Source organism: Cryptomeria japonica, chromosome 4 (assembly GCF_030272615.1).
Source record: "Cryptomeria japonica chromosome 4, Sugi_1.0, whole genome shotgun sequence".
Classification (NCBI taxonomy): Eukaryota; Viridiplantae; Streptophyta; class Pinopsida; order Cupressales; family Cupressaceae; genus Cryptomeria; species Cryptomeria japonica.
In genome coordinates this window covers 96,027,154-96,099,242 of record NC_081408.1, presented here as the reverse complement: position 1 = coordinate 96,099,242, position 72,089 = coordinate 96,027,154, and the positions used below count along the sequence as shown (strand labels likewise).

Genomic DNA, 72,089 nt, shown 5'->3' with positions numbered 1-72,089 from the left:
GCTCTGCCATCAGCGTCTCCAAGGCCCCTCCCCAGCCCACTGCCAATCCTCGTGTGGCCCTGTCTGGACACAAATACCCACTGATGACTCCCCCAACAACTGCTGGCAATGCTAAACCTGTGGCAGTCATGGTATCCCAGGCTAAATGACCTGCTCGCATCTCCAAATCGGCATCCTGAAAAACCCGTCTCAATGCCTCCCTGAAAAACACAAATTTCTAGTTTGTAGGTGTTGACAGGGGACGAAATGTCCCAGATTGATGACATCACACTCTTAGCGATCGATTTTGGCCTACAAGGCTATACGGTATCATATTTTGTACAACTTTTTTTATGTATTGTTTTGATGGAATATGCAAGTCATTTCATTTTAGATTTTTAAAATTATGTTTAATTTATTATCTGTACTAATTGTAGACACTCAAAATTGTCATGTCTAATTAAATAAATATTTTATTTATTTAATTATCTAAGCCTAATTCTTCTATTAATTAAATCAATTTTTATTTATTTAATTAATTCATTTATCCTCTTCTAGCCTTATTTCTCATTTAAATAAATACATTTATTTATTTAAATTATCCCTTTCCTAAATTAAATAAATATTTTATTTATTTAATTGTCCTACTTCTTCTATTAATTAAATAAATCTTTATTTATTTAATTAATTCATTACCTTTTTCTACACATGACACATGTCATTCATCTCTTATTTCCTACACTACCTACCTCTTTCATTATTTTGGTATTTCTTATACCTACCCTCTAATCCTAGCCGACCTCTCTTTTTACACCTCTCAATCTTAACCCTCCATTTCATATTGTGTCTTCTATTTAAGGAGATGCTTTCTTCATTGTCAAACCCTAATCCCTAATGAGACATGTCTAACTACTTGATCAATTGACTAGACTACAATTCTACTTGCAACCACATTCCGTTCTTTGTTGAGCTCTTGTGCATACAAAAATCTGAGAGCAAATATATCAAGCAAGATCAATGGAGATAGGAAGAATGGAGATCAAAACCCTATTGGACATGTGATGGTATAATCTTTGTGATTTTGAGTTATTTGCATTGTCTTAGGTTATCTTCATATGTTATGGTGGATCTTTGTTCATTGTTAGGCTAGGGTTTGGTGGTTGAATCCATTTTAGTCTTTCAATATTGTTGTTATATTGTTATCCATTTTCACCATAAACACTAATATCTCATGTTAATTTTGTGTTTTTAGGGTACCCCCTCCGCGTCTAGGGCTCATCCTAAGAAAAAGAATTCCTCGAAGACGCCAAAACGTGTGAAGAAGGTAATTGAACATATTTTTAGTTGTACAATTGTTTGAAAATGTTGAAATCGAGTATTAGTTGGGGTTTGTAGATTGATTAGTGTTTTTTGTCTATTTTACATGTACAACGACCGTTGAGCTTTGTGGATATGTTGAATGCACTTGATTCGCCCACGGATCAAGAGAGGGCGAAGGTATGTATCTCTACTTTATTTTCTTGATTTCATGATTATATGCACGCATACATGCGAACTTGTGATATATTATAATCTCATAATTTTTTCATACAGGAAATATCCATACCTATTTCGTCAATGGCAAACCCTCCTCCTTGCACTAGAGAAGCATCTCAGGATCTGGTACACTTTTGTTTGATATGTAAAATTAATTATTTTCAACCTTCAATACTTATCATTATATTAATTGTATTTAATCTTTGTACATTTTTTGTATAGGTAATAGCACCAGTTTCTACATTGATGGTGAGCCATCCTCAGTCCATTGGAGAAGCATCTCAGGCACATGTACGTCATTATTCTCTATATTATAGCTTTTAAGTGTTTTTGATATATTTATGTTAGTACATTGTATTAATTGTACATTTAATCTACAATAGACTCCTTCGCGATTTGGCCATAACGTGGATCAATTTAAGTATGTCTTCAAGAAAACTCCTAAGAGTGACAAAGAGAGGAGAGCGAAGACATTAGCTCCTGGATCAACCGATGAGGTAATCTACATTTCAATTGCAAAGGAATTAAAGTTAAATGCATAGTTATGATGTTAATTGTGAACTATTTTCTACAAAAGAATTCTAACTTGGCTTTTGAATTGTGGTTTTGCAGCCATCTACAGAGCCGCGTACTACGCTAAAGAGGCTTGATTTTGATGATCCACCACAAGTTTAGGATCATATAGTGTTAGTTTTGGTCATAGAATGACCAATACATGTAGATATATTCTACATTTTTATTGTATATCGATTTGGACATGACATATGCCATATTTTTGCAATACTTGTATTGACTTGGCAGACATGCCTTTTTTTATATATATAAATATCGATATTTGATCCAATAAATGTGTAATGAGTTCATTATTTTATATTCGTTGTATTTTGTGGTTGTCCTTTTATAAATTTAAATGAATATTTGCATATGTAATCAACAATATGAATATAAACAACAAAAATATATGATATAAAGCATTGCAATCGTGGAATATGATTTGATAAAATTTCTAAAATGTTGAATTAACCCTACAAAACTCCTTGTATTCAGTTCATTATTGTGTATTTGTTGTATTTGATGGCTGCCCTTTTATAAATTTAAATGAATATTTGCATATGTCATTAACAATATGAATATAAACAACAAAAATCGACAATATGAATATAAACAACAATGTGTTTGGTGCGGGAGCACCCTCACGCTCGCAATGGTCAAATTTTGTTTCTTGTGTGCACAAACCAATGTTGCGAACGCATCCGGGTGGACATGTTTACACTAGGCATGGCCTATCATGCATCCCAAAGCACTAGAACATCGAGAGTCATACCCTACCGGTGTGATCTCTCAAGTGCCTTGAGTCCAAAAAATTGTCAAAATTTGACGGACTGTTTCTTCCAATCCACGACACATACAATCAATCTGTTTGATCTCGTGGGGTCGTGTGAGGCTCCTTTATAATGGCCTATCTCAATTTTTGATGACTCAGAGCCATTTTCAATTAGTAGCATTTTTTCGCCTACTCAAAAAACCGTCAGTTGCTTGCAAGGAAAATTTGCAAGATTGGCTAGAATTGATTATGTTTCTCGTGTGCACAAATCGACGTCGTGAGCATGTCTAGGTGGGCATGTTTACGCTAGGCATGGCCCTGTTGTGCATCCCAAAGCACCAAAACGTCGAGAGTCATACCCTACCGGTGCGATCTCTCAAGTGCCCTGAGTCCAAAAAATTGTCAAAATTTGACTGACTATTTCTTCCAATCCACGACACATACGGTTGATCTGTTTGATCTTGTGGGGTCGCGTGAGGCTCCTCTACAATGGCCTATCTCAGTTTTTGATGACTCAGAGCCATTTTCAATTAGTAGCATTCTTTCGCCTGCTCAAAAAACCGTCAGTTGCTTGCAAGGAAAAGTTACAAGATTGGCTAGAATTGATTATGTTCCTTGTGTGCACAAACCAATGTCGCAAGCGCATCTGGGTGGGCATGTTTACGCTAGGCATGGCCCTGTTGTGCATCCCAAAGCACCAGAATGTCGAGAGTCATACCCTACCGGTGCAATCTATCAAGTGCCTTGAGTCCAAAAAATTGTCAAAATTTGACGAATTGTTTCTTCCAATCCACGACACATACGGTCGATATGTTTGATCTTGTGGGGTCGCATGAGGCTCCTCTACAATGGTCTATCTCGGTTTTCAATGACTCGAAGCCATTTTCAATTAGTAGCATTTTTTTGCCTGCTCAAAAAACCGTCAATTGCTTGCAAGGAAAAGTTGCAAGATTGGCTAGAATTGATTATGTTCCTCGTGTGCACAAACCAACGTCGCGAGCACATCCAGGTGGGCATGTTTATGCTGGGCATGGTCCTGTCATGCATCCCAAAGCACCAGAACGTCGAGAGTCACACCCTACTGGTGCAATCTCTCAAGTGCCCTGAGCCCAAAAAATTATCAAAATTTGACGAATTGTTTCTTCCAATCCACGACACATACGGTCGATCTATTTGATCCCGTGGGGTCGCGTGAGGCTCCTCTACAATGGCCTATCTCAGTGTTTGATGACTCGAATCTATTTTCAATTAGTAGCATTTTTTCGCTTGCTCAAAAAACCATCAGTTGCTTGCAAGGAAAAGTTGCAAGATTGGCTAGAATTGATTATGTTCCTCGTGTGCACAAGCCAATGTAGCGAGCACGTCCAAGTGGGCATGTTTACACTAGGCATGGTCCTATCATGCATCCCAAAGCACCAGAACGTTGAGAGTCACACCCTACCGGTGCGATCTCTCAAGTGCCCTGAGTCCAAAAAATTATCAAAATTTGATGAACTGTTTCTTCCAATCCACGACACATATGGTCAATCTGTTTGATCCTGTGGGGTCACGTGAGGCTCCTCTACAATGGCCTATCTTGGTTTTTGACGACTCGAAGCTATTTTCAATTAGTAGCATTTTTTCGCCTGCTCAAAAAACTGTCAGTTGCTTGCAAGGAAAAGTTGCAAGATTGGCTAGAATTGATTATGTTCCTCGTGTACACAAACCGACGTCGCGAGCGCGTCTGGGTGGGCATGTTTACGCTAGGAATGGCCTTGTCGTGCATCCCAAAGGACCAGAACGTCGAGAGTCATACCCTACCGATGCGATCTCTTAAGTGCCCTGAGTCCAAAAAATTGTCAAAATTTGACAAACTGTTTCTTCCAATCCACGACACATACGGTCAATCTGTTTGATCCCATGGGGTCGCATGAGGCTCCTCTACAATGGCCTATCTCGGTTTTCGATGACTCAAAGCCATTTTCAATTAGTAGCATTTTTTTGCCTGCTCAAAAAATTGTCAGTTGCTTGCAAGGAAAAGTTGCAAGATTGGCTAGAATTGATTATGTTCCTCGTGTGCACAAATCGACGTCGCGAACATGTCCGGGTGGGCAGGTTTACGCTAGGCATGGCCCTATTGTGCATCCCAAAGCACCAAAACGTCGAGAGTCATACCCTGCCGACGCAATGTAGAAGTTGCTTGACAACTTTTTTGACAATTTTTTTGACAACAATGACAATTTTTGCTCAAATTGTATCTAGTCTCAATCTATGACCCTTATGATCCGATAATGACTCAAATAATTATCCATGATTATACAAGAATCAAGAATGCTCATGATTGACCAGGGACACATCACATATACTCAAAACATAGTCACAAAACATTGACACACAAAATAGTCACAAAACATTGTCACATATTATTCAAAAATTTGCCTCTAAATATGGTCAAATCAGCTCTTGGCTATTTGATTATACAAAAAATTGTCTTACAAATAATCTCATGGGCTTTTATACAAAATTTGGCATTACAATAAATGAGATTCAACTCATTGCCATTTTAATATACAAATCATCTCATGGGATTTTATACAAAATTTGGCATTACAATATGTGCGATTCAGCTCATCACCATTTTAATATACAAAATTTGGCATGTACATATGTACAAATCAACTCATTTCCACTTAAATATACAAAATTATGCCCCTAAACATGTAAAAATTAGCTCATGGGCATTTATATATACAAAAAATGAATATAGAACAATTCGTCGACGATTTATATAAAATTCTCAAAATCATTTTACTCTGAACCGTAGAATCAATCAAGTGACCCTTCAGGATCGGCTCTAACCTGTATTGTGTCAAGTATTGCCTCGTGGTTAGATTCACGAACTTTCCATAAAATCTTGTTATGAGGTCTACCACGATACTTCATCAAATGAATATTTGTTGCAACAACAAGGTTAGAGAAATGAAGAATATGTCTGTGTTTTTCAAAGTCCTCGAACAACCAAACATCATAATTCTTGATAGGGTATCTCCGAAGCCATGTTCCTGTCATGACAACAAACCCTATTGGGTACTCAATACCCTCTCCGTCAATGATTGTGGTTGTTAATTTTTTTTTAGGCTTAACACAACGACACAAATAGTAATATGTTCCTTCTTCATTGTTCTCTTCTGCAAGAACTGCATACACATGACTTGCATTTTATAAAGTGTTAATTAATACCAAAAATAAAGTATGATGTACAACAAAATGAACCAAAAAGAATACTTGCAAAAAAATTAACTCAAAAAATCACCTGAATCCACTAGGTCGAATACATGGTCAAAATCCACTAATGTCTCCATCTGGCTCAATTGTAGTGCTTTGGGAATTTGATATGAATCAATGGTCTACAAGACCATTTGTCAACCCACTCTTTTGATTCACATTCTTCCCACAAACAATACATGCATGAAGAGCAAAAACATACCATCTGTCTCGTATAAATTACCAGTGAACTTGAATTTGAACTCATAAATGAGTGCATATCACTCGATCCTACAACTGTACAACAATCTAGATAGTTTTCAATGTTAGATTCAATAATCAACCAAAAATATCTACGAACCAATGATGTACCTGGATTACTTGGACCCATCGTAGACTTACACCATCACACAATTTTTTCTGCATCTACCAACTCAGCACCACCTTCGTACTTCAATTCTTCCCTGGCTAGGGCTCTTTTCACACATGCTCTTGCACCATCGTGCTCTCCCTTACCATGTCCAGCCTCAGTGAAATTCCAAAAATGTTGTACACCGCTTGTCACATGCATCCTTGTTAGCCAATAAAACATCCTTGCATTCTTGAATTGTGTGGTGCAATTATCTAACCATATTAAGTGTCGGTTGTATCGTATGTTCCTTTCCCTTAAACTATCATAGAAAACTTTAAAGCATCCTTGTACAAACTCCGATGAATGAGTATGATCATCACTTATGTAGAAGTGATACTCTCTTACAACCTTTCTATCCTCCTCTGTGCTATCATCTGCATGCATGAATGCTATGTGTACAAAAATAGAAACTTGTGTAGAGTGATAATACATGATTGCACTTCATTTTGAGGTTGTAGTGTATAATTTTAAACAAAATCAACGATAGAGACAATGGTGCCAAGAGGAAATGTGTCTTTGCACAACTTGAATTGTTCATCTAACCATCGAGCTCTATGTGTATGCAATATGTACTCATAAACTAGTTTCTCTTGAAACATTTTCATAAATTGAGCTACACATATATCATTTTTCACTAGCTCACATCTCTTCAAATCTTTTCCATCTTTAACTCCATATGTGACTGTCTTGTATTTTTCGAAAGAAACTAGTTTCGTACCAATTTCATGTGTGCTCTCCAAATGTATGCATCTTGGTAAACGTTGCAAACCACCACATATAGCACAAGAACCTTCCAAACAATGCATCTTATAATAAATACAACCATCATGTCTATTACATAACACACTTGAAATAAATTCTCTTGCCGACTTAGGAGGTGCTTGTATATTACATTCCTGCAAAACATTGTTAGTGTGGAAAGTAAAAAAAATATGTCGAAAAATATCATAATGCATGGAAAATTCAATATGCATCCTACAACAACACGTGGTGCATACATGATTAATCTTAATATAAAAAGGTTTTGCCATTTCAAAAATTATTTGAGAAATTTTTATTTGAGGAAACTTTTGAAGGAATCTTTCATAAAATTTAGTTTGAGTCATATCCAAATAGTGTTTCGCATGTGGCTCACGATTTTTAGACCCAATTCACCTTCTAACAACATCTCTTTGGTTGGGCGATACTCTTGTGTTGTCATGCCAAAAAAATTTAATTAATGTTTTTAGTGTATCTACAACAACCTTGGCTTTGCGTGGTAGTCTACCCGAGAATGCCCAAAGAGAATTATTGTTAGGTTCCTCTATTTGTTCTCGCCTCTTTAATGCTTTACTTAATGTTGTTCTACTAATGTTTAATGACTTACTTGTTTTTCTTATCAAATGATCTTTTTTTATTTTCTTGCTCATTATGGTTGATGTAATGACATGTCGAGTAGCATTAGAATCTTTACTACGTGATTTTGAACCAATAGATTGATATGCATCAAATAGATTTCTGACAATAGTTCTTTCACTGTTACTTTCAGATGATCTTAGGCCTAGAATTTTCATTGTCTCTCTAAAATTCAAATTTTTAATCATTTGAACAATTAATTGACATCTTGCGGTTTGATTTAAGTTTTTAAAATAATTTTGCCATATTCTTTTAACCATTCTCCTACAAGTTCGCTCATTCATTTTATTGGGCATTGACTTCAATATATTCTCATCAATGTCAATTAAATACTTTGGTTTCCTATGAATGATTCTAGGAGGTGTTAACATCGGTGCATTATGTACATTCAATTCATCAAGTAGAGAAGGTGTAATATGTTCATCATTTAATTGATTATTCAATGCGGTATCTTCTTCAATTGCATTAGGTTCAAATGGTAAATTATCAAATGTTTCTTCTTCAATTGCATTAGGTTCAAACGGTAAATTATCAAATGTTTCTTCTTCAATTGCATTAGGTGCATTATATTCGTTTGGTAAATCGAATTGAGATGTTGAGGTTGACATACCTTCTTCTCCCATTGTTCTTATGTCACACAATTTCTTCATACGTTGCCTTTGTCTTTCCTTTTGAGCCTCTCGTTGTTCCATCGTTCCTCGCTTGTTCTTTCCCATGGTTGAGATCGGTTGACCTAAATAGAATCATATTACATATATATGTAAAGAAAAGTTCATAAATAAACAAATAACCATAAATATGCATCTTATCACTATTTTTTGGAATCAAACTATTAAACAATCACAATTCAATCATTTGAAACCATGCAAAAACAAAAAACTACTAAAAACAACAATTCAATCATTTGAAATCATGCAAAAACAAAAAATTCACTTACTTTTATGTATACAACAGTGATAGAAGTGCAGACATAGTTCTAGTGGGGCCTTCAACGACCTCAAAAACTTATTTTGAGGTCGTTGAGGCTCTTGGGCAACTAAAACTATGTCTATGAACCATGTACGCGCTACATTGATAAACACGTACGTGTTGTTGGACCATAAAATGTTGACAAGCCCAACGGTATTCTTTTTTCCCATTCTGGGCTGATAAGTAGCACGTACGTGCTACTAAGCCTTAAAAAAGTTATGGTAGGGCAGGGAACTAATAGTTTCAGTACCTTGTATGCGCTCTTGAGAGAGGTAGAGAGAGAGAGAGAGAGAGAAGATGGGGGGAAGGGAGAGAGAGGAGAGGGAGAGAAGGAAGGGGGAAGAGAGAGAGAGAGAGAAGTTGGGGGTGGGAGAGGGAGAGAGAGGGAGAGGGAGAGAACATGGGGGGAAGGGAGAGGTAGAGAGAAGGAGAGAGAGAGAGAGAGAGAGAGAGAGAGAGAGAGAGAGAGAGAGAGAGGAGGGGGGTGGGAGAGGAGAGGAGAGAGAGGAGGGGGGAGGGAGAGGAGAGGGGAGAGAGAGAGAGAGAGAGAGAGAGAGAGAGAGAGAGAGAGAGGAGGAGGGGGGGTGGGAGAGGAGAGGGGAGAGGGAGAGAGAGGGAGAGAGAGAGAGAGAGAGAGAGGGGGAGAGTAGGGGGAGGGAAAGAGGAGGGATCTTAAGGGGTCACAGGATACCATATGACCTCTTAGGAAACAATACGACCTCTAATGACACCTAAGGGAGAGAACATGGGGGGAAGGGGGAGAGAGAGAGAGAGAGAGAGAGAGAGAGAGAGAGAGAGAGAGAGAGAGAGAGAGAGAGAGAGAACATGGGGGGAAGGGAGAGGTAGAGGGACGGAGAGAGGGAGAGAAGAGGGGGGAGGGAAGGCAGAGAGAGAGAGAGAGAGAGAGAGAGGGAGAGGGGGAGAGGGGGAGAGTAGGGGGGAGGGAAAGAGGAAGGGTCTTAAGGGGTCATAGGATACCATATGACCTCTTAGGAAACAATACGACCTCTAATGACACCTAAGGGGTCATATGGTGGGCTAATAAAATGATATATTAAATTTAAAGTTATGAATAGAACATCATACAACGAGACTCCAAGCGAACAAACAACGAGGCTTCACTAAAAAGCAAGTGTAAGAGCTTGACCTAACCCTAAGAGTACTGCCAAAGTTCTAAAACATATGATGCTATTAAATTTGCAAGGTTATAAGATTGATCTCGATTGTGACTATAGGAATCACACACTTGATTTCTTTCATGGGTATGTACCATTCCAAGTTGTTTGGTAAGTGATGATCATCATATACTACCACTACCATGCATAAAACAAACTTTAATTTCTTTAGGTGATAGGCGTTGTGTAACAACATGGGAACTCTCGCATACCCACCACTATCATTCTATAGGACATCATCTGTGTTACTCTCCCTCTTTCTCTTCCTACCTGTTGTTTTCTTCTAAAAAACATATCGCAGGTAGAGAGAGAGGGAGAGAGGGAGAGAGAGAGAGAGAAGGGAGGGAAGGTAGAGAGAAGGAGAGAGGTAGAGGGAGGGAGAGGGAGAGAGAAGAGGGGGGTGGGAGAGAAGAAGAGGTATGGAGGAAGGAAGATGGAGAGAGAGAGAGAGAGAGAGAGAGAGAGAGAGAGAGAGAGAGAGAGAGAGAGAGAGAGAGAGAGAGAGAGAGAGAGAGAGAGAGGAGGGAGGGAGGTAGAGAGAGGGAGAGAGGTAGAGGGAGGGAGAGAGGGAGAGGGGGAGAGTAGGGGGGACGGAAAGAGGAGGGGTCTTAAGGGGTCAAAGGATACCATATGACCTTTTAGGAAACAATACAACCTCTAATGACACCTAAGGGGTCATATGGTGGGCTGATAAAATGATATATTAAATTTAAAGTTATGAATAGAACGTCATACAACGAGACTCCAAGCGAACAAACAACGAGGCTTCACTAAAAAGCAAGTGTAAGAGCTTGACCTAACCCTAAGAGTACTGCCAAAGTTCTAAAACATATGATGTTATTAAATTTGCAAGGTTATAAGACTGATCTCGATTGTGACTATAGGAATTACACACTTGATTTCTTTCATGGGTATGTATCGTTCCAAGTTGTTTGACAAGTGATGATCATCATATACTACCACTGCCATGCATAAAACAAACTTAAATTTCTTTAGGTGACAGGCGTTATGTAACAACACGGTAACTCTCGCATACCCACCACTATCATTCTATATGACATCATTTGTGTTACTCTCCCTCTTTCTCTTCCTACCTGTTGTTTTCTTTTGAAAAAATATTGCAGGTACTCTGACTCATTATGTTGCTTTGTTGACACTATTTTCCACATCTGCTCTGCTCATTAAAAACACATTCGAGAAGAATATTGCTATAGGTTTCCTTGTTTGTTGCGGTAATACACCTGTGGTTCAATTTCAAACCCTATTCCTCCTATTCAATATACACACAAAAATCCATCAGTCAATTTTTTTAGGAGAGGATACATGATAAAAATCAAAGAGGAAGTTGCAGATAAGAAATAAATTCACTTACTTCTATAGAAGTGCAGACACAGTTGCAGTGGGGTATGGAAGGAGAGAAGAAGAGAAAGAGGGATGGGGTATGGAGAGAGAGAGAGAGAGAGAGAGAGAGAGAGAGAGAGAGAGAGAGAGAGAGAGAGACCTTGTATGCGTTTGAGAGGGAGAGACGATACACTTACATGTGTATATATATGTTTAATATATTATATGTATATAAACATATAGAATGTCATATTATACACATATTATATATTACATATATTATATGTATATACACATATTATACATAGAATATCATATTATACAATAGCGCATACGCGCTGTTTATAGTAAAGATAGCCTGTACACATTGTTTATAGGGAAACAAGCGCATACGTGCTGCTTACACTATATAGATCCCGTACGTGCTTTTTAAACCATAAGTACCCCGTACGCGCTTTTGACTGTTTAGGCTTGGAAATAGGCCTGGATGACAAAGCTACGGATTGGAAGTTTGATTTCCCTCCATTTCTCTCATTTTTGACGTGTTTTATTTTATCAACTTGGTTTATCGACTTTATCATCATCAAGTTTACACTTCATAAAGTGGGTATTTCTAAAATTGCCACCATATTTTCACCCATGTTCTGAGCTTTCTAACCATATAATTTGTTTTCAATTTGAGCAACAATAACATATTATTATTAAATTTCTTTTACTAGTGTCTCCATAGTTCTCACAGACATAGGTGCACCATTTTTTGAATAACTTTTGATATACGTATCCAAATTTAAAAAACTTTATATATTATTGTAGTGCACTTGATTATTTACAATTTTAAAAAAAAAATTGTATTTTCGATTTGTTTAGTGCAACTTATGCTTCGCGCACGAACAAATACCGAATTTTCAGGATGTCCTCGATTGGAAAAATCATAAAAAAAAAATACTCAACAAAAAATTACAAACAAATACACATCTTCTAGTGCTCACTCTTAACTATCTTTCTGCCAAAGGATTTGTCAAAATACTAAATCTAACTATGACTTTTTTGATGCGCACATCAGACACTATGTTATGTTTTTCAGAAAAAAAACAGGGTCAGTTTTTCGTGCGCGAAGGATTTGACCCCCTTAATCTTATCCAATTTTGAAAAAGTTTAGTAGTTTCGAAACTAGATTCAGAGTACTACAATATTTTTTCTTTGATTATCTTCATATCTTGAGTGGATGACTTTCAAATTTTGCCTCTAAGTTCAGGTTCACCTGATTTCAGAAAAAAAGTGTCCACTTATACCCCCCTTTTTTACCACCATCTTTGTGCACTTACTCGATATGTGCACTGACATTTCACAATGTCTTTACCACAATATAATTATGGCACATCCATAACATACCAGGAATCACACATGATATCTGGTTTGATCATTATAAGATCGTCACCTTATAATGTCTACATACAAGTGTCCATTATCTGAGAGATTGTCACCTCTTAGAAATGTGCACAGGGGGTGGAGCCCATAAAAGTCATAGCATGACAAAGAAGTTTACACATTAAACATATTTATTAATATATATAAGTACAAATTACAAAGCAAATTACCTTTCAGTCATACCGAAACCTTTTCTGACATGCTCAACTTTTACCCTGGAAAGTGGTTTGGTAAGAATATATGTTGTTTGGTCCCCTGTACAAATGTATTCCAATTGGATCACATTCTTCTCTACCATATCTCGCACATAATGGTATGGAATCTCAATATGTTTGGATGTGTCATGAAACACTGGATTCATTGAGAGTTTTATGCAACTCTGGTTGTCACAATGAACAACTGTAGGTTTCATTGGTTCACCAAATAACCCTACAAGCAACTTCCTAAACCATACTGCCTCTCGAGAAGCCATGGAAGCTGCAATATACTCGGCCTCAGTGGAACTCTATGCTATTGACGACTGTTTTCTGCTGATCCAGGATATCATGGCTGAACCTAAACTCAAGCAACATCCTGAGGTGCTTTTCCTATCAGTTACACTTCCAGCCCAATCTAAATCTGTGAATCCGTGTAAATCCAAATCAACTCTCTTATACATGAGACCAAGATTTAAAGTGCTTTGTAGATATCTCATGATGTGTTTTACTGTTATCAGGTGTATCTCCTTTGGTTCACACATAAACTGACTCAAAGCATTAATTGCGTAACAAATATCTGGTCTTGTATTTACCAGATACATCAAGGACCCAATCATTTGCCTGTATAGAGTAGGATCTGTGGGTTGTAATTTTGTTGCTGCTTCCTTAAGTCTATGAAGGTTTGTTTCCATCGGAGAAGTCATAGGTTTGCAGTTTAACATTCCAAATCTCTTCAAAATGTCCAAGGTATACTTACCCTGGTTTAATATGATGCCATCAAAATTTTGCCATACTTCTAATCCTAGGAAGTAATGAAGGAGTCCCAAGTCCTTCATGTCAAATTCTTTAGCAAGGTCTTTCTTGCACTGATCTATGCGGTGATCTTCATCCGTGATTAACAAATCATCAACATATAGAATCAATATCAATATATCAGCTTTGTTTTATTTATAGTAAAGATTTGGATCTACATCATTCTTTGAGAAACTAGCCCTGTGAGATAAGTATCAATTCTTTCATACCAGGCCCTGGGAGCCTGTTTAAGCCCATAAAGAGCTTTCTTGAGTCTACACACATTAGACTCTGCATTATGAATCTCAAATCCTTCAGGTTGCTCTAGATATACTTCTTCTGCAATCTTTCCATTAAGAAATGTTGTCTTTACATCCATATGATGTACTTTCCATCCTTTTCTTGCGGCAATGGCTAAGACTGCTCTTACTAAGGTGTATCTGGCCACAGGTGCAAAGGTTTCTTCGTAATCAATTCCTTCATTTTGTGAGAACACTCTGGATACAAATTTGGTCTTGTGTTTGATCTTGAAAAGCCATTTGGAAGATACAACAGATTTTTCAACTGGCCTGGGAACAATCTCCCAAACATCATTTTTTACAATGGACTGGTATTCATTAGACATGGCATCCTTCCATACTTGATGTTTAAGTGCATCTGATACATTGGTAGGTTCATCTTTTGAAAGGTCATTCATGAGGGCAACATAGCTGGTGAATCTGTTAGGCCTTTTTCTTTCTGTGAAGGTTCCTAAAGGGGTATAATACTTATAAGCTTCTTCTATAGTTTTGGTGGCCCATAGTGGTCTTTTCTTGAGATTTTCTCTAGGTAGGTTTTGAATTTTACCTTCATTTTCCTCAAGATTCTCCCTCTGAAACTCAAGAGCAGGATCTTCATCTATGCTAGGAGTAGGAACATGGACTTCAGGTTCTATAGACCTTTGGGCTTTTATGAAGGCTAAGTCTTCTTAAAAAAGTACATCCCTACTAAGTTCAATATGCCTCTGACCAGGTATGTAGATTATGTAGGCCTTGGAGGTTTCACTATACCCAACAAATATTCCCCTTTTTCCTGAAGGCTCTAGTTTTAACCTTTTCTCTTTAGGTACATGGATATAAACAGGGCATCCAAATATTCTAAGATGACTAATATTTGGCTTTGTTTTAGTAAAAACTTCCTTAGGGGTTTTATCTTCGATATGGGAGTGAGGACATCTATTTTGGATATACACAACAGTGCAGGAGGCTTCTACCCAAAGATGGGTATCTAGGTTCTAATCAAGAAGCATAGATTTGACAGCTTCTACAATTGTCCTATTTTTCCTCTCAGCTACCCCATTTTGTTGAGGATTATAAGGTACAGTAAACTCCCTCTTAATTCCAACATTTTTACAAAAATCTTTAAATAGATCTGAGGTGTATTCCCCCCCATTGTCAGTTCTTAGGGTTTTAACTTTATTACCTGAGAAGTTTTCTGTTAGGGTTTTAAATTTTTTAAACTTATTAAGGATCTCTTTTGATTCTTTACATTTCAGAAAGTAGATCCAAGTTTTTCTAGAATAGTCATCCACAAATATTACATAATACAAAAATCCCCCTAAAGAGGGTACTGACATAGGTCCACATACATTAGAGTGGACTAATTCTAAAACATTACTTGTCTTCCTAGTATTATTTTGAAAAGAGCCCTTAGTATTTTTACCTAGGGCACATCCCTTGCATGCCCCTGAATGATATTGCTTTAACTTGGGTAAACCTGTGACAAGGTTTTCCATAGATGATAAAGCTCTGAAATTTAGGTGACCTAGTCTTCTATGCCAAACTTCATTAGCATCTGCAACTTCATGGATTAGGGTCAGGTTGGGCTCTGTGCATAGCTCATATAAGTAACCTTGTCTTTGACCAATGGTTTTGACTTTCTTGATGGACAAATTTTTTGGCCAAGCCAACACTTTGTTGAAAAGGAAGGTCACCCTATACCCATTATCCTCTAGTGCTGAGATGGAGACTAGGTTCCTCTTCATGCCTGGGACATATAGTACTCTTGTAAGCTATAATGATAAGCCTGACTTCAGGCTGATGATGCAGGTTCCAATTCCTCTGACTGGATATGCAAAGTCATCTCCAATTGTTACTTCCTCATCGGTCTCCTCTATCATGGAGTCTAACACTTCTCTGAACCCTGTAATATGTTTGGATGAGACACTGTCAATCACCCATGAGTTAGCCTTGTTTGATACTTGGTTTGAAAGTGTTGAGTAGAACACATATTTCTTGGAATCATCTTCGTCCTTTGACTTTCCAACTTTGACAAATGTAGCTTGTTTAGATCTTTCAAGACATTTAGCAACATAGTGCCCGAACTTGTCACACCTAAAGCATTGAATATGAGAGAGATCCTTCTTGGAGGTATTCTTGCCTTGATGTCCTTTCCTCTTCTTGAATTGTTTCTTCTTTCTTTTCTTATTGGAGTTGGTGTTTAGAACTTGAAGATGTTCATCTATATTCTTATGCTTGATCCCTTTCTTATTCAACCTTGATTCTTCTTGAAGACAATCTGCTCTTAGCCTCTTAAAATTTGGATATTTAACCCTTGCACTGATGCCTTGAACGAACATTTCCCAGACACTAGGTAACCCATCTAGAGCAATGAGTGTTAACTCTTTGCTTTGGATTTCGTATCCAAGTGTTGCTAGTACATCCCTTAGGGTAGATATCCACATGAAGTAGGCATTGATTGACTCCCCTTTTATCATACTTATATGATTTATCTCTCTTTTTAGAGCCAAGGTTCTGCTTGCATTGGTTATCTCAAATGCATTTTTGAGGGCCTTGAACATATGATATGCAGTCTCATGTTTCTTTATGATTCGCATAATATTGTTTCTCACTCCGTCAACTATGATCTTGATGGCCTTTTCATCACCCTCGATCCATGTTGTTTTGTCAGGTTCATTCTCAACTTCTTTAGATTCGACTCTTACAAATGATTCAACTTTATTCTCCTTTAGGATCATCTTAATTCTGAATTTTCATGCTAAGAAATTGTCGCCTCCTTCGAGTCTATCTTCAAATCTGATAGTGCTGGCCATTTGAAGAAATGTGATGTTAGATATCTTCTTGACTTTGAATTTTTCACAAATGTGAATGCCTCAGGTTCGATCTACCGAGACTTTGATACCATGTAAAATTTCTTCAAATTTCAATTCAAAATCAAGGTATGTATAATGATGTTGTATTGCAATGCAAATATTTCTCACAGTATATATCAGTTCTATTTTCTAATTATCTTCTATGTATTGCAGATGGTGGAGAAAGAACATTAATAATTTTGATTTCCTTTGGATAACAATAACAGGCACATATATATCTTACAAGAGAGATGTCATGGGCAGGCATGTCTCCACATGCCTGTCCATGGCATCTCTTAATTGTGCCTCTACAAATAAACCGATATGAATTGGTGTATGCTTATCGGGTTTAACATAGCGATCAATGTTTTGTTTATGCCAAATGATCGGTATTGCCAACCGATAACAATGTGAATCTGCAATGTATGCTATCGGGTTACTAGACCCGATAGCATATTGGTGTTGATTCATTAATATACTATCGGGTCTAGTAACTCGATAGCATATGATCGACGCTTAACTAATGTTAAGCAAGTCGCCGATCAAAACAAAAACGCAATCGGATAATATTCATTGTTAACCCAATAACATATAGTTATCAACTTTTAATATAAATAAATTATATATATATATGGCAAGGATTTCTTCATCTGATCGATGCTATTTCATGAACATCATTCATCCAAGTAATGTGATAGATTTATGTATGCACAATGTGAATTAAGTTTAGATAAAATTTCCTTCTTTTCAAGAAGTTGAATACTTGATTCTTTATGCTTTATCTTTCAAGAAATTAGGTTTAATAGTCATTTCCTTTCAAAAAAATATAATTTCTTTGTTACATTCATTCTCAAGCAAATGTTCCTTCTAGTTTATAGAATTAGAATTCTCAATGCAATTTCCAAGCATTAAATCCTTGCATGGAATAGTTATATTTTCAGAGTTGTTTTAGTATAGTGATATTTAAGCTTGCAAAAATCTATAGTTGTAATTCTTAGATAGACAACTAAACAAGAGGAGTTGGAAACAAAACCTTGGTAGTGTTCGGTATCTATGGTGCCTCTGGGTCATGCTTACGGGTAATGTCGTTGTGTTGGACTACTGCACTTAACGCCTAGTAAAGCTGCAACAATGATGTCTGTGGCATCGTCCCTATAAATTGTCGGGGAGAAATAAGGGTCATTTGAAAGTTAAAATCCAAGGGGTGGGTAATCCCTCTTGGATCGATAATCTAAAAAGATAATTTTAAAATGAATTTACATTCGCTCAGTTAAACCTTAGAAAACCCCATTAGGGTATTGGTTGCATGTGATGTTTTGGAATTTTTTTAGCTTGATGATTTTTTACGGATGATAATGGGTCAAGGGTGACGCATATGATATGAAATAGGACTTAGTTGTTTTAGGCCATAAGCAGAAGACCACCTTGAGCCTTTTTGCTATAGAGCTACCATTGTGGGTAGCAACCGCAAAGAAACTATTTGGGACATTGATCCTAGAAAGGGTTGTGTACCCACCAAACAATTTACATTAAACCATAGTTAGAAAACAAAACTACTTACTTTATGCCTTGATCCCATACTGAAATGGGTATGTAGGCAGTTTAGGGATGGATTTGTCTCTAGCACTCAGGCATTCGACGATGGGGACTAGTATTTTGGTTAAAGGCGAGTAGTTGGTTTTCGAAGTCCCTTGGTCTCTCAATCAAAGAGTATAGAAATACTAATTGGAAGATTAAAAATATTTCAATGCATAATCGGAAAGAATCTCGTATGGATTCGCTTGACTTCCCGAAGCAAAGCTCAAGCTTATATTATTTTATTTTATTTACTCCTAAGGACGACAACATCAATGCACTCCTAGTAGAGGAGTGTAGTCTTTAGAGAGTGACTCAAAACTCGGATGGTCCTGATGAGTCTAAAGTCTCTCGCCAGAGCACTCCCTATTCTATATGAATAGATGCCTATCCCGAATTGGATTGATGAAATCCCCTGTCCTGCATGGACAAATGCCTAACCCGTATGGTTAGATGCCCATCCCGATTGGATGGATGCCTATCCCGTTTGATAGATGTACCTGAGTATGCGAATGAATCAAACACAATTAAGAATAAATGATTAAAAAACAAAAATTTAGTCGAAATTTTGAGTTAAGTTAAATGGTCAATCACACTAAGCTACCTTCTTTCTTAGGTTCCCTTTGTGGTGGAATGTGGTGTTGCATCTTTTTACATTGACCATTTACCGAATTAATCTCCCTAAGAAACTCCAACAACAATAATTTTCTGGTCTTCAAATACCAGTATTCTGCTTGCTGCCATGTGTTCTCCATTTCTTAATTTCTATCATCTAGAAAACAAGTCTCATTCTTTTGATTCTGTGAACTTGCAGACGCCTCATTATGTATGCTCTAACTATGACACCCACTTTTCTTCATCAATCCTGGAACCATTACCACCATTATCTTAACCTAATAAAGATAGTGGAGTGACCTTTCTTGTTGTACTCCTTTTAGCATGCGCGTTAATCTCACAGTGAACCCAAAAGTCCTTATATATTTATACATGATTTTCATACAACAATAGTGAGGTATGTACACAATTTGTCCAGTTGCTCATAAAAGTAGTTGGATTGAAATTTGAAATGTTCCAAGTTGATACGAATATTTTCTGTGCAGTTTTTATCTTCAACCATTGTACCCACTTTGATGAATTTCTTCAAAAGATGGTGCTTCTTGTTTTCTCCGATATGTCCTGCAAAGGTAACATTTTCTAAGCAAATTCCATTAATATAATCTTGTTGTATTCCTGGGAAAATGGTAAGACTGACTGTTTCGATCAATGGCCCTAATATAGGTAAATTCAGGGCTCTTGATAAACCAGCCTCCCATGTATTGAGTTGCACATTGAACAAAATCTAAAGGTTCTTAGTCAAAGTTTCCATAATCCATAGTACATACAATTCGTAAATAACTCAATACACAAATCCATAATCCATTACAACTCAAAATAATTGATCTTATAATTTCTCCTCTTAAAATTGATGGCAAAACTCTTGAACACATTTTTCCATTTTTGGCATTTATGTGATCTACATTTCCACATTCATATTTCCAATTCTTATAAATTGACTAAGAGCAAATCAATGTCATATATTGCCATAGGTGCCCGACTTGTTCATGAATGACATCACCGATAAGTCTCACTAGTTAGAACTTTGGTTGTACTTGAAAATCTGTGATGAAATTGTACATATACACTTTGAAGGTGGATGTATCAAGTTCTACCATTTTTCTACTGAACAGAATAATAAATCAACTCCTTTTGCATTTGTTATCTGTAAGGTACCATTTTGCCCTCTGGAACCATTAGTAATGGGCATTATATGCATCTAGACTCTGGGCATAGGCATCTATTCTCTCTGTTTATATTGATAACAATTTGCTTCATGTAGCCTGAGCATTACCTCAATATATTGAGAGCTTAAATTGGCATTGACTTGTTCAGTGCACCACTTAATCCATTTTGTTGCTGGCTTGTAAAAATTTGCACACTGAAGCACATAGAGCAGCATAGTGCATTGGGAAAATTAGCAATGATGATCATTCTTGAGTTCCACGGTGGGTCTTTCATCGTGCTCTTCTTGAGATATATGTCTTCACCATAGACTAGCTAGTCTGGAGGGGACTCTGGCCTTGGATAATTCCTCATGGTATCTGCTTGCATCTTAACATTGCTTTCTGATATAGTTTGTGGCTAAAATATTGGAGATATAAAAGTATTTCACCCACCTACCTTACTATGCACAAACTCATGGGAAACCTTTCTGCTTAGAGGTGTTAGTTGTGTAATCAATCTCTATACATATGAACTCTAGTCAAAATTCATTAGTTCACCCATAACTCTTGTTAAGAAGAAACTTGAACTTACAATTTAAAAAAAAACAAAAATCTAATTTGCTAATTGGCATACCATGTTTGCCAGCTCACTCCCATGAGTGGAAATAGATGTATTCCCACTGTAAGTTGAGCCGATACTTTTCCTTTGACACCTGCACACCTTTGTCTCCGACTTGAAAGTTCTCAAATACCTGCATACTGGTTAGCCTATATATATCTAGCAAACAAATGGACTTCTTGCATGGCCTGGAGAGATCCTAAGCATATAAAGTTTAAACACATATTGGGTTCACCTGCTCAGTCCCATATCTCGTACTGTATTTCGTCTAATCTCAGGATCATTGTGATTAGAATCTTTTTGTGCTGGTACCCGAGCTGATTTTGAAGATGAACCAGTATTTGGACATACCATGAGTAGAAATACATCTCTGGGTAGAGAAAAGATGAGGCTGACTACAATTCACAGTTGCGAAGTCAGACGGCAATACATTGTTTAAAGTTCATAGTTCACCGGATCCCATCAGAACTCTGCAGATGGCAATCCATTGTTTAAAGTCCATAGTTCACAGACTTGGAATTGGGGAGTATTCGGTAAGCCCAAAATTTTTGAATCGGCAATTTAGAAATTATTAATAATATTAATTTCTTATTAAAAACATATCTTTTTGTGCAAAATTCATTTACAAAATGTATTAAGTTAAGAATTGACATCTCAAAGAGAAAACCTATGGTTTTATAGCACAAAAAAATGTACGAAAAACACATTTTAACCAGCATTTCGCCCATGCCAGCGTTTTAACCTGCATTTTTCCCGAGTCTGTAAAAATTCATAAGTTAAACTTGTAAAAACTCACACAGCAAAAAAAATAGAGTATCGGCGACTTGGAGAGCACTCGCAGAGTTTGCAATCTATGGTTAAAAACTTAAAACATCTCTAGATTTTCTTCAGAAAAACTTACAAAATTTTTTTAAAAAGGAGGCTAGCAATTTTGATGTCTTTTGTATGCGGTTTAAATGATGATACGTTTTGATTTAGTCCTCAACTGTTTCAAAGCCTTCTTCCCAGCAGGTTTTGACTGCACTTACTACTGCATATGCATACCATTTTGGGAATGGCCAAAAATCAGATAACTTTATTTAGAAAAATACAAGTTGAAAAAAATCTTTGACTATTTATTACATTCGAAAAGTCAATCTCACAGAAGCAATTCTCAAAATCTATTACATTTACAGAATATTGAGAACCAAAAAAACAGAATGTATAATTCAGGTTAGACTGCAAATGGTCTTTGATTGGACAAGTATTTCAGGCATTTGAATAAATTCAGTTTGTCTTTCTGGGAAAAAACCGTTTAGTTCCAAATTAATTTGTTTTTGCATTATCCAGTCTCATGATTGTCAAAATATCGTGAAAATTTTATTTGATGACCCATAAGAAATTTATGTTTGGAATATTTTTTCCCACCTCTGATCACATGCAGAGTTGATTACAAATGATTGCTCCACCACAAGAAAGCACACATGTACAATTTTTTTTCTGCCTGATCAGGTTACTCAACTTCCAAATTACTGTGTCTTGATATAATACAATTCCGATAAATAAGCGGGTCTTTTTGGACAAATATTTTACAATCTTCTACAATTACAGATGAGTATGTAATTGAATTTCAGAAAAATCTGCCCATAATTAATGGGAATAATGAATTAAAATGCTTTGCACAATAGCTCTGCTTATTGAATAGGATCGCTTAAGATGAGCTAAGAAACTTTTTGGATTATCACAGTTCTGTTGTTTGAAGTACTATATGCTGTGCAAAGCAAGCTGCATGTTAGTTTTCAAATTACTGTTTAATCAACAAAGTAGTGAACTAGTTGTCTCAGTCTGAGAAGACCTACCTTGATTTGTGTTCGGTTATAGGTGTAAGTTGCATGAACGAGATCATCCATAGTTTGAACCACAGCTGGATATGAGAACTCCATTCCTTCTTGATCCTCCAGTGTAAGAACATCCTTCCATGAATCTCCATCATCATCTGATACAGCAACTTTGAGCACTCCTCGTGATACTGTATTGTAGAAAAGTACCAATCTCCCATCATGCAGTTTTACACCATCTATGCCTGTTTTGAAACAAGTCCATTCAATATTTTGTGAGTAATCTAAAATCCAGAAAAGCCCTAGATGCTTTTTGCCAGTTATTGTAAAGCTCAATTATATGCTAGATGGGATTCAAATTCACTTTGAATGCAAACCATTTAGCTATGCTAATAGCTACCAGAATTTGGATTTATAAGCACTGTTGGTTTAGCATAACTCCAGCTGAAGCCTCCATCTGATGATTCTGCCATGCAAATCTTGCCTATCTGCTCCGTTGAACGCAGCAACATACGTATGGTCTTATTCACAGTCAGATAGGGTACTGGTTGAATTACACTCATTGGGAATCCAGGAACGTATATAGGTCCATATTTTCTCCATGAGTAACCCGAATCATGTGTAATCTTCATCAGACCAGAAAATTTCTGTCAACATTTCTGCACAGAAACTGCTTGTACAAACACATTCTTTTTTAATATTAACTGCTACTGCTATATCTGGAATTGCTTCTGCAAGAGAGAGCTGATGAAACTAACCTCCATCCAAGCACCCCAAGCATTCCAACTTTCAACTGAGGAGCCACACAATAAGCTCCCATCATCCAAGAGTAGAGGCTAAAAAGATGCAGATAACCGAGATATGAGTGACCCCAAGTTATAGAGATTTAAATATGCAAGAACTTATTTTATCATTTATGGTCTCAGCACCTTATTCTTAGAAGGACCTAAAATTCCAGGTGGGAGCTGTTCCCTTTCTGACCAAGACACACCCTTGTCACCTGATCTTTTCATACACCCACTCCACCTGAAATAATTATGTTAACAAGAAATATCACAGATTAGTTTGTGCTCTTGAATTTTGGTAAAATGCAATAGAGACTCCACATTTTGCAATTTAACAATATGCAAGTTCTTGAGGTTTGCTCAATAGCATGCTGATAATTTGTATAGGTCTGGATGATGGTCATGATATTATATGAAATATGAAGCAATGACAGATTGGAAGCGCAATCATGGGAGGGATTTTGATGCTTTCTTGAAAGGCTGAAGTAAATAATTCAAAACAAACAAGAGTGGAAAAAAGAATGCATCCATGTAACACGATATAAAATACTATCCAATGTGTGGTAGCCCTTTGTCTTATTTGTATGGTACTTCACACTGGAACAAGATTCATACCTCCAGTTGCAAAGTCACAATCTTACATAGCAGACCAATGCATTGGTAGTAGTCTTGTTTTGGTGAACACTTGAACCTCAGGGAGTCGGGGAGTGCATATCGGAGCGACCCGTCAATTAGTTAATAGGGATATTTTCAGCCTGTTGGTATTTTAGAATCTTAGATAGCTTCCTAAGTGCAGTAAAGAACAAACTACCACACTGCCACAATTAGTTTCAAGTTTCACCTGTATCTTTATGATTCAAATTTGGATGTTTCTTTGTTATACACATATCTCTACTCTTATGGAAGAGATGTGCAGGTTATGAATCCAGCAAGCTCATTTATCACTTTCTTTCTAGTGGGACTAAGAATAACCATATGGTGCTACCTAGAAGTAATTGTACAGAAGATCTCTTCCAGTCATAGAAGCAAGGGCAAAAATCACGATTAATGCTAATGGTAGTGGATTGAGAATTTTGCCTTGAAAAACTTGCCCAATATTTTTTCTGTGCAATCACATTTTAGTTGTGAAAAAATAGTATTAAAAACACTACGGATTGTAACCTACCTGTGCGAATTATCGCCAATCCGTGAAAACATTATGTCGTTTTAGGGTTTTCCGGTGACGTTTCATGGATTTTTTTATGTTTTTTTGGGCATTTGGAAGGGACGTTTTGGACGACACAAACGAGCTAATTTTTTTGCTGGTTTTGAGCAGTGCGACTGGGCTATGTTTGGCGAGACTCGAAATACAGTAAAGTTATGCTTACTTTCCATTTTACCCATTGAGATATCAAAATATAACAGTCGGATATTTTTTCCTTTTTTCAACAATATGTTCACTGGCAAGGAAAGACAACCTTTGTAAACCTGAACTAGTCTTAGCAGAAACAAAAGACTTTCTGATGGAAAATAATACGTCATTTCTAAAAACCATTTGCTACTTACACTGCAAAGAATCAGGTGAGGACAAAACTCACACAACGAATAAGTAGACTGCATAAAAAACTACAAATGAAAATTAAGCTTCAATCTATTTAGATTTAAAGTTAAAGGTTGATTTCGAGTACTTTCAAAAAAACAAAATGAAAATTGTTCTCGGAAGGAATCAAGTATCTATCTCTCCCTCGTACATGGAAGGCCATTTTTTCAAGGATCTAATGGAGATTAACTTTGCACAAAGTGAATTGAAACCGAAAATTTAAAAATTATTAGCATATATTATTATTTATTCATATACATTGTACAGTACAATATAATCAGTTATATGAAAATAAATGACAAAAACTCTCAAAGCCCTATTTCATGGCTAACCTTTCAACTTTATTTGCTCCGTATAGCTTTATGCTATTGAAATGCATTTAAAGTTAAAAATAACAAGTCTTTTTTTCCTTATTTTTTTTAAATCCATTTTTTTTTCTCTTTTGAGAAAAATCTTATACTTTTAGTTTGCTGGATCTTTCCCCAAAAGATTTATATTTTTTCTTTGCCATTGGCATGAATGAGCTAAAAGTTTTTTGTTTGTGGCACTTCTCTTTCTCCTCAAAATGGGTAACAAAAAAAAATCAGAATTCCTTTCAGATCAGTCTAATCACTTCTGAAATCTTAGATTTATCTATATCTGTAATTCATAAAATCTAGAGAAAAGCGTTAAACAACAGCCAGAATGTGCCAACGACAAATATCGGAATTTCAACTTACTTCTGCACCTCTTGACCAATCTTGTAGAATAGAAGCAATTCACCACTAGGAAGTTTAAAAAGAACTGGATTCCACATCGAAACATTAAGTTCCTCGTCTCCCACCTCTGGAGCATGCCACATACCATCCTGAAAAGGAATAAACACTGATTTTACATGTTCTGAATATTCTTGTACAGTACTACGTGAAAGAATATAGCTGAAATGGCAATACATAGAACTCAGAACAAATGATCTGGGAGGCAGAAGGAAACTGAATGCACGATAGTTTACAGTAGAAACATTCTTCAGTACAAGGTATGCTAGTTTTCCATAAACGTTTAAAGAAATGAAGCCACTTTCTCATCATTATTTTTGCAACTAAAGTGTAAAGCCAAGGACACATTAAAAGATTTTTCAACATTCTGATGCATGTATGGTTTATTTAAGAGAGTTGTAGCCCATGAATAGTTTCCACCGATAAAAGGATCAACAGAATTCTATAATTTTGTGTGTTTAACTGATTTCGTAGTAGTATGTTAGGAAAGTGTGTGATAGGGAATCTTTTTCTAGTGAGCTTTGATCTTTCCTTCCAGATTATTTGACAGTGAATCACACTGCGTATATTTCTCAGTTTATATTAATCTAATTGAGTGTATAACTCACATAATATGTCTCTAATTTTATGGAATCGCATGGTTTGTCTAGAGTTACACAAATGCAGACCACGGTACTATATACAAACTTTCTTAACAAGAAATTAGAACCTATTTCTTTCCATGTCCAAGCAACATGTATTGCTCTAGATAGTATCATGAGAATGGAAATCTGATGCATGTATGGTCTAGTTAAGTGAGTACCGGTGATAAAATGATCAACAGAATTCTATAATTCTGTGCATTTAATTGATTACATACTAGTAAGTTAGGAAAGCGTGTGATAGGGAATCTTTTCCTAGTTAGCTTTGATCTTTCCTCCCAGATTATTTCACAGTGAATCTCCAGCAACAAAAGGATCAACAGAATTCTATAATTCTGTGGATTTAACTGATTACATACTAGTATGTTAGGAAAGCGTGTGATAGGGAATCTTTTCCTAGTGAGCTTTGATCTTGTCTCCCAGATTATTTCGTAGTGAATCACACTACGTATATTTCTAATTTAAATTGATTTAATCAAGTGTATAACTCACATAATATGGCTCTAATTTTATGGAATCACATGGTTTGTCTACAGTTATACAAGATACAGACCACGGTACTATATACAAACTTTCTAAACAAGAAACTAGAACCTATTTCTTTGAATCTTTTCATGAGAATGGGGAAATCGGGTTCCATTTTCTCATTGACACATTGTGAAAATGATATTCCTCGGGTTTCCACTTTGGAGAGCTGATGAGAAGAACTTTTATCAAGTTTGAAACCAGAAATCTATGTTTTGGTTTGTATCTATGCCCCAAATATTGTACATGAAACTTGAAAGCGTAATCAAATGTTATGATGCATAACACATAAGCCTTGTTTGGAAGGATGATATCTCTATAATACTATATAATTTCCAGGAATGATCACTTGCAAAAAAGTAAATCTGATATGCAACAATAAGTCAGTTGGGCAGCACCAGTTAGGTTGCATCATTTATCTAAGTATAAATGAATATTAGTTACACATCAGTTTTGCCGACAAAAGTTAAACACATAGCAGTTATCAGTTATGGGTCAGTTTTGCAGGAATAAATCGTTAATTCATCAGTTACAGAGAAGTGATGAAGCCAATAATTATGGCTCAGTTAACATCAGCCAATAATTATTGTTCAGTTAACATCAGCTCTACACCCATTATGATATGTCAATTACAAGAGAAACTGATCCCACTGTGGCAAAAGAAGTCCGAGACTCTGAAGTCAGTTACAAAATGCCTTAAAACATCAAGAGAGTTTTTTTCTTCTTTTGGCTGGAAAAAGCAGTGCAGGTACATAGAAGATTGATTGCCGTCAAATGCAGCAGCCATAACGTTCTTGGATCAAGCCTTAGTAGATACCTTTTTGAGAAATCATTATGAGTTTGCATGCTCATTTAAAGCATTAGCTGATAGTCTAAAGTTGAGTTTTCCATATTTGGTGTATTTCCATCTTGTCAAAACGTTTTAATTCAGTTTCAGAAATTTTTGAAAAAGATAAATATCTCAGTTTCCAGTGGATTGTTGTTGTTGTTGTTGTTTTTATTTTTTATTAAACATGCCACATGTGATTCTTGGCATGGTGGGAGTACTTATAATGGTTCCAATATCAATCAAACAAGAAGAATAAAACTAGAGATTGGAGTTGGCACTGTCAATGAAAGAAACCCTCGAAAGTTCAATGGGCAAATTAAAGGAGATCATGAACAAGACGGATAATGGCATCACAACCATGGATGGATAGGGATGAAGATGAAGATCTTCATCTATCTCAGAATTAGAGAGAATTAGAGCAGTTGGACGACCTGATCAGTGGGGGTCACTATTGCAAGATATTGTAAAGGGGAACCTAATAGATACATGCAAAGAGATCAAGAGGGAAATCACATAAATCAGAGATTGTTGAGCGATATCCCCATTCTCAAGTTTGATGGCATGAATGAGAGTACTAAAACTGGGCTTTGGACTGAGATTCTAAATCATTTCTTTAAATTTTCCCGTGGGAGGAGATTTAAATAAAATCAGTTTGCCACATAATGCCTTCAAGAATCTAGCATTTGATTAGTAGCAAATGGTTGAGTGTGAAGCACTGGCAAATACCATTGAATGTGATTGCTAGGAGATAACCACTTGGGAAGGGTTTGTAATCACATTCTTTGGAATCTTTAAGGTCTATACCTGAGTTTATTTCTTCCAAGACATCCATTAAACAAGATTGTTGTCGAAAAGATCTCTCGTTGACAACTGATTTCTATGTATATAGATTTGTTGTTGGAGTCCATAAAACAAATGAAGGCCTATTCCAAAGTGGTTAGGAATCAAACAACATCAGGTACAGCCCCCAAACTTCCCATGCTAGCAAAGGATGGCTTTAAGGGCAGTGAAAATTTCAAAGCTTCTTTGATTTTAAGTGCTGGCTCATCAAAAGCTACTCATGGACCTGTTGTGATGTATTCACACATCGCCACATTGCAAATGGGGACCCCCACTTTTTTCGCTTTCTAAGGTAGTTGTCTTAGCTTAGCCGTCGGTAGTGTTAGAGTCCTTAGCTATTAGCCTTTGCATTGAAGAGGTATAGATGGTCAAGAGGCCAGGAGTCAAGTGGATAGCCCTGTGTGAGGTGTGAAATGGAGTGTTATGAGATGAGGGGGTGATTGTCAGCTCACTCACTCAAAGTCTGCAATAGCAAAATGGTAGAAAGGAGAAGTCAAATTGCGCATACTGAGGAAGAGGTTTGATGGAGGAATCCTTAAAAAGTTTAAACCTAATCAGCAATGCAAGTGTTCCTTTTGTCATCCGAGTGACTTATATACATCCCGGTGAAAGGTGACTTTCGGGAGCAAAATTTTGACTAAGTATATAAAATTTTCAATTGCTCCCTAGTAGGAGCGAATTTTGCTTCTACTACTCCTCATTAGGAGCGAGATCCTCACCAAGCTCTCCAAGTCACTTAAGATACCCTCTCATCATTATGTAATATCTCAATTTGATCAAGGAATGCAAGGAAACATAAATTGGGTCAAGTATGTAGGCAACTTCAAGTGCTCCCTAGTTGGAGTGAAATCTGCTTCTCTTGCTCATAATTAGGAGCGAAATGGACTTCTTGAGCAACAATTAAGGGAAATGAGTGAGTTTATTAGCCTTCAATAACGTCTAGATCACATGAGAAGTGAAGCTTATCATGAATTCAACCAAGGAATGAATGAGAGATTGCTAGTAAGGGATGCTTCAAGTGCTCCTCTTCTGGGGCGAAATTCACTTCAAGTGCCCCTCTCTCAAAGCGAATTTCACTTCTAAATGACTCCGGTAGAAGGTGAAGCCACAATCAAGGTGAGTTTTGAGGTCTTTTGGTATATAGGAGCATAAACTAAAACAGAAAATGATGAGATTCAACTCAAAAGGATGCATTTTCAAATTACTTCAAGTGCTCACTAGTAGGAGCGAAATTGATCCTAGAACGCAGTTTGAAACCACTCGAATGGATGGAATGAAAGAGAGTGAACAAGGAAGTGCTAAGTATTAAAGATCAATTCACTTCAAGTGCTCCTTCTTTGGAGCGAAATTTGCTTCAAGTGCTCTTCCTTTAGAGCGAATTTGCTTGAGAAGCCTTGATTGAGTGCGATTTAAAGCGTTTGAGTTATCGTGAGTGAAGATATTGAACATGATTTTGATTTAGAATTCACTTCAAGTGCTCCTGCTTTGGAGCGAAAACCACTTCAAGTGCATCACTTTTGGAGCGAACTTCAAGTGCATCACTTTTGGAGCGAACTTCAAGTGCACCACTTTTGGAGAGAACTTCAAGTGCACCACTTTTGGAGCGAATTTGCCTTCAAGTGCTCCTTCTTTGGAGCGATTTCAACTTCAAGTGCTCCCTAGTTGGACTGAAATTTACTTCATGTGCCCAAGGTTAGGAGCGAAATTGCTTATAGAGCCCTCTTCCAAGTTAATTTGATGCCTCCACTTGCATGAATGACAAAGTATTCAAACCTGAAGTGATGAAGGGTAGAATTGGACTAGGTTTGAGAGAACTTCTGTGTAATGTCCCCATTTTCATGAGGATCAGTCCACAGAAGGGTTTGGCCTATTACTTGACCCTCGTAGGCCAAGGAGTTGATGAGAGGGTCGCTTGGGCAGTTGCTTGTGGCTTCACATTTTATTTTTATATGATTTTGTGTGAGATAATGAATTCTTACATATGGTGTCGCGTGTGTTGTTAATTGCACTTTATATTTTAATGATATTTTAATATTATCTAAAGTGCAATTAAATATTATTTTATGAAAGAGAATCTTCTAGAAGGAGGCCGACCCATGTGAGGAAAAGAATAAATAGAGGGTGAGGCTCATTATTTTGGCATCGAATGTTTTTGACATTTTCTTTGTTTGATAGCTTGTGGAGCCAACGGTTTCTGCAGTTTATCTTTAGCCATTGGGAACGGAAACTCTCAATTGATAATATGATTTTGAGGTTGTGAAAGATCTTCCAAATTATCGCTGGTTGTGAGCTCTACCTCAGGAGTTCAACTTGGAGCTTATTGAGTTTTAGCTTTAGCTATCTTGGAGTACGGCTGGGAAGGAATGTTTCAGACTTAGGTGCAATTGATGATTTTATATCTGCACTTTAATCAATAGTTAGGTGATTTCTTGGAGGTATTTTGGGTGGTGGTTTGGAGGAGTTTGAAGGTGATTTTCAGTCCAAATCGTGGTTTGCCATGAAGGGTGATCAGACCTACTGAGTCACACATTTTCACTCATTATTCATTGCTGGCTGCTCAGAATTTTGTGGGCATTTGTTCATTCAACTCGGCTGGCCTTGGCAATCATTTCAATCATTACTTGGAAGGGAGAGAGTGCTGTATTTATTTGTTATTACATCTGCAACTCAAGGGCATATGGCACCATACTCCTAGGGGGCGATTTCTATCATAAAGGCCTCTAAAAATCCTAAATAAATTCTGCCATCATCGATGGAGGTGTCTCTTCAATTTGCCATCAGCAAATCAGGTTCTTGATCATTGTTTGCCTATGAAATGTCATATTTTCTGAGTACCCAGTCTTCAGAAAAGTAGGGCAGCCATAAGAGTATCTAATTTGTCATTCATGTCTGAGCAATAAACATTTGAAACAGTCTGAAATTGTAATCAGATCTTAATGACAGCAGTATTGGATATTCAGTTTGTTATTCTGAAGCATGGCAACTATTTGACAAAAATGACAATTCCCCAATTTGATGCATATTCAAGTTGTTTTCAGTTTAGTGATTTATATATATGCATTTGAAATATCAAAAGAGTCATTATGCATTGAGTTTGTAATGTTAGATATCAATGAAATATTTTGCAAATACATTCCATGTGTATCAGTGTCAATAACACACAAAGTTATGCAAAGCCTTTTCTATGTCAATAACACGCAAGGTTATCAGTTTGTAACTCAGAACAGCAAGCCTAATGTTGGTATGTGAACTGTTTGATATTATACCTTGGGTCATAAACAACAAGAAAGCAATCAGATTTTGGTAACAACAAGTTTAAGGGTTATAGGACACCTATTTGACAATATTCCTTGAGCCCATCTTCAGCATTTTAAGGCCATAATCAGCAAGGGATATTGCATTCTATTGCCCCTCATTGGGAGCGAAATCCTCTTCGCTTGCCTCTATCTTGGACCGAAGTCATCCTCAATGCATTCAATGAAGGTGATATGATCAATTTTGCACATGAAAACTAAATCTTAAGAGATCAATTGGTAGAGAAGTGATGAAATGATGCTAAGCCTCCTTTGCTTCTCATCATGAGCAAATTTGCTCCAACTTCCATTGCCCACCCTTAGGAGTGACCTCCTCTTATCAAACCTGCAAACCACATAAAATCAGAAATCGTATCAAATTAGGAAGTTATATAGAAGGTATATATCATGTGTGTTTGATACCCATTTGTTTGTTTTGCAGGAGATGAAAAAAGAAATCAAGTGGATCAGGTTGGAGGAAAATCAAAACAAGTGTCATTAGGAGGAAATTTCAATGTCAAGGTCAAGAAGATGTCCTCAAGAGGAAAACTTCATTAGCAAATACAAAAACATCAAGGATGGTGATTACAAAGCAAAAGGAGGAAGATTGTAACATCTACACCACCATGAAAAGGGGAAAAATTCATTTACAAGCACGAGAATGCCCAAGAGGAATCTCAACTCTCACCGCACCATGGAGACATGAAGAGATCAAAGGAGTGCGAAGGATGAAGTCATACAGTCACCCTAAGGCAAGCAAGCGAGGATGGAGGAATGACTCGACTACATCAATGCTTCCCACCACCACTACTTTGAGCAAGTAGAAGTGGCATCCAAGTGACCACTCCACCAATCGAAGAGGTCCCTCATTAGCACGTCTTGATTCATTGAACTTGACTCGTCCATGATAGCATAAACTTCAAGGCACCTACCCCCGTTATCCATTGGTCAAATATTCCAGAGAGGACACGTGTCCAAATATTGCAATTATTTCATTGACTGGAATAGAGTTTGTTGTAACAAACCCTAATTTAGTAATCTCGGCCATTGATCTTGAATTGATCTGAGCCATTGAATCGTATTGAGAGTTCTTCATTTGTAAAGGTTAATAGGAAGAGAGAATAGTAATAGAATAGAGGAATAGAATAGTGAATAGCAATTGGAATAGAATTTAGATTAGGAGAAGGCAAAGATTGTTGCCAAAACCTTGTTGTAAAGAACAATTGATTTCATTGAAATTATGGTGAATTTGATTAGTTACTTCAACAACTTGCATGGTCTTTACTTCTTAATTTACTTTCATGTTGATTAGATTGAGTGGAGGAATTTGTTGAATGCATTTGTGTGGAATCCGTTTAGTCCATACCACTAGCCTCTTGCTGATTGTAAGAGTGCCTTGCGTGGTCAACTGGAGTCATATGAGCTTAACTTTGAATTGTTATACATCCATTGTTTATGCATTAACTTGAATGGTAATCAATGTTTGATGATAATGATTTGAACATCTTTGAATTATCCCTTAGAAGATTGCACCGAGCTTGTGTCAAATTGTTCAAGTTGATGGTGAGACCTCACCTAGTAGGATTCCATTGAACCATTCATCCATTTTCTTGCATTCTTAGGATTAGATTAGACTCCCTAAACCCTATGCCTTTTGCTCTTTTTTATTCTCCAAGTGAGTAGTTAGGATCTAAGTTCTAGCGATTCAAGTAATCAACAATTCAACATAAGTCCCCTCGTGATTCCAGCATAATCACATCAAACCAACAAGCTTATCCACACGTCGTGACCTAACATACAAGAACCTTGGAGTTATCTCAAGTGATCCTTAAGCTAATCTTCAACATTTGAGTAACTTTGTTCAAGAGAGGATAAGATACCTTGGTATTTTATTCTGTGTTTGCATGTGCATAAAAAAACACATCAACAGGACCCTATGGTCCTTCAAAAGGACTTTGCTACACCTGCAAGGAAATTTGGTCCACAGATCAATGCAAGACCTTTAGAAGCATATACACGATTGGGATTGTAGATTAAGAACTTCAAATAGCTGACAACATACAAAAGGTTTCAACACCCATGAAGAAACACATGGTGGATGAAGTCCAAAAACAACAAAAAATACCAATAGTTTCTCTTGCTGTCATGTTGTGCATTATCCAATACAAGATTTTCAAGGTGAAAAGAAAGAAAGAATGAAAAATTATGAAACTATATTAAAGTCCACAATGACCAAGAATATGCCAATTGGATTGGAATGTACATCAGGTACAATAACAAAGAATTAGTGCAAAAGGGGTCCTAGGGGAAGAGCACCAGTAGCCGTCATAGTTCCAATAACCACACACTTATTGTCATAGTGATCCCCCAATAGCCCTCAAAGTTCCAATTTTTGAAAAGCCCATTAATAAATTTCACATGTACCAATAGCCGATCACTTTTTGTCAATTTTTGTTCATAATTGGCCCATTTGTGCAAAACTATTGGGATATTTGTCCACAAGTACTAGAGATTTTGAGTGGACAGTTACTAGAAAATCATTAATTAGGTATCAGGCGTGTAATGTCCCCTTCTCGTTGATGACCTCCCAGTGGTCCATTAGCCTATTCCTGAGACCCGTAGGCTAGGTGGAATGAAGAATGAGGGTCCAGCATTGATGAGGCGAGGACTTACTATTTTTAGTAAGTTAGGGATTGGCTATTTTGGTGATACTGTCCTACTGAGCTCTCCATGCTCTGTCACTGGGTGCAAAGATCATGCTTTTTGGAGCATCAATTCTTGACTTACTATTTTTAGTAAGTGGTAGTGTGGCATAATTCTATTTCTGGTAGTGGACAGGGTCCTAATCCTGCAGCAGTTCAGTGGTCTTCTTGGCTCAGTTTCATCCTAGTTTTGATAGTAATCAGTACGGGAGTCATATGTGACACAATTAAATATTATTTCCTTATCCTAAGGTTTAATATTTAACTAATCTGATTAATTGCTACTGATTTATTGAATTTGGGATTAATGTCTAAAATCTCCTAAGTGCTTGGCGAAATTTATGTTTAATAAGGGGGTGTCGAAATTACTAAGGGAGATGTTATTTTATGTTTCATCTCTATTGTTTGCCAAGCGAATATCGTGGGTCCATGCTTTTTGGCGTGAAGGTTGACTTGTGAGAATGGCGCCACTCTTGGGGTCCACGTGAGGTGGAATGAAATGCAAATGAAAGAAGTTGAGTTTGAAGCAATTTGCATTTGAATCTGATGGTGTGAAGTTATAAATAAGAGCCTTGGGCTCCCATTTTGGATCATTTTGAAAATTTGTAATGTTATGTTGCCGGTTTGACAACAGAACTTTGAGGCTTCAGAGTGCGTCTCCTTAGTGCTTCTCGGTTTCGTACTTGAAACATAGTACCTAGCTATGTGTTGTATTCTACTACATTCTCAGAGCATGCCATAGTCATTTTTGGTGTTGGAATGATTTTGGGGACTTGCTGGTTTGCCTGTGGCTGAAGTGCATTTTCGATTACACCTCTCTGTTGAAGCGACTTATGGGTATCAGCTCTTTCATCCTTCCCAGTAATGGCGATACACTTTGTAAGTTTGTGGCATTTTTAGTTGAGTTTTGAAATTACTAGACAAAATTGAAATTCTAGAGCTAGGCGTGGTTTTCTATTTTGCATTGGGATGCGTGCAAAATTAATAAGGGGATTTTGGTATCTTGGTTTTGGTTGGTTGTTATTGCAATTGGTCTAGTGTGGGTTTGGGATTGGTTTTGGGTGATTCGGATGTGTATTGAGAGAGTTGTGAGCTTTTTTAGAGTTTTCTTAGGCTGCTGGTTTTGCAATTCCAGCCTGCAGAAGTGATATTAGCAGAAAATTCAGGTTCATTTTGGGATAATCAGCATTACTCTCTTCTCATATCTTCTATTTTTGTAAGGTTAAGTAGTAGTACTACTAACCAGTTCTATGTTGTAATTCTCATCCCGCTGAAAAATGGAAGAGGCTGGCTTGCCGCCTATTATCAAGCAAAATTGTAATTTCAGTCCTCCCACTGCATAAGTGGTTGAGTGATATCTAAGTGTAATGGTCCTCCCGCTGCATGCATAAGCGGTCGAGTTGAGATTGTTATTTAACTGCAGTCCTCCCGTTGAAATATTGCGGTTGAGTGATTCGTACTTTTGTATATCTCACTTGGTTGGTTCACTACCAAGTTTTCTTGTCTTCCCGCTAGATAAGCAAAAGGGGCTGGCTTGCCGCCCAAGCACTACATTGTTTTTAGTTAATCAAACTAATGATCCCCTCAACATCGTATGCTCTCACCTTCCCACATTGGGCACTTGGTGATCAGAAAGTGGAAGGGTTACTTTCCCAGCATGTTTCAGTTTATGATTTCTAACCTTAACGGGTTATCTTTTTGTTGATGTCTATTGTTGGCCTTAAAAATAAAAATAAATATAACTGGGATATTACAGTGGTATCAGTGCTGGTTTTCCTACTAGCCTGTGAGTTTCAGTGGGTTCAGAAGTCTCCATGAGTGACAGAGACGTTAGATACTACAACAAAGAACAATAGAGACAGCAGTTTCAGATTCCGACAATGTCGGAAGAGGACACATTTTCAGAAGTACTGAGGAACAGAGGGAAGGATTTAGATTCTTCAGATTTAGTGGATTCAATGGCAGATAAGACTACAAAACCGAATGAGGCACTTGATAAGAAGGCTGAGAGACAATTCAATGCCATGATGGACATGATGTCTCTATCGCTGGCCAAGCTTAACCAGAACGTTGTTGGGACCCCTAACCAACCCAACAATGGACCAAAAGCCAACACTTCTAATGCTCCTGTAGGCAATGGAAGCGGGAGTAACAATGGGAGTAACAATGGAGGTTCAGCCCCAAGACCTTTACAACCTGTATTTCTGCCAAGAGAAGTACAACAAGCTGAAACAGAAATACCCACAACTGATGAAATAAGAAACAACTACATGGAGTATGTTTCTCTTCCTGGTGAGATCCGAGATATCCTAACTCTGGATTAGCTTATGAATCAGAAAATGAAGAGAGGAAGGAGGAATGACTACAAGTCTCCTGCCCCAAGAGATTATCAGCAAGCTCTTGGAAGAGTGACCTTAGCACACTTTGATGGAAGTGCTAAGAGCACCGCTAGAGCATGGGTACAGAAGTTGGACAATTACTTGTCCTTGAGGCCTATGCCGGAGGAGGATGCCATCAAGTTTGCTACGTTGCACTTGGATGGAGTGGCCCACGAATGGTGGTACCATGGGTTGGTCACCCTTGGTCATAACTTAATCACCACCTATGCTGATTTCACCAACAAGCTGATCGAGAGATTCGACACCAGGGATCCAGAGGTGAAGTTTAGAGAACTTGCACAACTCAAGCAGCAAGGTTCGTTGGACACTTACGTAACTGAATTCCAAAACCTGTCAGTTATGGTAAGTAGCAATCTCGGAGAAGCAGTTGGTTGTCCTTTTCACTGAAGGACTTGAGGAACCTTTGAAAGGTTGGGTCAAAGCTTTTGATCCGCCCACCCTGGCAGAAGCTATTAAAAAATCTTGAAGCATGGAGTTGGCTGCCCTAAGGAGTAAAATTCAGTCCAAGCCTTTTCCTTTCAGAAAGGATAAGAAGAAGTTCACGAATCAGACCAAGAGGTTCCCTCCACGTATGGATGATGAGCTTCGTCAAGAGCTTCGAAGGAAGAATCTTTGTTACTCTTGCAGAGATCCTTGGGCCCCCGGACATAAGTGTCATGGAAAGGGGAATTTGCATCAGATGGAGTGATATTTTGCAGATGGATCAGATTCTGAAATATCAGAACAGCAAACTGAAGTTGAGGACAGCGAGTATGAAGAGGCTCCTGAAGGGCCTGAATATGGGTCAGAAGATAGGGGTGTGGTTGCTCAACTCTCGAGCATTCACAAAAATGAGTCCTTTAGAGTTCTGGGTGTGATTGGAGAGCATCATGCCATTGCTCTCATTGACACAGGTGCAACACACAACTTCATTGATGAGAGGATTGTGGCAAAAAGGGGTCTAGTGGTAGAGGAAGTTGAGGGCTTCAAAGTCATGGTAGCAGATGGCTCCACTATATCCTGTAACCGAATGATTTCCAACATGTCTCTGAAATTGGGAAATCATGAAATCGGAGATGATTTCTTTGTGGTGAGCATTGGTGGGACTGATGATGCAGTCCTCGGGATCCAATGGCTAAGATCTCTTGGTGAGATCACACTAAACTTACAAACCATGGAGCTGAAATTCATATTTGAAGGGAAGAAGGTAGTATTGAGAGGAATGTTGCATGGTGGACTTAAAGTGGTATACTTGAAAAGAATGGAAAGGCTGATCCGCCATAATCAGGTGGAGTGGGCAGCAAAGTGTTTGATAATGCCTTTAAATCCATTGGTAGACAAGGGCAGCTATTCCTCAAACATTCAAGCAATGATCACGCATAGAAGCAAGATCATGGTCAAGCCCTCAGAACCACAAAAAAAGAATAGGAACTATCCTGAAGACATTCAAGCCTTGATAACCAAGAGAAGCAAGGTGTTTGAAAACCCACCTCCTGGCAGACCCCCTGAGAGAGATGTCGAACACATTATTGAGCTTGAAGAAGGAGCTAAACCAGTTATGACTACTCCTTACCAATATCCTAAGAAGCAGAAGGATGAGATTGAAAAAGCAATTCAGGAATTGCTTGACATGGGTTACATACGGCCTAGCAAAAGCCCCTTTGCTTCGGCTATTGTTTTGGTGAGAAAGAAGGATGGGACCATGTGCATGTGTGTGGATTACAGAGCCTTGAATCAGAAAACCATCAAGAATCGGTATCCTATTCCGAGAATTGATGAGCTCATTGACAAGCTACATGGGGCAGTGTTCTTTTCCAAGATTGACCTCAGGTCAGGGTATCATCAGATTAGAATGAGAGCATCAGATGTGGAGAAGACTGCTTTCAGATGCCACTTTGGGCATTTTGAGTTCCTAGTCATGCCCTTTGGCTTGACTAATGCACCTGCTACATTTCAATCATGCATGAACAAAAATCTTCCAAGAATAGCTAAGGAAGTTTGTTTTGATATTCTTTGATGACATACTCATATTCAGCAAATCTTGGAAAGAACATTTACAACAGTTGGATGAAGTGTTAAGCATATTAGAATCCGAATCCTTGTTTGCCAAGGAGTGCAAATGTGAGTTTGGGATGGAAGAGTTGCTCTACCTTGGTCACATTATCAGTACAGGTGGTGTGAAGGTGGATCCTGAAAAGATTAGAGACATCATTGATTGGCCTACTCCCGAGAACATAACACATTTGAGGGGATTTTTGGGATTATGTGCGTTTTATCGGAGGTTTGTGAAGGGATATTCTCAGTTGGCTGCCCCCCTCACAGATCTTACAAAGAAAGGAGCTTTTGAATGGTCCGAAAAGGCACAGACAACATTTGAGCAGTTTAAAGGGATCATGAGTTCTTGCCCTGTTTTAGCATTGCCTGATTTCACCAAGCCGTTTGAGCTACTGTGTGATGCATCTAGAGAAGGTGTTGGTGCAGTCCTCATGCAGGATAAGCATCCTATAGTCTTTGAGAGCAGGAAATTGAGAGGTCCTGAAAGATTGTATTCAATTTATGACAAGGAAATGCTTGCCATAATGCATGCCCTTGCAAAGTTCAGGCAGTAGCTGGTGGGGAGTAAATTCATTGTTAAGACTAATCACAATAGTCTTAAACACTTCATGCATCAGAAAGATTTGAATGAGAGACAACAAAAGTGGGTGAGTAAGCTGCAGGCTTACGATTTCGATATTGAGTATGTTAAGGGTAAAAACAATGTTGTGGCGGATGCCTTATCCAAAAGGCCCCATTTAAGCTTAATATGCGAGCTTACTGCTGATTGGAGGGAGTTGTTGCTTGCTGATTATGCCAAAAATCAGTTTGCAACCAGCATTATAGGAGGTACTTTTCATGATGAAAGGTACAAATTGGTTGAGGGATTGATACTGTACAAGGAAAAAATCTTCATAGTGGCTGAATCTAAGTTAAAAGAGAAGATTTTGAAGACTTTCCATGACATCCCCCTCGCTGGTCACCAAGGTTATTTCAAAACATACAAACAGATCCAAAAGAGATTTTCTTGGAAGGGACTTAAAAGTGATGTTTTGAAGTACATTAAGGAGTGTCATACATGTCAGAGGAACAAAGATGAGCGCAGTCTACCAGCTGGTTTGTTACAGCCTTTGCTTATTCCCGGCAAAAAATGGGAAAGTATTTCCATGGATTTCATCACTGGGTTGCCTCGGGCTCAAGGGAAGGATAGTATCTATGTAGTGGTGGACAGACTCACAAAGTTTGCTCATTTCTTTGCCATCACCAGTTCTTTTACAACAGCTCAAGTTGCTGAAGTGTTCTTCCGGGAGGTGTTCAGATTACATGGGTTACCAAAGAACATTGTGAGTGATAGGGACAACAAGTTCCTAAGTGCTTTCTGGCAGGAGATTTTCAGATTGTGTGGTACTATGCTCACTCCAAGCACCAGTTATCACCCCCAAACTGATGGACAAATTGAGATAGTAAATAAGTGGTTGGAAGGTTATCTTAGAAACTATGTCTCAGAGCAGCAGAATACATGGGTGAGATGGCTTCACCTAGGTCTCGTATTGTTACAATTCCTCCTATCACATGTCCATCCGGATGTCACCATTCATGGCACTATATGGTTATGAAGCTCCTAGCTTCGCGGACTTGGTATTTGGTGATAGCAGAACCCCTCAGGCAAGGGATGTGATGCAACAAAGTCAAGATATTCTGAGGATTCTAAGGGACAATCTCCGACATGCACAGAATCAGCAGAAGTTGTATGCTGATCAACAGCGAATTGAGTGCACCTTTGAGGTGGGCGACATGGTTTATTTAAGACTCCAACCCTACAGACAGTCTACTCTCAAGAAGAGTGGGGTTGAGAAATTGAAGCCACGGTTTTATGGGCCTTTCAGAGTCAGTAGGAGGGTTGGAGAAGTGGCGTATGAGTTGGAATCACCAGCAAGCAGCAGGATCCATAATGTATTTCATGTGTCTCACCTCAAGAAGGCTCTGGGGCATAATGTTGTTGCTTCAGCTGAGTTTCCTCCGCTTGATGAGGAGGGAGAGTTGGTTTTGGTTCCTGAAGCTATCCTTGATTTCAGGGAACGATCTTTGAGGAGAAGAGTGATCAGGGAATACTTGATCAAATGGAAAAATCTACCAACAGAGGATGCTACATGGGAAAATGAGGAGATTTTACTGCATCCAGCCTTACAATTGCTTGAGGACAAGCAATTTTAGGGAGGGCGGACTGTAATGTCCCCTTCTCGTTGATGACCTCCCAGTGGTCCATTAGCCTATTCCTGAGACCCGTAGGCTACGTGGAATGAAGAATGAGGGTCCAACATTGATGAGGCGAGGACTTACTATTTTTAGTAAGTCAAGGAATGGCTATTTTGGTGATACTGTCCTACTGAGCTCTCCATGCTCTGTCACTGGGCGCGAAGATCATGCTTTTCTGAGCATCAGTTCTTGACTTACTATTTTTAGTAAGTGGCAGTGTGGCATAATTCTATTTCTGGCAGTGGATAGGGTTCTGATCCTGCATCAGTTCAGTGGTCTTCCTGGCTCAGTTTCATCCTAGTTTTGACAGTAATCAGTACGGGAGTCATATGTGACACAATTAAAGATTATTTCCTTATCCTAAGGTTTAATATTTAATTAATCTGATTAATTGCTACTGATTTATTGTATTTGGGATTAATATCTAAAATCTCCTAAGTGCTTGGCGAAATTTATGTTTAATAAGGGGATGTCGAAATTAATAAGGGAGATGTTATTTTATGTTTCATCTCTAATGTTTGCCAAGTGAATATCGTGGGTCCATGCTTTTTAGTGTGAAGGTTGACTTGTGAGAATGGCACCACTCTTGGGGTCCACATGAGGTGGAATGAAATGCAAATGAAAGAAGTTGAGTTTGAAGCAATTTGCATTTGAATTTGATGGTGTGAAGTTATAAATAAGAGCCTTGGGCTCCCATTCTGGATCATCTTGAAAATTTGTAATGTTATTCTGCCGGTTTGACGACAGAACTTTGAGGCTTCAAAGTGCGTCTCCTTAGTGCTTCCCGGTTTCGTACTTGAAACATAGTACCTAGCTATGTGTTGTATTCTACTACATTCTCAGAGCATGCCATAGTCATTTTTGGTGTTGGAATGATTTTGGGGACTTGCTGGTTTGCCTGTGGCTAAGTGCATTTTCGATCACACCTCTCTGTTGAAGTGACTTATGGGTATCAGCTCTTTCATCCTTCCCAGTAATGGCGATACACTTTGTAAGTTTGTGGCATTTTTAGTTGAGTTTTGAAATTACTAGACAAAATCGAAATTCTAGAGCTAGGCGTGGTTTTCTGTTTTGCATTGGGATGCGTGCAAAATTAATAAGGGGATTTTGGTATCTTGGTTTTGGTTGGTTGGTATTGCAATTGATCTAGTGTGGGTTTGGGACTGGTTTTGGGTGATTCGGATGTGTATTGAGAGAGTTGTGAGCGTTTTAGAGTTTTCTTAGGCTGTTGATTTTGCAATTTCAGCCTACAGAAGTGATATTAGCAGAAAATTCATGTTCATTTTGGGATAATCAGCATTACTCTCTTCTCATATCTTCTATTTTTGTAAGGTTAAGTAGTAGTACTACTAACTAGTTCTATGTTGTAATTCTCATCCCGCTGAAAAGTGGAAGAGGCTAGCTTGCCGCCTATTATCAAGCAAAATTATAATTTCAGTCCTCCCACTGCATAAGTGGTCGAGTGATATCTAAGTGTAATGGTCCTCCTACTGCATAAGTGGTCGAGTTGAGATTGTTATGTAACCGTAGTCCTCCCGCTGAAATATTGCGGTTGAGTGATTCGTACTTTTGTGTATCTCACTTGGCTAATTCACCGCCAAGTTTTCTTGTCTTCCTGCTGGATAAGCGGAAGGGGTTGGCTTGCCGCCCAAGCACTGCATTGTTTTCAGTTAATCAAATTAATGATCCCCTCAACACCATATGCTCTCACCTTCCCATATTGGGCACTTGGTGATTAGAAAGTGGAAGGGTTACTTTCCCAGCATGTTTCAGTTTATGATTTCTAACCTTAACGGGTTATCTTTTGTTGATGTCTATTGTTGGCCTTAAAAATAAAAATAACTGGGATATTACAAGGCGACACTTTGAAATGTGTACTTTTTGACCTTTGTGCGCATAAATGATCCCATTGTGTGCATCGTTACTACCCAAAAACCAGAAGAATAGCTATAAGTAGTTAAGTCACATATGAAGACAACTAAAAATCGTCAAAATCTGATGTACTATTTAGGATTTGTGGGTGCACGAAGTTATCTATAACGGCTACTAGTGCTCTTCCCCTAGACATAACCAAAAGAAAAAACCAAGAAAAACAAAAAAATAGACATGTAAGGGCTAACCTAACCCCAAAATTAGTACAAGTATAAATAGATGTTCAAGGGGAACACCTTGCAATGCAATGGAAGCAAATGAAGATTGCCTAGACAAGGAATTAAAATCCCCCAACTATTAGTATTATAGGACACATTGGAGGAGACAACAATATTATCATCGATCACAACAAGAGTATAAATGTAGAGTTTAAAAATGCCCGATGGAGAAACTCCAATGCTCAAGGGTCAGGCTAGACAATCCTAGGAGGCAGTAGATTCCAATTAGAACCTCTCCTAACTATTGTTGGTACTTGGTATATATGAAACTGGACATGCAAGCTTGCCCTCTAGATAGTCTGTCATGAAAGAGAGGTGTTAGAAGGTCCCCAATGTCAAGAAGAGATAGAACCACAACCATTGGAATGAGATTTGGGGTATCAAGGAGCCTTAGCCATGTTAGACTGCAAGGATAAGCAATGCGTCACCAATTTGTCTTCATCTATACATGAATCAATAGTATCCAAAGAATGCTTAGTGCATACAAGGCTACAACATTTAGGGCAGGTTGAAAGAATGAAGTAATCAATTTGAGAGATCTCGGACCACCACTAGGATATTCAAGCCTAGAAGTGGTGACCTCAGTAGGCAAAAAAGCCAAGCATCTACGGCCAGGTAGCAAAAGAAAGTGGATTGCCAAAATCTTTTAATAAACAATGGTACATCCCACAAATTTCAAAGTAGAATGAACACTAGAAAATAAAATGCTCTTGAGACTCAACTTCTTGGAGAAAACAAAGGCAAGAAAACCTTTCACTTTGTAAAATATTGTAGTTTGTTGCAACACAAGGATGATGGGATCACACCCACAACTTGTTAAGGGGAATCCTCTAACCATGAGACAAATGATGTTGAGGATAGGCACATTGAACAATGATCAAATTAGCAATATATAATAAACACTCAAGATAGAAAGCTACTTTAGGGCTAAGAGAATTCAAAGAAGAGATCCAAGTAACTTGGATGTATGAATAACATATATCCTCTCTAACAAATTGATTATTCACCTCTTTCCCTCAAAGAAGGTGACGCGTAGCACACATGGAGTACTAGAAAGGAGGAAGCTTGTTCAAAAAACTGCTAATAGACTAAAAGAGAAAATGGGGTTCAAAAAACTGCTAATAGACTAAAAGAGAAAATGGGCCTCAAAAAGCCAACAACATTTGCATCTAAAGGGACCCAACAAGGTGATAACTTCCAAGGAATATAATGCCAATAAAAAGGCATTTCCCATGAGATGAAGTAGAAACAACCATAGATCTAAGCCTATATATAAACCAAGTTAATTTAAAGATATTCTCAAGGTGAAGGGGTTGTTGGGTGCCAAATTTGGTGTGGACAATACATTGAGGAATTGTCCATTTGCGCCAAGTAATATACTAAAGCATAATTGTTTAAAGTTTAAACCCTCAAAACCTCAATCACAAGCTAGGAACCCAAACCTAAAACCATACATCATTGTGGGAATGAGGCATATCCCTTGCAAAGACAAGACTGAGAGGCTAGCCACAAAAAAAGAGGACCAGTGAATTGAATTCCTAGAGAAGTATAGTTAGTGTTGATTTCCACAAAGACCCCTTTGTAGAAGGAATGAAACCTAGAAAGACCATACTTGGTGGTGTTAGTCTTGAGCTGCTTGAGAATTGTCTTGGAAAGAGGGAAAACTCCTTATTTGCAAAGAAATCAAAGAGTGATGTTGTAGAAACTTAAAAAATGAATTTGTGTACTTGAGAGATATAATCAGTAGGGGAGAACCAAATATGATCCATGTAAGATTCAAGCCATTCTTGATTGGGTTGCTCCTGATTCAACTGAAAGGATTATATGGATTATGCAATTTCTATGGAAAGCTGTCAAAGGTTTTGGAGCATCATGGCATCCCTCATAGATCTTATAGAAAAAGATCACTGCGTATGGACCAAAGCAGCATGAGTTAAGTTCCAAGAATAAAGAAGTTAGTGACATCTAGTCTTGCACTTGCACTTCAATATTTTTCACAGCCCTTTGTAATAGAATGTGACGCTTCAAGAAAAAGCAAAAGAATTGTGCTTGTGCGAAATTAATGGCCTATTGCTTTAGAATGAAGAAAATTGGCCGAGAAAGAAAACCTGTTATACATATATGACAAGGAAATAATGGCATTTATGCATATTGTAAAAAACTTTAAGCCATATTTATTGAGTCAAGAGTATCATAAGTTTTGAATTATTTATTATTCTAGAAAGTATTAAGCAAATAACAAGCACAGTGGTTAAATTATTTATTATTCTAGAAAATATTAAGCAAATAACAAGCACAGTGGTTAAGAAAAACACAAGGTTTTGAGTTTATAGTTCAATACAGAAAGGGCATAAATGCTTAATTGGAGATATTACATTTTTGTGTGTATAACCCTTGTTTTTCAAATTCTTCTCTAGGTGTGCAGGTTATCAAGGAGCAACCACAACAAAGTCTCAAAAGAAGAACCTTGAAGACCTCCAAGAAAGATATGAGTTGGTTTTGGGAGAAAACAAGGCTTTTGAATAAAAGTTTGGGAATTGAGAGAATATTGAAGCAATTTGAGAAGAACCTATTTGAGTTCTTTGTTGGAATCCTCCAGCAGTTGCAATTAAAGCTGATAGAGGAGGATGAACTTATATCAAAGCTCCAAAAAGAAAGTTGGCTCTACCATGAAGAGTGGACCAGTGGACCAGTCTCTACTCAAGAAGAAGAATCTATTAGAATGGAATGTATGAGCATCCATGAAAGAGTGGCCGTAGTTGTTTGTTGTGTTTTTATATGTGTCAGATTCAATTCAGAACATAAAACATGTCACCTTATTCATTATTTGATGGATACTCTTTTCTGCTTCTGCATTCTCATTCAAAAGCAATGGCAATAGAATCTATATTGAGCAACTTAAAACATATACACACCTTGTACCTTTGCAGCCATATCTTCACATCAGGTGCACCCTCGTGACTCCCTCCGTAATATGCAACTAATAGATGGTTGGGCTCAATCTGTAGAAATAGTCCAGAATATCTGTAGTCAGAAATGGGAAAAATACTAGCTATTGTAATGTTTGTAGCCCTCAAATTTGTTGTGGATACCAGATTCTTTGTAGACAGATTAATGGCAAATCGTAGTCAGAAGCAATAGTAGAGGCTTATGGAATAAATGACATGAATAGATTTTAAAATGCTTCACTCGCCTCAACAATAGTAGATGCATGGCAACTATTAAAAGGAGCAGTATGAGCTTCAAATGTGTACTCTTCTTTCACAATAAGTGGATTGGCAGCAGGCAAAGGCTCCCCCGTTGAATTTTGGATTAAGTTCATAGTTTTTGAGTGCTGTCTGTCCATCTTCCTACATAACAACATTGGCAGTTGCATAAAATTTATTCCTTCTACTCAGTCTTAATCCCTCAAGGAACAGGGTATTGCGTATTATTGCAGAGAACTTTAACTTCCAATTTCCTGTAAATATTCCTCCCCAATAAAAATCTAGACATTGTTACACATCACAGAACCGGTGAAATGTAACAAAGCAAAAACAAATTAGCCTTGGGACAACCCTATTTACAGTTCCAAGATTTCTTACCAGGAAACAAGACTTCTTCTTGCAAAATGTATAATCTCTTGACTGCATGCTCTACGTAGATTCCATAAATTTATGTTGCAAATCAAAACAAAGAAAGCGATACAAAGCACGACGCTCCTGATTGTTCCCCACCTATCCCCTTGCAAACCCAACATAGCTTTTGCTGCTCCAAAACTCTAGTTATGAATATTTACAGTACACAATTTTCTAATAGCAGAAAAACTATGAAGTATTCTCTATCACATTACAGTCTCCAGCAATAAGAGTTTCTAGCCATAGATGCACATTCTATGGATAAAAAAGTCAACTTGAAGGCAACAACAATCTGAAAATGCAACCACGAGCAAAATCTCAACTTTGAGGGAAAAAAAAATCTCTTTACAAACAAATCAATCACTTCAAAGTGGTCAACCATAAATGCAAAATATCAAATCTATGGGAAAATTAACTATCCATTTGACCAACAAATCATTGACCTGAAAAACTGAAGCAAGGTGAAACATATAGAATGCCCTACATTGTTAAAAACTCCCTATATTATATTGAGAAACACCTCTTCCGAGTTTCTAATCCCGTCATACAATACTCTTTGGTAAGTTGACAATAAGGTAAGAAAATATTAAAGTGGTTAAACTATTTTGGTTGGTCTGAACTGCTCTTCATTTTATAGGCTTGGCCCATTCGATCTACCTATTATTCAAAGTATTGTTTTATTTTTACTCTGTGGGTCAATATGATGTCTGCTGGGGACGTATAATTTACATTAAGGATGACAAAAACATTTATCATTTACAGTTGAGGAGGATTCTACAGATTCTGCTTTTCAGCTTAATCACATTTGAGAGTAATTTGAAGTTAAATAAGAGCAAATCCCCAATAGGAGACTTGTTTAGTCGGCCCATAAATCCCACTAGCCCTGTCACTCTGGCCCACATGACAAAGAAAGATGCTTTACACAAAAAGATATTTGGTACATTAAACTGATTTTTAAGCCTCCAGCAGTATCGATATTTGGGTTTCTCTGTTAATTTTTAGCTTTCCCCACCAAAAAAGATCGATATTTGGGGTTTCAATGTATTTCTGTATATTTCTGGGATTCATATTTGTGTTTTTCAGTATACCTAAATCTCATTGCGTTATAATTGAAGGTTAGTTCATCAGAGGAGGTGTCTGCATTTTTATTAGTTTTTCTGCTTTGGATATTTTGGGTTGCTCTGATTGTTGTAAGAAGATTTGCCTTGGAGTTATCCGTACAAATATATTACTTCACCATCACTGCTCATTTGCTTACAGTTCTGCAACACACATATTTTTTATTGTTATTCAAATTTAAGAGGTGTAGAATATGCTTAACAATTTACAAATTATGATGTGACATTTGTATTTTTTAAAATATTATTAGGACGACTTTTCAAAATTATAAATTATATGATTAGGAAGACTTATAATGTCTTTCAAACTGAATTGGTCTATATGACCCAGAAAATGTGTATTGAATTTACCTTCTAGATATCATGAGTTTGTAATTTTTCTCCTCAATAAAAATGCTTAAGATAAGAAGTGGGAAATTAAAACAATTTCTTATAATAAATAATTGAACATAAAATTGTATATTGGTGTATGACATAATGGTCTTAGTTGTTTTATGATAGATATTATATTTTAATTATATAATAGATTCTTGACGAGGAGTGTGATAAATTTAATATGAGGATGAAGTTCTTTATTTGTGATTTGGTTAATCTTTAAATTTACCAGTAAATAAATAAAGATACAAAATTAAGACAAATTTGAGAAAAGAGAAATAGATAAACTTCATCCATATAATTGTAATAGTGAAATTTGTATATGCATGTTATTTCCCATTTACTTTTGGATTTATTTGAGGAAAGCATTAATACAATAACATATTGTCAAATGGCCTCATTTTACGAAAATCAAGTCGGTAACCCTATCCCAACTACATGTCCATTATACATATTTCTACACACTTACCACTTATCCTAATTCATATATTCACACATCCCTATATATTGCCCTATTTGCTTGTATATTGCCCTATTTGCTTGCATATTGCACCTATACATGCACATATTTCCATATGCATTTACCCACTTTAGTTTGCCCCTTTCATGTTCTAGGATAAATTTATAATTATAGGAACATCATCGTAGTGATGGACTAGTCCTTCCCAAATTCATTTTTTAAAATGCAAATTTGATTGATTCGCACCTATACCTTTCGTCCATAGGCTAATTAAGTATAAATTTGTGTGATATATTGCTATGTTTTTGTAGCGTAGTAAATTGTACACCCCTAATTAGGGTTGTCCAATTCCATGCTCATGTTAGCACCTGCCTTAGTGTGTCCCATTGCATTTTGCATTTTCAAGGTTCCTTTAAGCATTGAATTATTAATTTAATTAAATCTAAAGTCCTCTCTCATCAATTCACATATTATAAAATTGGGTCCTTAACCCTAAGCGCGCCCCTTTTTATTTTATTTTAATCAATCCTAATATAGTTCTGTTTTCAATCTTCAAAGCACATTTTCACATATCTAAACACCTTGGATTGACCTACTGTGTTGGATTTGACTTTATAATCACCATATCTTGTATCCCTAGAAATTTGGAAAAAAGTCGGTCAGATCGAAATGCCCACCATTTTGGTCCTGACTTTTTCTCTCCAAATTTCGGAAGCTTAATTTGATGGTATTATAATGTTTAAATCCTGCTTTGTGTCAATTTTCATCAATTCTAAGTCGGCCTATTATTAAAATTAAAGTTATGGTTTCATATATATAGCCTTTTATTTCCCTCATTTGAAGATCTGAAATCAAACAATTGAAGGAGACTCTTATGAAGTGAAAGTGTAGGTTTTATGTGAAGTCTACAAGCAACAATTTCATCATTCATCATTCATCAAGTCTTCAACAACCTTTTTCATCATCCATGGAAGCTTAGGAGATATTGAAGACTAATAAGGAGATCATCGACTGTTGATTGGCTTGTACCTCTTCCTTAGGGTTTGGTGTGGTTTCATGTTATTTTCATACCTCTATGCGAGTCTTCAGATCTACATATCATTCATTTTCAGATTTTACATTATTAATTTAGATCCTTATTACATTTGTGATTTGAAGCATCTACATTATGTTCATTTAGGGTTTTTACTCAAAGCATCCTAGGGTAGAACTCTAGTTTGCATTTTAGCTCGTAGGGATTTTACAAACATATGAGATTCTCAAGCACACACACTTTTCAATACATTATTGGCTATTTTTTGAGGTGGAAATCACCTAAACAAGGGGTGTGACTAAGGGAAAACCCTATATAGCCACGAACACACCATTTTTCAGCTTGTAAGTGTAGTTACAGGTTTTCGTTAGAGAGGGTAATTTCCAGGAGATCTTAGCAATTTGTCATAGACCCATTTCTAGAATTTGGTCCCAGATCTCAAGGACTAGAGCAACGCCTTGGTCCTCCCTAATCAAGTGCAGACTTTGGAAGTTAAGATTTGGAGCAGTTTAATTTGCAGTTTTTTAGCTTCTAGCTCAGTACAGTCACTCGAACTAGAGTGCCTAGCAACCTGGTCCTACCCATATCAGCTCAGTTTTTGATATCAGGTGCACATCAAAATTCCATTCTCAGATTTGTACTTCTTGTCTTAGTTTGGTTTTAGTCACCAGTCTATTATTATTGCTATTTAAGTTGTTTTCATTCATCCTATCAGCTTAGTTTGTCATTCCCTCACATTTAGTACATTCCCTTTCATATCAATGAAAGAATAGAAACCCTAAAAGTATTCCTTAAATCTCTTTCACAAGAGTTAGTCATAGAGAATCACTTTCTTAGGCTCTTTCATATTCCAATGTATGGATGAAAGTGGGATTAGGTCCTAAACTACCCGATCCCATTTTTCACCATCACAATTTTTTAACTTAAAAGATATTTAAAAGATTAGTTTGGATATATTAGAGAATCACATGGTCAATGACAATTCTTGTGAACCAAAAAGAGAGAGTATTTAATTTTAATTTCCCAAGGTTTTGGTAATTTATGTTGTTGGGAAAATAAATATCAATATTTAGGTCAAATTATTTTCTTATATAATTGGTCTCTTTATAATGTTGCACAATTTTGTGGGAGATACTTTAGGAGGCTATTTTCAAGTCTGAAGTTCAAAAACTGCTAATTGTGGCATGGGTTTGTGAGAGTTAAAATTTATGCCAACTCATTAATTGCTCCTTGAAATTAGGAACTCAAATTTGGGGCCCCCAAGTTGTGTTGACAAGCCTTTTCTAGTTTGGGTCCTAGATTTGAGGAGTGGGAAGACTAGTTGAATTACCCTTTTGGACAAGTTGATGAATGGAGTTGGAAAATGCCTTTTGGAGATTTAATGCAATTTAAAAAGTGAATTTAATTCTTTTTTCTTGGTGGAGGTGTAGCCTTTTTTGGAGGACAACATCTATGTAGCCATCAAGATGCACCACAACATCCTGATGGCCCCTAACACATATCTCTAGTAAATTGTCATAAAAAAAATATTGAATGACGTACCATGGTGCAAGGTGTGTCCCCTTGATCTCCTTGTGTTGTGCAGCACAACGCTTGGGTTTGTGACATGGCTTAACCGCCTACTGTGGATTCTTGTTACCTTGTCATTCGTCCCTCATAACAAGAGTGAGTCGCCTTGCAAAATTTTTAGTTGAGTCATTTTCTCCCTCTTTTTTTGGAATCTTGTTAAAAGTCTGTTGGTTCGATCCCTAATCCTCTTGTAAATCATTTCTAAATCCTTAGCATTACGTTTCAATCGTCGGTTTGAACCTCATGAACCCCTCGAACCATCCTAAAAAGAGTTCATAGTGTTCATTTAGGTACCACAGGTTCTAGGTTGTGTCTAAGACATTTTCAAGCTAACATTCATATCAAGTGTTTTGTAGCAGCTCTTTTTCACGGTCGCAGATGATGTTTCATATACTCTTTCTCTAGACTATGAACCGTTTGAACCTAGTTCAAACAATTTAGTGATGTTCAAAATGTTCGATGAAATTCAAAGGTTCAACGCACAACCAAAATGGAAAGGCAAAGCAATCAATAAAGCATATGGGTGCAGTTTGTGTTTTTGAACCTCACAGGTTCAAGGTTTAAGGTTCAAGGTTCAAGCTCCGTAGGTTCAAAGTTCAAGCAGTTCAACTATTCCCCAGGTACAGATGGTTCAACAGGGCCAAGTTCAAAAGTTGTCACAATAAGACAACTCAAATACTTCCGATGGATTTAAATCTCATATGAATTATCATTGTTCATCTTGGCTATATCTATAATTATTAGAATCTATAGAAGGTCGATTCTAATTTCAAAGAAATCAGTGTGTTTGAGAGCAGAAGATGTGAAAATCACTGAGAACTTTATTTTGACAAGTCTAATTTTATGATAGTTATATAGACCCTCACACAGTAGCACATATATTTTTTCTCAGATATTAATTTTGAAATCTCTCTGGTCAGAATGCAGAAAACTAGGTTATGACCAACATATCCAAAATTGAGAAAGATCCAACAGTGAAAACAAAAGTTACAGCCCCCGCACCGAAACAGATTTTGACTGTCACAAATATTTTTCAGTCCGCCCAACATAAAGAATATTTTCATTTTGGGATAAAATATTCAAGTGCCACCTATCCAAATATTCTTACAAACTTTAGAGAATTATATTTCTAATGTTTATAAATATTTGATGTTATAAATAAGAGTAAAGGGGAAAGTGAAAAGCATAAGTTAAAAGGTTTTTCAAGATTCAGTTATAAAACTGAATAAATATCTCATGTAGCTATTTATTGTGAGAGGATTGAAGGAGGCATGGTTCTTCTTCTTTTCTTTTCTTCCAGCAGCCTATGGGTGAGGGGGAGTAGATTTTTATTTTGTAAGGGAGGATTTGAAGCTTTTCTAAGCAATGTTTTGTATAGAAAATATCAATCTTTGAGTTGATTTTCAGACATGAATAGAATGCAGATGATATCTTCAATCTTTGTGTTGTTGATATTCTTCTCATGACTGTAGCTGGACTTTAAGCCTTTGCAGTTGTTTATTAATGTATTTTCTGCTATAATTGATTGTGTATGTGGATTTATTACAAGACCGTGTGCTTGAAAGTAAGTCGTATTGGAGCAACAACATTCTATGTTAGTTTTTAGTCCAAATGTTATCCATAAGTGCAGACAATTAAACTTTGATTTAATGGTCTTCATTTATATCTGTTTTGTAAATCTTTGGCATTCATTTTCATGGCTATGGATGAATGTTATTTTCCTTTATTGCTTTCTGGTTAAAAGCATATTAGCAATTTAATTCCTTGTAAATCTTCTAAGAGGGAGTTGTACCTCTCAATTCAGAGGAAGATTATCACTTCAATGATAATCTATCCAACTGTTAGTTCTTTTTGTCCTTCATTTTGGGCATTTTGAGTTTATTTGTATAGTTATTTTAGAAGGACAAATTTGTTCACTAACAATTCTATAAGTCTAGTGGTTGTATTGGGCATTAATGTTCAAGTCGATCTTTTGGTGCAACGACAACCACACTTGTAACAAGTGGTATCAGAGCTTGGTCATAGGTTCCAACCCTTCACTTGCTCTAGGGGGGGATTGTTGCAAGGTGTGCACCCTTGGTCTCCTTGTGTTGTGCAGTGCGACGCTCAGGTTTGTGACATGGGTTAACTGCCTCTTGTGGTTTCTATAAGTATAGTGATTGTATCAGGCATTAACAGGTCGATCTTTTGGTGCAACGACAACCACACTTGTAACAATACCACTCTAGTTCATTGTTACTCAAGTCAAATGATTCAATTTGTAGCTTAAACACATCCAACATTGGAATTACAATTTTTTTAGAAAATTATAAAAGAGCGAGTTGTTTTTATATTTCTTTGCCTCTATTTGTTTTTAGACCATTTGCATTTTTTTATATACTCTGCCAAAGGATTCTCACTTTGGCATCATTTCTCTGCATTTTACCTAAATAGGTAAATTCTTTATCCTTTGGCATCGATTTTCTCTGCAAATATACTTGTATTTTACTTGAATAGGTAAATATTGCACCATTTTATGCATTTGACTCTAAAAGCCTAGCTTATGAAAACCATATTCTAGCAAAATGAAGAATCCAATTCGATGTGAATGGTTTTGAGGATAGATTTTTTAAAATTTAAAGAACATACCATGTTCACAACCATATACAAAACATCTTCTCACTAAGAAAGCAATAGACTTGACCTCACACCATGTGAAAAGCATACATACAAATTTGCAACCATCTTGTATCTAGAATTACCACAAGAGAAACAAAATCCGAAAGATAATTTATTTGCAGATCTACAAAACCACATGTTTTGATTAATTGTGTAAAACCTATGAAACCACAGTACACATTCAAATCCATATCCACTTATCATCAAGAAAAGCCACACGTCTGAAAAAACACCAAAATAATTAAGCCAAAACAATGGAATAACATAGATAAGCATAACCATAGATTTTGAATGAAAAATCTAAAAAAAACTCATGTCCAAGCAACATGAAGTTGAGATGTGAAAGTACAATCAACCAAAAAAGGAAGACGAGGTCCATGAACTCTATGCCCATTTGTAGGTCAATTCCATAACCACCATTAGCAACATAACAACATATAAATTAATATTTTAAAGTATGAAAGAAAGAAGAATTAAACAAAAGAGAAGAAACACCAAATACACGGGGAAAACCTTTTCAGGTAAAAAACCCCTCTCCAAAGCATCAAACCAATGTATTAACTTGCAACAAATAAGTTACAATACATTTGTAGGCACATAGACTTAAAATGGAGAAAATCAGGTACCGTAATAGTAGCTATGTAATAATTACCTTTTCCTTCCTCTACAATGAAGTGCAACTCAAGCATATAATGCTTTACAAGCTAGGTGCTAAAGAAAGCAACTCCATCTTTACCAAAGCAAAAAAGTCGAATAATGCACATCATCAATGACTCTACTTATATCCTGCAATTAGAAACAAATCAATCCTCTTCCTTGGGTGTAAATCTTCAAGGAAAGCATTTCAAACCTTAACTTAGTCAAGACAAGAAAAGATAAAATCAAAAAATTGCTTTCTTTGCTTTTCCCATTCAAGAATAAAAAACTATACAACAAGTCTCTCTTCTAAACATAGGAGATTGTCAAATTTGTTTTTATCTTTAACCTGAAATCTTTCACTTCAATCCCCTAAAAATAGGAACTCCAAAGTGGCAAAAATAATTAATTAAATTAATTATCAATGTTAGGACTCAAAGGTTGAGACACCTTAATCCCAAATTACATGCAATTAATATTGAGGTGAATTAATAAGTGGTGATTCTTGTTAAATATGTTGCATAGCATTAGGAGGTTGCATATTAGTATGGGTGGTTGATTTAAAGTAATTCCTTATTATGTGTGATCATTTGGAACATGTGGGAGTTGGGTGGTGTTTGAAAATTCAAGCACTTGCATTGGAACATCGAGAAACAATTTATTTCACTTTCATCTAAGGTGTCTCCTAGAGGCACATATTCTTTCACCGAATCCTTCTATTCTAGTAAACTTTGCATATTTTTTTAAAATTGAAGATCACAACTCTATTGTGTGTGACTGGTTTGGAGGCAAGATTCTACAATAGGTAACTGCATTTCTCATCTTCATATATAATGGAGATACATATTTTAGATTCACATCAAGCTTCATTTTTTTTTATTATTGTGGAATGTGAACAAATTCTTCACACCCAAACACACAAATGATTGTATGAAATCCTCTTTCCTAGCAACTCCTCTTTGAGGTTTTCAAAATCTAATCGAGAGGATGAACTTTGATTAATTAAATGCATAACAATGTTGACAAGCTCTGCACAATATTGTTTTCCCTAACTAGCATTCAAGAGCATGGTCTATGCTCTTTCTAGAATGGCTATGTTCATCCTCTCAAATAGACTATTTTCTTGTGGTGTAAAAGGAACAATTTCAGCTGTTTGAATATCATTCTCTACATAAAACTAATCAAATTCTATTGAACAACTCCACCACCATTATCCATTTTTATGGACTTAATTGTATTATTGGTTTGGTTTTCTACAAGTGCTTTTGAACATATCAAAGACTTCAAATTTCTTTTTCAACATGTAAACCCAAACATTTCTAATGCTATCATCTAAAAAGGTAACAAAATAATTTGACCCACCAATTGTTGTTACCTTTGTGGGGCCAAAGACATCTAAATGCACTATCTCCCACAATCACAACTTCTTCTCATGTTCCTTGGTGGATAGTCTTTTCCTCTTCTAATTTTTGTATATGTAATGCTCACACAACTCTAAATCTATCGGTTTAAACTTAGAAGTTAATCCTTTTTGTGGAAAATCTTAAGGCCTTTCTTACTCATGTGATTGAGTCTTTTATGCCAAGGCTTCATATGCTATCCACAACTACCATCGCAACTCCCACTCTAGCCCGACTCTCTAGCACATACAGAGTGCCCAATTTGCTTCCTCTAACGAATATGAAGACTCTTTTAGTCACCTTCCATCTACTTGATTGAAAAGTAATGGTACAACCTTGAGCATCCAAATGCCTAGCTAAAATCAAATTCCATTTAAGGGGCATGTATAACATCCCTTGCTAGCCAATGATTACCATTTTTATTAGTTTCAAAAGAACATCTCCTTTGCTATTATCAATATCGCAAGGTTCATCATCACTAAGATAAATTTTGCCAAAGTTACTATTTTGATAGTTTTTGAAGAACTCCCTACACAATGTGGCTTAAAGAATGATGCTCCAAAATCAAGCACCCAAACATTCCCTACAACTTCTCTTATCGATAGAATAAGAGCACCTAAATATTCTTCATATGTTGCATTCAATTCTTTTTCTTTTGTTTGGCTTTTAGACCTTTTGAATGATTAACAATTCCTCTTCATGTGGCCTTCCTTACCACAATACCAACAACTAATATTACAGCCTTTCGATTTTGATCTTTTTGGCAACTTAGATCTTCTTCTATAATTATTTTTTTACCTTGCTCTTGTGATATTTGTCTCCTGCCATTCACTAAGGTTTCTCTTAATGATGTACCTTGATTTTTCTTTCTCATGTCTTTACTTAGAAGAATCCAATGTCATCAAATTTTAGCTCATTTCCTTTACCAAATATTGAGTTGCTAATAACCATAACAACTCCTCCCTAGCTATTAGTTAGAGAGCATAGTAGTAAAGTTTCCTTGATCTCATCATCCAAGTTGATGCTCCTAGAAACTAATGGACCGATTAATGTATTAGTTTTATTCAAATGGTTTGATACATTATCACCTTATTTCATCTTCAAATCAAATAGTTTATTCATTAGCAAATACTTGTTAGATTCAAAATCCATCGCATACATGTTAGACACTTGATCCTATAATCCTTTGTTGTCTTCTCTATTGCTACATTAAACAGAACATTATTGGATAGAGAGAGAATAGAAGTTGTTGTTGCCTTCTTGTCCAATTTGGTCCAATCTTCATCGGACCTGCAGCTAGATTCTTTGCTTTACCTTCCAGCATTATTGCAAGATCCTTTCGAACTAACAAGGCTTCTAGTTGTAGTTTCCAAATTCCAAAGTTTTAACACATGGGAATTTTTTAATTCTCCACTTGTCTACCTCCTCTATATATCCTCAATTCTTTGCAACTCTAAAACCAATTCTTAGGTTATAAATATAGATAAAAGAATTTAGTCGTTATATACAACAAGAAGAAAGCAAAAATAGAACATATAGATGACATGGATTTACATAGTTCACCATTTAAAGGCTACATCCATGACAAAAGGAGGTAACAATCTTTGTTATTCAATGCAATAGTTAACAATCTTTGTTATTCAATGCAATAGTTTACAATAGTTTTCAACAATCATTTGCAAGGGAAAATTCCCCAATGTGAACCACTAGAGAACCCATTTTTTTTCTATTGTATGCATGCAGTGTATTGCATGGCGTAGAAAAGTTATTAAATATTTTTCTGGGCTTCTTTCTCATTTGATCAAGAGAAAAACAAAACAAAACAAAAAGAGCTATATACAACTAACATAAAAAAGGTTACCAACTTATATGATATTGAAGCTTATCTGATATGACAAATCCATCTTAAATACATAAATGCTACTGAAGCATGTCAACATACGACAGGTCTTAAACACAACACACTAAGGAACAAATTAAGCCTAGAAAATTTTAGTCAACTCTGACTATTTAGCACTTTTAGCCTAGGAATCAACCGTTAATGTGTGATGTATAAGCCGTCCGTCAACATTATTGTATTTAAGAATAATGTGAAAATGTCTTACTTATTATTAGTCCTTGTCAAGACATTTTCACAGTCAATACACCAGACTATTGAAAATAAAATCATACAAACACTACCAAACAAATCAGAAATGAGACTCAGTATAACAAATAATATACACATTTGTAGAACAGATCATCTGAAAGTTACAGGTGAACAAGATACAGTTGAAAGAACAGCACTATCTGAAAGTTACAGGTATAAGAGACAGGGAAGTTAAACACACAAAACAAATTTTAAAACTTCCAATAATATATATTTTAATTTTATGTTTATCTAAACCAAAAAACTAATGTAAAACCATCCATTGACTTCTTGAAAATAGTTTTGCAGTTGCCAGAAATGCATCCAACAGCTATACGGACAGAAACTAATTAACAGCCGGTAGCAGTCATATCAATGGTTTAAAAATGCTCCACATACAGCTATACATTAGAATAGATAATCTAATTTATTATAGATCTGAGTAGGAAGATTTGCAATTTTCAAAGCAGCATGTGAGGGTGCAGGATTGTTCCACATGAGTATGGTGGGCATTTTTGTAGAGATTGATTTTTAAGTTCTTTTGGATTTTGATTTTTCTATAAAGAATCTTATTAAAAAATTGTTTTTTTAAGTCTTATTTTCTTAAATAATTCATATAATTCATTTAGATTCAAATTGTTTTTAGGTTGAATATGGATATCCTCTTATACTACAAATTTAATAATGAAGTTTCATTCAGTTTCAACTAAACCTTGTTTATAGAAAGCATAAATTCTTTCTTCTCAATCATCATTCATGAACCAGTCTCACACCTAAAACGATGTAAACGGACCTTCAATGTGCAACTAAAAACTTCAACTTTTTCTTTAAGTAAGAGCACCATTGTTGTTATAGCTAATTTTGCGCAACCTAAACTTCTAAACATGTTTTTTGGTTGTCTTCATATAGGGGAAGACCATTAGTAGCCGTCATAGCTAACTTCGTGCACCCACGGATCCTAAACGGTACATCAGATTTTGATTTATTTATTTTTTGTTGTCTTCGTATGCGACTTAACTGTTTACAGCTATTGATCTGGCTTTTGGGTAGTAACGATGCACGTTGTGGAATCAGTTATGCGCACAAAGGTCAAAAAGTACACATTTCAAAGTGTCGCCTGATACCTAATTAAATATGGTCCAGTAACCATCAACTCAAAATCGCCAGTACTTGTTGAGAAATGTCCCAATAGTGGTGCACAAATGGGACAAATGTTCCAATAGTGACAATAAGGTGACGGTTATTGGAACTATGTTATGTATTGGTGCTCTTCCCCTAAGACTCAATTGCTTATAGCTATTGTTTTGACTCTTGAGTAGTAAAGAGCAACGTTGCTAGATCCATTGAGATCCGTTATGCATATAAGGGTCAAGAAAAGTGTCATCTCAAACATATCTTCTATTGTTCCATTAGACATTAGCTTTAACAACCAAAAAAAATATACAATTGATCTAATATTTATACATAAATAATATAATTGACAAAAAAAGGTGGTCAAACCGCATGAGCCGGCGGATTCACGGAAGCAACACCCGGTATTACAACTGTCTTTTAAAATGACTTGGCTTTTCTTTTATGACAGAAGACTGAGCTTCCGTATAGTTGCAGATGGAGAGCAGGTCAAGAAACAATTAAAAAATTTGATTGAATATGAAACCAATCTAGCCGACAACCGTCAAATCACAGCAATTATTTATATGCAGGATTCATACAGCAATTATTGCTTTTCAGTATTCATTAGTAAGAGGTATACGACCAGTTTTAAATGATTAGTAGATTATTTTTTATTTTTAGAGGGGGGTACACTCAAAGCCACCCGTATCTTCTTTATGATCTGTGTTGTTTAGTTGGCTGTATACCTAGACAATTTTCAGAATTATTAGTGTAGTTTGATTTTAAGGTTCCAGTGGTCCATCAGTCATTTGATGTCAGTTGGTTCATTTAGGTGGAGCATACCAATAGCCATTATAGCAAATTTTGACCTTTTTTTTGTTTAGGCTTCTAGGTAGTAACCACGCACATTGTGGGATCTATTTTGAACACAAGGATCAAAAAGTACACATTTCAAAGTAATGCCCTATACCTACTTAAAGATCCCAATAACCATGCACTTAAAATAGCCTATACTCATGCACAAATGAAGTTGTGCAAAAATGTCTTAGTGGTGTACAAATACCCCTAGTCGTGTACAAATGGGCCAATTAGTGAGCAAAAAAGTTAAAAAATGAGCGGCTATTTGTACATCTGAAATTTATTAATAGAATTTTAGTTATCATTTTTTTGGTTTTTTAATAGTTAGTACCTAGGGGGTTGGGTACAAAAGGAGTGCACAGTTATTAGAACATGGTGCTATTCCCCTACATCAATGAGTCATATACATTATCAGTTCTTATTCTAGTTTCTGCCATGGGAGGATACTTATGCATCCATGATGTTTTTAAATGACTACTTTAATACAAAAAAACACAAAACTCTTTCCTTATGTTCGTTTCACGAGATAATTAATTACTTTATCAAGGAAAGTTTTTCTTGTGTTGTGCTTCTCAAAGTTTTCTAGATACACTTCTTTTATTATATATATATTTGAAATTTTGGTGTTTTAATTTAGAAAAGAATATTTTTAGATTAAAATTATTTTAAATTATATAATCATAAGAGGAGTATTTATTTTTTAGCTTGTTTAATTTTTATTAAAAAATTTATTTTAAATTTAATTAAGGGTAATTAGTGTGGTGAATTTTTAAATAATAAATGATAAGATATTTTAAATATAATTATTTCGAAAAAAAAATGAAATCTATTATTTTATTTATTAAAGTATTTTTAAAGTTTTTTATCGTTTGAGATTTTTCAACATCTTTTGAGATTTATAATTTTATCTATTAAAGAATTGTCTTACTTCTCTATTGATCTTAAATAACTTTAAGAGTGATGTTTCTCAATATCTTTTAGATATATGCATTAATTTGCTTTATATATATAAATAAATATCATATGTATATGAACCATTTTATTTTATTTACTAAGTATATAAAATCTACTCACTTATACTATGTACTAAAATATATTAAAATATCTAAAATTTTACTTACTATTTTATGTAATATATTCAAATAGATAATGTATGCTCTATTTATCTAAGCTTTGAAATATTTAAACCTCAAATTAATTTAATTTATATAATAATTTTAAAATAATTCAAATAAATAATTTTATAGAGTTATTAAAACAAGTCATATATTTTATTTGTTCTATATGTCACCTCTTCAAACCATTACACTCTACTCTTTAATAATATTTAATATAACATAACATTAATTTAAACAAATAATCAACATTTTAACAATTTGTTTTATATGACAAACCAGCTCAGACATTACCTTTGACAAACTCCCCCATATGTGGCATATTATTGTACCATAAACAAGAACAATTATATACTTATAGAATGGCAATCCTAAGCGGACTAAGCGGGAACACAATTTCAAATGGTTGCGAGGATGGCGATGGTGATCCTGAGGATGAAGATGATGTGTTGCCAGAGGATGTTGTGGTCCTGCTGGGTGTGGGAGGAGGCCTTTGGTTTGGGCCCTTCTTCTTTGCGCGGGCTGTTTGGTTGCCTGGGTTTCTGTTTGGCTTTTTCGAAAGATGTGATGCGACAACTGCATCTTTTCCCTTGTCGGAATTCATGGCTCTTATCCATTTTGGGGAGGGAGGAGGTCTTTGCTAGGGACCTCGTGCTCTTGGATTGGCTTGCCTTGGTGTGCGGATGGTGCCCTCTTCCTTTGAGCGGGCTTTCTAGCTGCTTTCCCATTTTGGGTATCAGCCTGACTTTTTTGTGGGTTGTATTGCAACCTATGTTTCTTTGCCCCTGTCGGTGTTTGTGGTTTCCTCCTTTGCTCTCTCTGGCAGGTGGTTCAGCCTTGACTACATTCAAGGTTTGGTGGTGGTTCTTGTTGCCTTGATGGTGGTGGTTGTTCCCTTGTGTGCCCGCTTAATCTGTTCTTGGAAGGGATTGAGTGTTGGTGTCGAGCCTTTTTTGCAAGGAAGAGATGTCTCCATGGTTACCATGTTGTCCTTGCCTGGGGTGTTTGCTTTGCCTCATTGGTTGCTATGTCAACTACCTTACTCCCCTTGGTGCCCTATTTTGGATAGTCTACAATGGTGTTTGTGGCCATTGGTTGGGGCTTGTGTTCGTAGAACCCCTGATTTAGTGCTAAGAGCTCAGGTTTTATGTTGGTATGTTACTCTGTGGCCCTCCTTTGATTTATATGGTTCCCAGAGTTTGTTTTCTTCACCCTTCTCTTTGAGGGTAGTTTCTTTTCTTGGTTCTACTGCCTTGGCCATTTCCAAAAGCCCTATGGTGGCAGGCTTTCTCTAGTTACCTTTCTGGTGGAGAAGCCTTTTGTGGATGTGGCTTCTTGTGCAAAGATCTTCAATGGTTTCCGAGATTTTGAAGATCGGTGGCCCTGACATTACACTAACTCATTTGGGTGCATTTTTTGACGAAAATTTCCAACGACCTATGAGATTTCTTTTCTTTTGTCGGATCTTAGGAGGCAATTTGTGTCAATTTTTTATTTTTTTAAAAATCTTGCCTGACGTTCATTGGAATTTTGATGAAACCAACTATCATCAGAATCTTGCTGATGTTCGTTAGAATTTCGACGAAAAACAATAACGTGAAAAAGTAAAAATAAATAAAACCCTTAGGTTTAGTCAATTAAATAGTATAAAAAATCATACGAACAATGTTTTCCATACTTGTGACATCGTTTTCCTTGGTTTGTGAAGGTTATAGACAAAATTTTCCATAGCCCGATTTTTTTGCCTATGAAGAAAAATCATGTCAGATAATATCAGCAAAGAACAAAATAAGGAGACAATTGCTCGATTGTGGTCTAGCTTGAAAAGAAAAGGTGATGGGAAATGTTATTGTCCTTGCAAAAATTGTAAAGGCTTAAAGACTAGAAGAATTTTAATAACAATAGCTGAGAAACATTGTAGGCAACATGGTCACATTGAAGGGGGGCATGATTATCGTCTATTGGTAAGTTTCTCATTATATGTGTTTATATTGATTGCATTTGTAAATGTTTATATCGTTTTAATAGTTTATATACATAAAAAATCACTTGTTAATGAGATCATGATCATGGTTTATTTATGTTGATCATTTTTATATAGGCGGGGCGCCCTAGGGCACATGATATGGACTACCACGACCCAAAGAGTGTGGTTTTCCAAGTGGAGGAACATGGAGGTGTGAATGTCGAAGTTAAAGATAATGATCCTATGGAAGAAGATGATCATGTACTAGAAAACACAGTTGAAGATGATGGTACAAATACATTGATCCATGACACATTTAGTACTGACACAGCTAATCATGATGATCAAGATGACTTTGATGTTGTTCATGATTTACCTGTACTTGAGAAGGCATACGAGTTCCTTTACGAAGGCTCCCAAACAACTCTTCTCTCTGTTGTATTGTTGTTGGTGAACTTGAAGGCTATGAATGGTTTATCATCATAACAATCTCACATATGTTAAGGTATGTCATATATGCCATCTTTTTTCATCAATTTTTGTTGTTATTTCATCACTAGTAAATAAAAGGTGAAATATGTACCATTAATATTCTTTATATTAACAAATTATTTTTTTCGTTATAGATTGATAGGTGATTTTTTGTTACCACCATCAAATATTCTACCTCGCTCATATCGAGAATTATCTGCCATTATGAAAGATATTGGAATGGAGTGTCAAGAAATAGATGCATGTCTCAATGATCATATTATATATCATAGACAACATGAATTTGCAACAAAATTCCCTAAATGTCATATCAGTAGATATCAAACATATCAACTAACAAAAAAGGTGTCAGGCAAGGTGCGAAAGCTTGACACAATTTATGGCTTACCATGCATGCAGTAGACGTCGAGATGACATTGTTCGAATGCCTGCATATGGTTCTACATTTACGAACATAGAGGAAAAATGGCCACACTTTAAAGAAGAACCTCATAATCTCAGGCTCTCATTGGTAGCAGACGATGTCAATCCATTTGGAGAGCTAAGATCTATTTACTCGGTGTGGCCTATTTTTGTTATCAACAATAACATTTCTCCATGGATGTCAATAAAGAGGGAGCACATAATTAGTTGGCAATGATTGTTCCACGTATTTTTTCATCATGTACATTAAATTATATATATTGCAGTAAAATGGTTATAATTATTATGTAATGTTTTTGTTCATTCAACTAGGTAAGTACCAAGTTAAAGATATGAATGTATATATCGAGCCTCTTATCAACAAGTTGCTGGAGTTATGGAATGGTGTCACTATGTATGACATCTCTAGACCAATAGGACAAAGACAATTTCAATTCCATGCAATGCTTGTATGGACAATCCATGATGCCCCAAGGCTAACACATTTTTGTGGTATGTTATAATGTTCAACTTGCGCACTTTAATAATGTTTAATTTTTTAAAGTATAAATCATGGATTTTTTTAAAAATCCATTCAATATATATAATTATAAAAATTAACATATTTAATCCAATTATACATGATCTTGCAGGTCCTCAAACAAAGGGAAAATTTGCATGTCCAGTTTGTGGTTCAAAGATGAAATCTCATCATTCAACAAGTTTAGGAAAACAATAAGTATTGAACTACTTAAAAACATCTTTTCAATGGGAAAGCAAAGACTACATCAAAACCATGAAGAATGACACCTCGCCTATGGAAGTTGTTATGTAATAGAATTAATCGTCAAGGTAATTTCATTCAATCTAATTGTTTATCTATCATATATGATATGTTTGGAATTTATATTTTTATATTATGTTTTGTTTACTCATGTTGTAATTGACGATGATTGTCATTGGTAACTTTTTAATCTTATATGCTTCATGAAGGTCGTCAAGGCATTAATTACGACCTTCCAAAGGGACTAAAAAGTTATCCTAGACTATTTAGTAGGATGCCCTACTATGAACAACTAAAAATTGTGCATTTGTTTGATACTATGCATATTGGAAAGAATATAACATAGACGTTATGGAAAATATTGGATGGAAGGCGTGACAAAGAAAAAATTGTCAAAATTTGTAGTGATGTTCAAGAATCCAATCATGCAATGAAAAATGTCATTCAATTAAATAGCGATGGAGACCGAATTAATATAAGTGCCATTCCTTGGTTATTAACAGAGCAACAAAGCAATGCTATAAAAGAGGTCATACAAAAAATTCATTTTCCCACGAGATTTGCTGCGAACATAAATAATATCATAACAAAGAAAAGTGAATTTGGGCCAGTGATGAAAATGCATGATTGACATACCATCATTAAGGTAATTCATGTTCTTGTATATTTTCTATATATTTGTATACTGCATGTATTTTTCATTGTATCATGTTTAGTACTAGTTTTGGAAAAACAATGAAAGGATCATTTTATAATTGTTGCAGTACGTTCTACCTCTATCTCTCCCAGACCACTTCGACAATAATGTCAAACAATTTATATATGATCTTGGAAAATACATGAGGTAAGTAGTGTTATTTGTTCAGTTTGTTGTATAGGTATTATATTTGCGATTTGTTTTACTTGTTTTGTAATATATTGTATATTATTTTGTTAATTTTTGTTATTTGTGTCTTGAATCACTTGTAGATGGTTGTCATCTAAAGAAATCCATAAAGAAGATATAAAATATTGGAAGATAAAAATTCCTCATCTATTGTCTGAAATGAAAAAGTGTCTACCTTCGACATTTTTCAATGCATAAGAACACTACCTCATACACCAAGTTGAGGAGATTGAACTGTGTGGACCTATACACACAGGGTCAATGTGGATGGTTGAGAGGCACTTGAATTTTTTTAAGGCTTTGGTTCAACAAAGAGCACATCCTGAGGGTTCTATGGTGGAGAGATATATGGTATAACGGACTATGGTGTATATTACAATATCTTCCTAAGTTTGCGGCAAAGATCCATGTAGATCGCATTTGGGATCCCAACTCCATTAAAAAATTCGAAGGGGAGTACCTGATGGGGAAAGGTAGATTGAGGAAAGTGAGAGGTAATTATTGGATGTTCATGGACATTAATCTGAATAAATTTTACATTTGGTTTTTATATATATTATAGTTAATTAATTCTTAATCTTCAATATACATCAGTTGTAAATTTCTAGTTATTTTTTTAATAGTTGCTCGAGAGTGGGATGCACTACATTTGTATGTCACAAACAATCTTGATTGGATGATGGTATGGATTGAACGATGTCAACAATATAGTCACGCATTAACATGGGAAGGTGTGGCTTTATTGGTTAAAGAAGCTCATCATAATGGAGATTCCAATGTTACACCAAGGGAAATTGACTTGGCAAATGGTTTAAGAGATGAATAGGTACATATAAATATATAAATCACCCATATTATTTTATTTATTTTTAATTGTAATGTTGTATATATATGTTGTTTTTTGCATACATTTGACCAAGGGTAAATATGTTTATCAACTGGCAATGAAATAATTTTAACATGTTTGACATATTGTAGGTGAAATACCACAAGGCTATGTGGTGCAATGGTCATAAATTTTGCATCAAAAAGTTGGATGACACGAAGAAAACTTGTGATTATGGGATAACTGCAGTATTTCAGGTGACTAATGTTTCATCTAGAAGCGACATACATCCTCAAGTCTCAAAAAATTGATACTGTGGGATTTTGGATGATATACTTGAGTGTGACTTTGGATCCCTCAAATTAGTTATTTTCATCATCCAATGGTACAGGCTACGATTGAATGAAAATGATCATGACAGAACTGTTATAGAATATGATAATGGATAATTTACAATGGTCAATACAAGGTCGTTTGAGCGAGTTGGAAATGAGCCCCATGTTCTTCCAAGCCAATGTGAACAGGTATTTTACTCAGAGGTTCCACATAAACCGGGTTAGTCATTTGTTGTTAGACATGATCCTAGAGGAAGGCCGGTAAAGTATAATGTCATGGAAGAAGAAGATACACAGGGAACTAGAAGATGATGTACATGATGATCAAGATCAATAGTTAGTTGATAATGTGCCCGACGAAGATGTCGAAGAAAAGGAACAAGATCACGATGATGTAAGAGTTAATGTTCATGAAGATGAAGATGATGATGATATGACAAATAATCCTTACAATGTCGATTATGGATCCGAAGATAAATACAAAGAGTTGGATGAAGAAGAAGATCAATGACATGATTTAAATGTATGATGTATGGGATTTGTTAGAGTAATTGGGTATTTATTTGATTAATTAAACAATATTTGTTTAATTCTGTAAGTTCCCTATTATCTTTTTACACTTAAGCTAACATTAGGTGCATAATAATGAATTCTTTTATTAATTATTATGTGCAAGCCTAGGTTTTCCCTTTTAGGGTTTCTTGACCTATTAGAGGTTATTTTTCTTTTCTTTGTATCATTATGACACTACACATTTTTGGTGAATATCGAGCTCTCCTTTTTTGAGCATATTTTTCTTGTGTTTTGTTCTTCAGATTGTTTTGCTTCATTGCTTCTCCTTGTAACAGATTGTTTTAGCTTGCAGAAGATCTTTAGGATCCCGTGGTATTGTGTTTCTCAACTCCAACATGGTATCAGAGCTCAGATCTGTAGCTATTTGTTCCTGTTTTTGAGAATTTTGCATTGGAAGTAGATTTGGGGTTTCAAACATTTTTTTTGTATGCTTAGGGATAGGCCTTTTTTTTTGAGCACTTTGGGCATAAACAAACCTCACCATCGTGCTCAGAAGGCCCCAAAACCCCTATAGTCATATAAAATGTGTCTATTTTTTACTCCTGAACATCTGGGTGAATTTTTTCTCCAAAACCAAGCCGTACGGTTGTGGCTCACAAATGGAGAAAAAAAAATTTCAATTTTTTTTTGCCTTTTTACGGCATGCAGGTCGGATTTTTTATTTTTTTTTAAAAATCATAAAAAAATAAAAAAAAATAAAAAAAAAGGTGAAAAAAGTGGAAAAAGATAAGTTTTTTTTTTTTTTAAATGGGGTTTTGGGGTTTGCGCAGGGTACATCGCTGACCATCCGGTTGCCGTACCTGTCAATCTGGCCCCCGTCGGCCCCTCCGACCCCCACCATCGGCAACCTTCAGCCCCCACCGTCGGCAACCCTCTGCAGCCCCCGCCGCCAGCATAGACCTGCAGCCCCAATTGCTCCTCCCGCTGCAAACTGCTGCGCCGCTCCCCGCCAGTGCATTGCCCACCGTGCAACCACCAGCAGCAGCGCTGACGCACCCGCCTACTCCACTCTGCCAGCAACAACATTGCCCTACTCGCAACGCCACCCATGCTCCTCCTACCGCCCGCCGCTCCTCCTCGGAGCGTCACTGAAGCGCCACTGGAGCCTGGCTCCTCCACCAGATCACCACCCTCTAGCCTTTTTGAGGGGGGATTCATTTTTTGGCCCTATCTTGAGCATCCAGAGTCGATTTTTGGCAAACGTATAGGCGTCGAAAAGCTAGTTCCGAGCCGAATGTCGTGGAGTTGGATTTTTTTCCCAAATTTTTTGTTTGAATGTACTTTTTTCTAGTCAAAGTCGAGCTTCTTTTCTACACTTCTGGGGCTATAGAATGGGCAAACAGACTCCGTTTTTCAAAAATGAATAGGCGTTGGAAAGCTCTTAGCATGCTCTATTCAAATTTGTGATCTTTTTTCTCAGAATTTTCATCAGGTACATGAGATATTAGTTTGAAGTTTTTTTGCTTATGCACTACTTCCTTCTCATCAGTTTGTACTAGGGTTTGGGTTTATCTATTGTGGGGGGTTTTTTTTTCTCACTTTTTGTGATTTATATCAGAAATCAAGAACACTAAAATTCTCCAAAACAAACAAACCCTTCTACATCTTCTGTCTATTATGAAAGATCACATAATAAAAAAAATCAACAAGCAAGTGCAAGAACAAAGTTTTGTTTTCATGGAAGATCCTTCAATTGAGTTGTTGACTTCACACAACTATCACACCTGGAAGCCTCACATCACAAGGCTTCTCAGGGCATGAGGGTTGTGATCTTGTTTGGATGAGGTTTAGCATGTATTGTAGTGTCCTTATGAGCTTCTTCAACACATGAACAAGATGGATGAGGCCATGGGTTTTCTCTCCTTGCATGTCTCAGACAGTCTTCTATTTCACCTTGATGAGTTGCTCACTCCTTGGGCTATGTGGTTGAAGTTTGATTCTCTCTTTGGGAGGTTTAATGAGATTCAAGCATTACAGATTGAGGTAGAGTTGGTTTCTTTGTCCTCTGATTCTTTTCCCACCATTGAGGATTTTTTGAACAAGTTCAAGACTACCCGATCTGTTCTTCAGGGATGTGGCAAGATCAAGATAGACATAGAATGCATTCATTTGATTCTTTCGAAGCTTTGGGGTCATTTTCAATTTTTTGCCTCTGCTTTCTACTCCACCATGGATGGCTTGGGTGCTCGTTTCACCATGCCTACCTTTGATGTCTTTTGTGAGTGTTTGTATCGTGAGCAGTCTCATCTTTCTCACCTGGATATGCTTTCAGGATCCAAGAACAAAGCATTGGTTGCTCAGTCCTCTAAGAAAAAACAAAAGCAGAAACTGAAGCCGAAGAAGCCTTCTATAGGTATTGAGAATCCCTCCAAGCCTACTCCTAATTCTGAATCTAAACCACCATTTCCTCCCAAGCATGGGAAATCTTCACAGTCTGGTGAGTCTTCCTCTAAGACTAAGAAGAAATCAAGAGATACTTGCAGTTTTTGTGGCAAGGAAGGACATCCCGTTTCCAAGTGTTGGAAACATTTAGAGGATTTAGAGGAAGCCATGCAACAACATCACATCTCCTCACCTCAGGGATCTTCTCCTTTCATAGGGAAAGGTCATGCTCTCACTGCTTGAGCTTCGACCTATGGGTCCACATGGATACTAGATTCTAGTGCTTCTCACCATATGACTCACACTCAGCAGTTGGTTACTTCTCTTGCCTCTTGTGGTACTTCACAGATTGTAGTGGGTGACTCAGTTTAGCTTTCAATCTTGGGTTTAGGTTCTGTCTCATTGGATGGAGGTACTCTGCAGGATGTTTCGGTTGTTCCCGACATCTCGATGAACCTCCTGTCCACTTATCAGATTTGCCACTCTGGCTCTGGTAAGACAATTGAGTTCTCACCACATGATGTGGTTATTCAGGACCTTCATGATTCTGATTTAGTTGTTGCTACTAGGAGTGTTGACATTGCTTCTCGTCTGTACAGATTTGATTGATTTGAGCCCTCTGTGGGTGCTGGTTTGTCTCTTATAGCACATGCAGACTTAGTGAGTAATCTTTGGCATGAGCACTTGGGCCATGTCAATTACATATATCTTTAGCAGATGAGTACACAGGCACTTGTTCTTGGGCTCCCACAGATTTCCTGCACTGATGGTGTTTGTCATGGTTGTGTGCTTGACAAGCATCACAAAGATCTCTTTCTAAAGGGAAGAGCCCCTCGTGCTTTGGCACCCTTGGAGTTGATTCATAGTGGTCTCATGTCATTTCCCACTCCTTTTTTTGGGGTCAAGTATGTGCTCACTTTTATTAATGACTTCTCCAGACGCACATGGGTGTACTTTCTTAAGTACAAGTCTGATGTCTTTGATTCATTTTGAATCTTCAAGATATTTGTTAGAAGCAGTCAGGCTGTTCTATTCGGCGGATACGTACAGATAATGGGGGGGAGTATGCGAACTAGGCTTTTAGAGATTTTTGCACTGAGCATGGTTTGCAACATCAGTTTATTGTTCCCTACACCCCTCAGTAGAATGGTGTCACTGAGCGCAAGAACAAAACTTTATGGGAGATGGTGAATTGTATGATTCAGTCTAGGTCCATGGATTTGTCTTTTTGGGCTGAGGTAGTCAATTGTACCAACTATATTCAGAATTGGATGTCTCACAAGGCTATTTGACATATGATTCCTGAGGAGGCTTGGTCTCATAACAAGCCCGATGTTTCTTTTTTCTGAGTGTTTGGTAGTGAGGCATGGGATTTTATTCCTGATGCTCAAAGGAAAGCCATGGAGTGGAAGAACTGACCACTCATTTTTGTTGGCTATTGTGAGGATGTTAAGGCATACCAGTTGTTTGATCCTGATTCTAACGAGGTCCTATTTCGATGGGATGTTTAGTTTGATGAGCGCCTTCCCACTATGGATACCCCAACTCTAGTGTCTACTCCTCTGCCTACTCCTTCCACTGCATCTCTTCAGGATCTTTTTGAGGATGATTCTGATGATAGTGCTAATGATCCACCATCCCCACCTCCACCTGCTCTGTAAGGAAGTTAAGTAGCGGAAACAACTTCCTACACTAACCTTGAGAGGAGGGTAATGCAAAACTTTTTCAGATCATTACAACAGTTACAGAAAATAGAAATAGATATAATAGCAATCATACCACAACACAGTGATTTACGTGGGGAAAACCCTTTCAGGAGAAAAACCCCACCCTCCAAAAGCAGCTCAATATTTTATTCAGCAATCAAAAACAGATTACAAAATACTTGCAGAGCAAGCTCTTCG

General features: G+C 36.6%; 2 protein-coding genes and 1 long non-coding RNA gene across 3 annotated transcripts; 1 reads left to right on the top strand and 2 right to left on the bottom strand.

The window, feature by feature from the left end:
• Positions 1 to 15,841: 15,841 nt before the first annotated feature.
• On the bottom strand, positions 15,842 to 16,807 carry LOC131032929 (uncharacterized). Its single transcript, XM_057964032.1, has one exon. It carries the CDS (start codon positions 16,805 to 16,807, stop codon positions 15,842 to 15,844), a length of 966 nt encoding a protein of 321 aa, XP_057820015.1.
• Positions 16,808 to 19,210: 2,403 nt separating this feature from the next.
• LOC131032952 (uncharacterized) lies at positions 19,211 to 46,642 on the top strand. Its single transcript, XR_009103528.1, has 3 exons — positions 19,211 to 19,508; positions 19,597 to 19,680; positions 45,877 to 46,642. It is a non-coding gene; the product is annotated as an uncharacterized LOC131032952 (long non-coding RNA).
• Positions 22,210 to 48,063, bottom strand: LOC131032950 (uncharacterized). Its single transcript, XM_057964055.2, has 9 exons — positions 47,044 to 48,063; positions 46,653 to 46,809; positions 46,375 to 46,461; positions 25,776 to 25,903; positions 23,622 to 23,718; positions 23,451 to 23,528; positions 23,093 to 23,318; positions 22,714 to 22,937; positions 22,210 to 22,625 (listed from the first exon to the last, which is right to left on the bottom strand). The coding sequence occupies exons 1-9, from the start codon at positions 47,196 to 47,198 to the stop codon at positions 22,596 to 22,598; spliced, it is 1,182 nt and encodes a 393-aa protein (XP_057820038.1). The 5' UTR covers positions 47,199 to 48,063; the 3' UTR covers positions 22,210 to 22,595.
• Between the last annotated feature and the right edge of the window lie 24,026 nt (positions 48,064 to 72,089).

Excerpts from the sequence above, each read along its gene's own strand:
- LOC131032929 (XM_057964032.1), bottom strand. The coding sequence starts at position 16,807 with ATGATCCTAAAGGAGAATAAAGTTGAATCATTTGTAAGAGTCGAATCT.
- LOC131032950 (XM_057964055.2), bottom strand. The coding sequence starts at position 47,198 with ATGTTGGGTTTGCAAGGGGATAGGTGGGGAACAATCAGGAGCGTCGTG. Across the intron at positions 46,810-47,043 it reads AGAAGAAGTCTTGTTTCCTG|GAAGATGGACAGACAGCACT; the intron begins GTAAGAAATCTT and ends GTTGTTATGTAG. Across the intron at positions 22,626-22,713 it reads ATAACCGAACACAAATCAAG|CATATAGTACTTCAAACAAC; the intron begins GTAGGTCTTCTC and ends TGCTTTGCACAG.